We start from the raw sequence: 72,089 nt of genomic DNA on the forward strand, positions 1-72,089 counted from the left end.
AGATCACCGAGGTCAGCGCTTGACCACAAGTATGTGAGCTTGAAAAGCCTGTCTTGATCAGAAAGATCGAAAGTGAGGTCCACTCCGGCGGGTCTTTGGTGTGGTTTTTTGGGCTTCAATTTGTATCTGTGGAAACGGTTTTTTCCTCGATTTATTGAGAGGCAATTGACACGTGACGTTGCGTACGTGATGTTCCGTATACAATACGATGGTGGCTTGAGATACGAACACGTGGCAACATGTTTATCTCAATAAGGTTCGTTATCTTCACCCTCGCATAACTAGCATTTTGTTGTTGTTAATGGTAAGAACCTGAAAGCTCTACCCTCACAGTAACTTTCAAGCATACGATACAAAGTATTTTTAAAAGAGTAATTTATGGCTAAAACGGTGTAGGTGAGCCCCTGTGATACGGTCCTGGAGACGCCCTGTGAAAGTCTGTGCCAGAAGCAGGTAAAGTAGGAGCTTTGTAGGTAAACACGTTGTTTTTATTTCCGTGGCCCGTATTGCGTGTGATATTCAGTGCCTTCCGGAGCATCCTACGTGTTTGTCTCATAGAATCCTTACAGTAGATCTATACGGTGAGGATTTTTCTCTCCATTTACAGATAAGGAAACTAAGGCCCAGAGAGGTTATGACTTCTCCAATGTCCTAGAATGGACGTGTGGCAGCAGTGACCTTGAAAATGGGTCTGTTTCTCAAAGCCAAGGCCAGTGCTCTTTCGTCTCCATTCATGATCTCTCAAGGAATTTAGCCCTTGATTAGAAACTTTGTGTTACTCTTCTACTGTTCTTTGCTTTTTTTCTGTCTTACATTCCACCTCTTGGTCACCACAAAGCATACTGACTCATTTTCAAAAGATGAGGGGCGTCTGGGTGGCTCAGTCACTTAAGCGTCTGACTTCAGCTCAGGTCATGATCTCATGGTCCATGAGTTCGAGCCCCGCGTGGGGCTCTGTGCTGGCAGCTCAGAGCCTGGATTCCGCTTTGGATTCTGTGTCTCCCTCTCTCTCTGCCCCTCCCCCGCTTGCGATCTGTTTCTCTGTCTCTCAAAAATCAAACATTAAAAAAACACGAAACCAACTTTTACGGAGAAGGCACTATTTGGCAATCACCGGGCTAGGTCTTTTCTGTGTGGTAGTTTATGAGATTGCTGTTATTTCTATCCCTTGGTTTGCCTAGGTCACTGTCAGCCATCCCGAATGAAAAAGAAGTACATCAAGAACAAATAGAAGCCAATCGCTTCCACTTTCTTCCCCAAAGTAACCGATATTTTTTAAATGTCTATTTATTGGGAAAGAAAGAGAGAGCACGAGTGGAGAAGGGGCAGAGAGAAAATTCCAAGCAGGTTCACATGGTCAGCATAGAGCCTGACGTGGGGGCTCAAAATCACAAACTGTGAGATCATGACCTGTGCGGAAACCAAGCATCGGACGCTTAGCCGACTGAACGCCCGCGCCAGCCCCCCAAAGTAACCAATTTTAATGCATTCGCAGGTACTGTTTCAGATGTGTTTTCTTAGCATTAAAAATGTGTGTTGAAGACAGACACAAAAGCATCGTGTTACTCCCATTGACAGATGAAGGAAGAGACTAAAAGGGGAGGGGCAATTGTCCAGGCTGGAACTGTAGGCAAATGATAGAGCCGGGATCCCGAGTCAGGTCTTCGAATGCCCGGCCCCTGGCTCCGTAATCTCAACCCAGGAACCACATGGAACATAACTCCTGGGCCCGAAGCCTGCTTAACTCTAGCACATATTACATGGTATCAGATAAACTGCTTAGGATTCCTTGTGGACTTTGGTTCGTCTCTTTGAGAAAAGAAGGTAAATATGCCTTCACCTTCCTTCAACCACGAGAGAGAGAGAGAAGCAAATCATGTCTACAGCACATGCTGAGCTCCTAGGAAGAAAGGCACCACTTGGACACAGAGGGCAGGGGGTGGGAACACACTGTGCTTTCCCGCACACATGTCTACGCAGCCTCCCTTGGAGAGGTACAGCCCTCGTTCTAGGGTTTCTACCTGGCTGACTCATCCTGTGACCTTGAGAACGGCCCCGGGCTCTCTGCACCTTTGTTTCACACTCCACTGTACACCGGGGCTAACGCTACTTTCTACAGGAACTGAACACACAAGTCCTCACAGCATGTTCCTGCATAGCTGGGACCCAGCATCTGCGTGAGGCACGTGAGGTGACGGGGGAACCGTGCACTTCACCTTTAGACAAAGGCACCCGTGGAAAAAGAGAACCCACGTTAGCAGAAGAGCATTTATTTCCCTGAGGAAACTGTTTCTTAGATCCTCACCTTTGTGAATTTTTTACCTCACGTCTTTGTGAAAATGCTTTGCTTCTCCTGAAATGTCCTCCCCCAGCCCATCTTCTGAAATTGTACCTGTCATTCAAGGCCCCGCCGAAATGCCACGTTTCCATGATGTTTGCCTCTATCCTGTCAACTAGACACAAGGATCTCTCTCCTCCGGATTCTCTGAACAGCGTTTGTCATCTCTTGACCTCAGATTTTGCCTGGAAATTTAGGGATTTTTTAAAAATATGAATCGCATTCTTCTAGTAGATTATAAATATATCAAAGGTAAGAACAATACCTTATTCCTATCACTTCTTAAGCTACTAACACAGCTTCTTGTGCAGAGCAGTTGCCTGGTAATTAATAAGCAATAACCAATTGCCGAGTGAATAAATGAATAGATGGAATTTTTGTAGAGGAAAAGTTGGAAGTCCTAGTGAGGGTCTGGTGAAAATGACATCATAGAATACCAAAGAATTTTTGCTGAGCGGTGTTGACCTGTTGAACTCATGCCCATTGATGGACCCATCGATCCATCGATGTTTTGAACAAACGCTTCCAGAGCGTCTCCTGGGGCAGGATATTGGGCAAGATGCTTCAGTAAAGAACTCTGCAGATCCTGAGTACTTGTGGGCCCTTCCTGCTCGCATTTTAGCTCCAGTTTCTGGGTAGAGTTAAGGAATTGTGTCTGTGTGGAGACACCTGGATTCCAATCTTGGTTCTGATCTTGGTTCCAATCTTGATCCAATCTTGATCTTCCAATCTTGGTTCCAATCTTGGTTCTAGCTGTGTAACCTTGAGCAAGCCATCTTACAAATCTCAGTTTTTGTGTTTTGTTTTCATTTTTAAATGTTTATTTATTTTTGAGAGACAGAAGCAGAATGTGGGCAGGGGAGGGGCAGAGAGAGAGAGAGAGAGAGGGAGACATAGAATCGGAAGCAGGCTCCGGGCTCTGAGCTGTCAGCACGGAGCCCGATGTGGGGCTCGAACTCATGATGTGAGATCACGACCTGAGCCAAAGTCAGACGCTTTATCCGACTGAGCCACCCAGGTGCCCCACAAATCTCAGTTTTGGCTTGTGTCTAAAGTTAAATGGATGAAGAGGGGATGATACCATAGTGCTTGTTTTGTCTGACTCCCAAAGGTGCTACGGGCAAGGAGGAATCACAGAGTGAAAATATTTTGCCTTCTTTAAGAGCACTGGGGAAGACACGTATACATGTGTGTGCAGGTATACAATATATGTACGCAACATGTACATATATAGAGATTTTTATATTAAAGGCTGCAATGCATCATATATACATCCAAAACATTTTCTTTTTTTTTTTATTTAAAAAAAATTTTTTTTTCAACGTTTTTTGTTTATTTTTGGGACAGAGAGAGACAGAGCATGAACGGGGAAGGGGCAGAGAGAGAGGGAGACACAGAATCGGAAACAGGCTCCAGGCTCCGAGCCATCAGCCCAGAGCCCGACGCGGGGCTCGAACTCATGGACCGCGAGATCGTGACCTGGCTGAAGTCGGACGCTTAACCGACTGCGCCACCCAGGCGCCCCCATCCAAAACATTTTCAACAGTGCCCTTAGTTACCTTAGGGAACTTCAGTAGGTTTAATTTGTGACACACACTTTCAGAACAATACGTGGCAATCATTTGTTATAGATCTTTACGGCAAAAGCTAAGAAACATTGAAAGAGCAAAATTCTAAATCTCACCAGACAACACCCACCGTTAGTATGGTTCTACGACGTGATCTTTTCTGTTCGTTGTCATCTCACACACACACAATGTTGCCTACTTGCGACCAACGTGTGTATTCTAGCTGGTGTTCCGGTTTTATTGTTAGGATCATTTCAAACAGACATTTCCATATTTACAATTTTAATGGCAGTATTATTCATCTATCTGTCGACTACCAGAATCGATTTAGTTATTCCCCAATTGTTGGTCATTTGAGTAATTTTCAATTTTTCATTATTACACACGGCCTATTTTTATTTTTTTTTTTTTAATTTTTTTTTTTTTCAACGTTTATTTATTTTTGGGACAGAGAGAGACAGAGCATGAACGGGGGAGGGGCAGAGAGAGAGGGAGACACAGAATCGGAAACAGGCTCCAGGCTCCGAGCCATCAGCCCAGAGCCCGACGCGGGGCTCGAACTCACGGACCGCGAGATCGTGACCTGGCTGAAGTCGGACGCTTAACCGACTGCGCCACCCAGGCGCCCCATCACACGGCCTATTTTTAATCACATACAGATTCCTCCCAGCTACCTAACACATTCTTGGCTTGGCTCCTTCTACTGTCGGTTGATCTATACCCAAGAAATGCCAACTCATTTTATTCTTAGCCCAAGCAAAACAGAATTAGGAAGGAACCACAAGTGTTTTATTTTAAAAATTAGATTGTGCATTTCCAAGAGGATTGGTGAACGATTTCCTTTGGGTGAAGGGAGATGGGGACCATCACTCCACAGCTCAATTCGTCAGGGAAGAGGAGTGATAACCTACTACATGTCAGCGGCTTTGTATACTCACTAAATATTTATTGGGGACCTCCAAGACTCCAGGAACCATTCTTGGCCAAGGACAAAGAGTATAATCCTTACCCTCAGGGAGCTTACCATTTAGTAAAGGCTCAAGGTCACCAATGAGGTCACCGATGACAGTACGTGTGACAAGTGCTGCTGGAATAGTAAATTCAGGGCCGCGTGACAGAGCGAAAGGTTAATGCCAGGATTGTTGGGGGCTCTGGGGAGAAGTGTCACAGAAATTGGGGCCTGAGGACCAGTGGGCATTAGCCTGGAGAGGGGTGGTCCAAGCATGGGGAAACAATGTTTACGGAAGCCAAATGAGACAGAGGATTTGTTTTCAGGGATTGCTAAGTGGGTGTAATTGAAGCAGACGGGCTGCATTGGGGTATAGACGGAGATGAAGACGGAAAGGTAGGCTGTAACCAGGAAGGTAACCAGGAAGGGCTTTGCAAACCCCGTTAAACAACTTGGATTTAAAAATATCTGAGGGTAGTACAGCTACTTTAGAAAACAGCTTGGCAGTTTCTTAAAAAGTTAAATACAAAAAAGTTAACTGTGACCCAGCACTTTGACTCACGTCTAGCCAAGAGAAACGAAAATGTATATCCATACGAACACTTGTATGTGAATGTTCGAAGCAGCACTATTCATAGTAGTCAAAAGGTGGTGATCTGATGAATGAATAGATACACAGAGGTGGTGTATCCACACAGTGGAATATTATTCAGCCATAAAAAAGGAACAAAATACTGATATAGGTTACAACATGGATGAACCTGGAAGACATCATGCTAAGGGAAAGAAGTCAGTCCTAAAAGACCACATAGTGTATGGTCCCATTTATATAAAATGTCAGTATAGGTAAGTTTAGAGAGACAGAAAGCAGATCATTTATTGCCAGGGATGAGAGGGGTTGGAGAGAAATAGAGAGTGACTGTGAATGGGTATGGAGTTTCCTTTTACTTAATGAAGATGTTCTAAGACTGCTCGTGTTGATGGACGTACGGCTCTCATAATATCCTAAAACCATGGAACTAAACAGTTTAAGTGGGTAAATTGTATGATATGTGAATTATATCTCGATGAAGGTGTTAAAAAAAAATCTAGGGGCTCAGAGGGAGGCCACTTGATTTTAAGCAGAAAAGTGTCATTATTGGATTGGCTCTTTAGAACATTTTCTCTGGAATCAATATGGAAGGTGGTTGGGATAGGGCAAGGCTGGAAAGATTGGAGCCAGTCAGGAGGGGGCTGCAGTAGTGGAAGAGACATATGGTACCTTGAACTAAGGCTGCGGTCGCACGCACAGAGGGGAGCGGACACATCCGAGACGTTAAGGAACAAAAGTGACCTGACCTGGTGAGTATCTGATGTGGGGGGTGGGAAGTTAGGAGTTATCACCCCAGTTACTCCCTGGGGCCCTCGCGTGGCTGGAGCGAACTGTTTGCTCCCCCTCTGAAGGATCTTCCCCGGAAAACCGGGAAGAGTTAGTTTGGAGGGAAATGCTGTGTTCACTTCCAGAGGTGATGAATTAATTGGAGGTACCTATGGGGCATCTAAATGGCTTTGGTTATACTATTCTGGAGCCCAGAGGAGAGAGCGAATCCAGAGTTGACCCAATACGTTATTTTCTTCTCTTACCACCTCACGAGGTAGCTATTAACCCAGTGGACAAGAATACACCTATAGATACTGAAGCATATAATATATGCAAGATTGGCTTGCAGCCCCCTTCCAGCAGACTTAAACATGAAATATAGCAATATTTCTTGAGTCAAGGGCCCCAGGTCAGTTTCTCCTATTGGTTTATCATGGTCCGTATTCGAATAGCTTCAAGGACCATTTTTTAAAAAAGTTTATTTAGTTATTTGGGCGAGGGCAGAGAGAGAGGGAGAGAAAGAGAATCCCAAGCACTGTCAGTGCAGAGCCTGACACGGGGCTTGAACCCAGGAACCATGAGACCATGACCTGAGCCGAAATCAAGAGTTGAACACTTAACTGACTGAGCCACCCAGGCACCCCAAGGACCATACACTTAAGCTGAAGTTAGGACCCACCTTCTGTCAAGGGTTGAATCAGATGCAATGAAAACAAATATTTGGATGAAAGATTAGCTTAAAATGTAGACTGTTTAGCCATAATGTGTATCCCTTTTTTTTTTAATTTTTTAAATGTTTTTATTTTATTTTTGAGAGAGAGAGAGACACAGTGAGAGTAGGGGAGGGGCAGAGTGAGACAGAGACAGAATCGGAAGCAGGCTCCAGGCTCTGAGCTGTCAGCGTAGAGCCCGACATGGGGCTTGAACTCACAGACTGCGAGATCATGACCTGAGTCGAAGTCAGACGCCCAACTGGCTGAGCCACCCAGGCACCCCAGTGTGTATCCCTTTTGATAGCACGTACTGGGAAGCAGTCTGGTTCGGTGGACAGACAGCCAGGCAGACAGACAGCGTGGCAATCCACCATTGACTTGCCGTATGCTTTTCAGCAAGTTCTCTGATTCTCAGATCTCTCATCTGAAAAATGAGAATAACTACATTTTCCATGTGGTAGGTTACAGATAAAAACTTTGTAAAGCGCCTGGCCTGGCACAGGGTAGGATCTCAATAAATAGTAGTTGTTATTATTAATATGCTGACCTTCCGTTTTTGAAAAGAGTTGATACGGTGCCAGAAAGTCAGCGTTCCATTTTTTGGTACTCTCTTCTAGTTCCTAGATCTGTTCTAGCTACGTACATCAATCCTGCCTCTTGGTAAATGTTATTTTAGACTAAGTATATTTTAAGTTTGTTCCCTTAATGAATTGCATGATTTTAAACTGACAGCTCTTTGATCTAATTTGCTGGCAGATTATGCAAGAAATAAATATTTTATTGCAATGCAAAAGTCAGTCAGTTTTTGCACCCCTTTCCTCCTCCTCTGCTTGGGGGGAGTGAGGAGGGGTTCGTAGGCATGCCAGTGGGTGACGCTTTGTGTCTGACTCAGATCCAGATGGCGTGGATCTGAAAGACCTCGGCGTATGGCTTGACCTTGGCCCCCATGTCCCCTCCGCCTGTTTCTGCATTCAGCAACTTCTCTTCCCTGTACCAAATCTGGACTTTCTCTATCCTTTTCTCCTCCAGGGTGTCCACCACCCTCTGGGGATTCCAAATGGCTCAAGCAGGCAAGCTGGGATCCATGCGGGCAGAGGGCTTATTAGGGCTTCCTCCAGCCTGGGGCAGGCAGGTGGGGGGAGGGCCTGATGCTCCCATCAGGGCCCCAAGGGGCCTTGGCTGGCTTGGCGGCATTCCTTTTGTATTTTCTCCAAAAGATGCTCCTGGGAGCCAACCAGAAAGCTTTCTGTGTTCATTTTGTATCGGGGGCGGTGGGGGGGGGGCGGCGGCGGGGAGCAAACACACAGCTTTGGCGAGGGAACATCAGACCTATAATAATAATTCAGTTCTCTGACATTAAAGTGCAAAAACATTTTCCATGACAGCTTAACATTAATCACCACCACTTGCTGCTATAGATGCCTCTCCCTTATGCAGTGCCAGCTTTGGGACAACTGTTAAGGCAGCCACATGGCTTCCAGGGAAAGAGCGTGAAGCCTGCACAGACAATCGGCAAGCTGATTTTCTCTACTCTCCCTTTTGTCCTGGGGAGGATGTGTTTTCCGCTAAGAGAGTAAGAAGGGGCTGGTAATTGATCACAGAGAACAAGCCACAATTGACTCTTAGGGGTGGGATTATAAATGCATCTGGTGCTCTTAGTGACATTGATAAACCACCAGAGACGCCAGCTTTGCAACCGAATGTTCCGGAAATTGCGCCTACGGTCTTTGAACTCACGTCAAGGGAAAAGAAAGGAGTTTATGCGTATCACTTTCTGTATCCCGCTGATGAAAATTAATAATCAAATTCTACCCAGACAAGGTCAAAGTAGAATTGTTCAACAGACACTTATTTGTTTATTATCAAAACATTTAATTCGTTCCTGCTGCTGATGAGAAGTTGACATTGTTTCGGAGGGTAAACGGTGAGCCTGAAAAGTCTTCCTCTTTCTCCTAATTCCTTAGTCCTGTTCTGTAGAGACTACCACTATAATTTTTTTTTTAATGTTTATGCATTATTTTTGAGAGACAGAGACAGAGTGCGAGCAGAGGAAGGGCAGAGAGAGGAAGACACAGAATTTGAAGCAGGCTCCAGGCTCCGAGCTGTCAGCACAGAGCCCGACGCGGGGCTCGAACTCACGAACTGTGAGATCGTGACCTGAGCCCAGTCGGACACCCAGCCCACTGAGCCACCCAGGCAGCCCTAGAGACTACCGCTATATACACTTTCCTGTATGACCTTGAAGAAGCTGTTCTTCTGCATACAGGCCTACGTGTCTATATGCGCGTGTTGTGGGCGTGAGTGTATATATTTGCACTATGCAGAAGCTTTTTTCATTTAACAACATATATTGGACACCTTTTCACATCAGTGCCTAGAGATCTACTTCATGGTTTTTAATGTTACATAACGTTCCTTGATGTGCATGTGCATGTGCGTTATTTAACCGGACCTCTAACATTGGACGTTTGAGGGATTTTTTTTGTTCGCTTGGTTTGTTACTATGAACAAGACCACAACCCTCATGTTTGGAGATTCATCTGCTTGTACGCTTGTGTGAGTTTACGTGTTAAATAAACTCTAGGAGTGGAATATTTAGGTCAAGAGGTATGCGAGGCTGTGTCTGTGAAAGATTGTGAAGTTGCTCTCCAAGTAGACGATAAACGAATACCGAAAGCCTTCTCCACGCTCGGCATTGTGCTGGTTGCTGGGATAAAAGGTCACAGTCCCTTTCCTTGACGAGCTCACAGGGGACACACAGCCAATAAATTATTATAATGTATGTAATGTGGTAAGCACCACAATAAGGGTTTTATGACCCTCATCACTTTCCTGTGTTAGCCACGAGTTTTATTCCCTCCCTGTGAATTAAAAAAAAAAAAAAAAAGAGGAAAAGATTTTTGAAGTGTTTTCATTCCCAAACACATTTTTGGAATGTGATATGTTTCCCGGCTTAAAAAAGAAACAGGGGCTCCTAGGTGGCTCCTTCAGTTGAGGGTCCAACTTCGGCTCTGGTCACGACCTCACAGTTTGAGAGTTCAAGCCCCACAGTGGGTTGTCTGCTGTCAGCACAGGGCCAGCTTTGGACCCTCTGTCCCCCTCTCTCTCTGTCCCTCCCCTACTCACACACACGCTTTCTCTCTCTCTCAAAAATAAATAAACATTAACTTAAGAAAGAAAGAAAGAAAGAAAGAAAGAAAGAAAGAAAGAAAGAAAGAAAGAAAAGAAAGGAAGGAAGGAAGAAGAAAGAAAAAGAAAGAAAAAGAAAGAAAGAAAGAAAAGGAAGAAAGAAGAAAGAAAAAGAAAGGAAGAAAAAGAAAGAAAAAGAAGGAAAGAAAGAAAGAAAGAAAGAAAAGAAAGGAAGGAAGAAGAAAGAAAAAGAAAGAAAAAGAAGAAAAAGAAAGAAAGAAAGAAAAGGAAGAAAGAAGAAAGAAAAAGAAAGAAAGAAAAGAAGGAAAGAAAGAAAAGGAAGGAAGAAGAAAGAGAAAGAAAAAGAAAGAAAAAGAAGGAAAGAAAGAAAGAAAGAAAGAAAGAAAAGAAAGGAAGGAAGGAAGAAGAAAGAAAAAGAAAGAAAAAGAAGAAAAAGAAAGAAAGAAAAGGAAGGAAGAAGAAAAAGAAAGAAAGAAAAAGAAGGAAAGAAAGAAAGAAAGAAAGAAAGAAAGAAAAGAAAGGAAGGAAGGAAGAAGAAAGAAAAAGAAAGAAAAAGAAAAAGAAAGAAAGAAAAGGAAGAAAGAAGAAAGAAAAAGAAAGAAAAAGAAGAAAAAGAAAGAAAGAAAAGGAAGGAAGAAGAAAGAAAGAGAAATAAAAAGAAAGAAAAAGAAGGAAAGAAAGAAAGAAAGAAAAGAAAGGAAGGAAGGAAGAAGAAAGAAAAAGAAAGAAAAAGAGAAAGAAAAAGAAAGAAAGAAAGAAAAGGAAGGAAGAAGAAAGAAAAAGAAAAAGAAAAAGAAGGAAAGAAAGAAAGAAAAGGAAGGAAGGAAGAAGAAAGAAAGAAAGAAAAAGAAAGAAAGAAAAAGAAAAAAAAGAAGGAAATAAAGTACGAAAGAAAAGGAAAACAAAAACAAAAAGTCGAGGCGGGATTGGCAGGGACTTCAGGATGAGGTCCAATCCGTATTTGAGAGTCTTCTAGGCCCAAACACTCCTGCACCTGTGACATTTAAGCTTTGTAAAGTTATGATTATCCCATTTTTACTGGTGAGGGAACTGGCCAGAAGGAGGCAAGGGATTTGCTCCCAGTTGTGCTATTAATGAATGATGTAACTGGGTTTGGAATCTGGGTCTCTTTGATGGCAAACCCAGTGTCCTTCCTATGGAGCAGTGTGGCCATGCCATAGTGAGTCACGCTGTCCCTGAGGAATTTATACCACAGCCTCCACAACAACCTTCAGTTTACCGAGCAGAGGCGCGGTGCCAAGAATGGAGAAAAACAAGTAGGAAGAAGGCTCGCTGCTTGCTTTTGGAAAACTCGCGGCTCGACGGGGAAGACAGGTCTCCATCTCCATAGACGCAAACCATACAACAGCCCTCCTGACTGTCATCATTCCAGACCTATGCCATGGCCCTGAGGAGAGGAGGATTCCCTCGAGTCAAGAAGATGGCAGGTTTAAAGGGAAAGACGGTGATTTTGGAGGAGAGGGGAGCATCGCGCTGACAGAACAACATGCGAAAGGCTTGGGGAGGGCCCGTGTGATTAGGTGGCTGGAGCTTGAAGTGCACGGGACTTAGGTAGGAGATAGGCTGGGAGGTTAGATCGAGGGCATATTACGGAGATGTTCAAGGTCACACCCAGGAGCCTGAACTTTCTTTGTTAAGCGTGAAGGTGTTTTTGAAAGGAAACTGACACGGACTACTCTGTGTTGCAGAAGAATGAAAGTCAGCAGTGTGCAGGAAAAATCAGACTGGGGAACGCTTGGAGACAGGAACATCAGGTAGGGGACCACAGTGGCCGTCTGCAGAAAAGGCTCCTTGGCTGGGGGAGATGGCCACAGAGAATGGATGGACAGGGGTGGGTTTGAGCTGTGGTGGAGCAGGACCCCACAATGATTTGTTCTAACATGTTTGTTGAAGGAAGGAGGGAGAGAATGAGAGATTTCTAGCCCAGACTGAGTGATTAGGCTATTAATGGAGCTAGAGTTTTTGATGGGTGAAGATTAGGAAATCAGTGTTGGTATGTGAAGCTTGAAACCAGGCAGGACACGCATGTGAGATGTCTAAAACTCCGTTGGAAAATACCAGTCTGGAATTTGGAAGAAATACCGGAGCCAGCGATGCAGGTTTAAGTCATCTCTAAAGTTTGTAGTTAAAGCAAAGAGAAATTGGAAATTGGAAGAAGAGGACCAAGAAGCAAATCAATGGAGAAGGTCTAAATGTAAGCAACGGCGAGGGAAAGAAACTAGGGAAGACGACTGGGAAATCAGAGGGGTAGGTGAGGACGCAGGTGGTGTGGAAACCACGGGAAAGAGTTTCAAGAAGTCAAAAGTTTGTGTATTATAAAGAATTTGAGAAGACATGAGGTTTTTGTTTTGTTTGTTTGGCTGGTTTTGTTTTTAGAGTGGGGGGCAAGGGAGCGGGAGAAAGAGAGAGAGAGAGAGAGAGAGACTCTTTAGGAGGCTCCACACTCAGAGCAGAGCCTGACACAGGGCTCTATCCCGTGACCCTGGGATCATGACCTGAGCCAAAATTAAGAGTTGGACACTCAACCGACTGAGCCACCACCCACCCCCCCCCCCCGCCCCCCCCCAGGTATGAGTTGAATGTCATTAATATGTTCAGTGTCATAATTAGAGACCTTTTGAGATAATGGGTCTACTGGAAAGGAAAGGAAAGTACGTTGGAAGCAAAGTTGCAAGTGGGTAGAAGGAGGGAGAGGTGACTTAAGTGAACTCTTTCCTAAGGACAGTGGGAAGTGGAATAGGGCTGAGATTACCAAAACCAATTCTGCATCATCGTTATGACTGGCTCATAAGTTAAGCCAGGAACACAATATATGATTGAGGATATCTGAGGATTTAGCTCCAAGGACCTGAGTCCAAGGCACAGAGCCCAGAGTACAAAGGGTATGGGCATGCTTCTCTCTCTTTTTTTAAAATTTTTATTTATTTATTTTTGAGACAGAGAGACAGAGACAGAGAGACAGAGAGACAGAGAGAGGAGAATCCCAAGCAGGCTCTGTGCTGTCAGCACAGAGCCCAGTGCAGGGCTTGAACCCATGAACCATGAAATCATGACCTGAACCAAAATCGAGAGTCAGATTGAGCCACCCAGGTACTCCTGGGCGTGCTTCTCTTGGACTCAAACAGCATTTTAAAGCATTTCTGACAAGAGACAACCAAGTCATAATCAAGTATTCCAAGTGTAACCTGAGGGGAGAGTCTAGTTCTCTGGTTCTCTAGTCTTCTGGTTCTCAGAGTCCAGCAGGGAGGTCGTGATCATCCTGGACCAACAGGGCGGACCCACCATCATGCTGGGGTTATTGGTGCGCACTCTAAGACTGTCAAGAATAAGATAGAGAGCTGGCACAAAGCAGAAGTCTCCTTTGCAGAAACTGGCCAGGGATATGGGAGAAACAAGGGTGGTGGAGATCTTGAATGTGGGTCCAATTGGCAGCAAGAGAGCCTTAAGAACACAACAGAACTCCTAGATCTGGGGAAAGGGTACAGGCTGACAGAGGAAGATTTACAGTCAAGCCAATGAATCTTAAGCCTTGGGCCCTCTCACTTGCTCAGTCCCCTTCCAAGATCCTATTGGGGGACCTGGCAATGTGTTCCCATGGACGTACATGTTAGGAAACTTCCAAAATTAAGACATTTTAGCCACAGTTGACTAGGGCTGCTATCCGTGGCCTTGGTCTTGCTCTCTGCCACATTCACTTCATGTTGATGGTGTTGGGATGGCCATGGGCATTTTGGAGATCCAATTAAGGGAAAATTGATTGGATGAGTTTAATCTGAGTTTAATGGGATAGATTTATATTGGTCACAGTCACTTCCATGTCTACTCAGTTACTGCTGGCCATCCGGACATAAAAGTGTGGGGTTAGAAGACTTTTCACGGTACAGACGTGTCCCACTGCACCGAGCTCCAGAAGCAGGAGGAGAGTGGCGAGAAACAAGCCTTGAAATGCTGGGTCAAAATTAAGTCTATGGATAATTCTTCCAAATTCTACAGCTCATATGAAAGGAATTTGATAAAGGACTTTTTAAATTTGATGACAACTCTAGAAATTGGAATTGTCAATAATAAAAAACTAAATTTCCAAGAACCAAGCTAGAAAAAAAATGGGTTTATCTTTCTATTATCTCTATAAATTGTATTACAAAATAATCCCCAGGTTAATAAATGATCAAAGATAATGCAGTAAAAAAATATACGAAAACCGTATTACAGAGGGATATTAGGCAGCAAATTGACAAAAACATCCTCTTGCTTTCTCTGGGCTATTTTTTTGGCCAGCTTTTCTAGATGTACCAGCGTTTAAAAATGGCGATTTGTTATGATTCATTTTCTCATTTTGATTAAATATTCATTTTCATATCCAATTTTATCTTTTTTTTTTCTGAAAGTAGGCCCCCTAAATTGTACGGGCTTATGACTTCATAAAACGTGGACCTGCCCTACTTAGATCTTGCTTATTTATGGTTCCAGAAGTATTACTGCGTGTGAAGGGATCTTTGTGCGTCTAAATAAGGAAGAAAGTCTGGATATTCAAATATGTGGTGTCTATTCTACTGTAGCCTCTTTACTCGATACTGCAGAGGGAGGCGGATCTATGAGTCATCCTGCATAGTAATGAGGCCGACGGAGGATGAATTCCGAACGCTTTAATGGGCAAATTGTTTTGGAGGAAAGGTGCACTGTGCACGAGTGCACGAGAAATATTTGCTGGCTTGAGGGAAGATGGTGTGCAAATATAGTCTCTCCTGAAAAAGACAGAAACTTTTTATCTAAAAGAATCGAGTAGCTGGTAAGTGTAATTATCACAGTTCCTAGCGACCTTCTCCTTCCTTTCTCATTATCCAGCCCGTTCTCTGATTAACTGGTATCCTGAAGGGTAAAAGGAGGGCCCAGCCAGTGGGGCAGAAGAGATTACGACTCCCCTTCATTGATCACATTTAAAAAAAAAATTTTTTTTTAACGTGTATTTATTTTTGAGACAGAGAGAGGCAGAGCATGAACAGGGGAGGGGCAGAGAGAGAGGGAGACACAGAATCGGAAGCAGGCTCCAGGCTCTGAGCGGTCAGCACAGAGCCCGACGCGGGGCTCGGACTCACGGACCGTGAGATCATGACCTGAGCCGAAGTCGGACGCTCAACCGACCGAGCCACCCAGGTACCCCACTGATCACACTTTTATCGAGTATCTGCTGAAGCCAGCGTGGCCTGGTCAGCAGCTTGGGTGTGCACATGTGATCACATCTCTTCTGCTTTCCAGTTAATCACGCAAGATCCCATGGGCCCTGCTTATCAGGAAGAACATCTTCTCCCTCTTGAGGCATCTCTGGTTTGTCCCAACTTTGGACTCCAACTTGAGAACTCGTTAAATGAACGCTTACGTACTTAGGCATTATTCCAAAGCAGGGCCTTGATGCCAAGGAGGTCAACTTCATCGCATTAGCTACCCCTTCCAGGAAGTTCACCTCCGGGAATTCAGGTCCAGGCCACCAGTTCAGATTCTCCTCCCTGTGACACCTCTGAGGGTTTCCTTGCCATCATCACCCTCGTTAGACACACATAAAAATGCTAGATTCTGAATCCCCAGGCACCCTGTTACATCTACTAGAGCTCAGGCTCTAGAGTTCAAGATAAAAGACGTAATCGCCTTCAAGGAGCACACAGACTACAAATAGTTTCAATGAAGCGTAATACATGAATATGCAGAAGATACGCAGCTCACAAAGTGTACGTGGGGTCCTTAAATCAACCAGGACAAGCAACAATCTGAGCGACAGGCAGACAGACAGCCACCATCTGTGCTCAGTTCAGAACTGTCCCTCCTCTCCAAGGCCAGCCCATGATCTTCGAACAAATACGTGAACGTCTACCCAATTCCTGGATGCTTTTTAGCAGTAGAGGGGTCTCCCAGGGCTGGGACTAAGACGAGGCAAAATTTAAGGGGTTACTAAAAGCTTCAGTAATTGGGATTGATATACATTTTTAATAATGGTAACTTATGGCCCATAGGCCAGCTGCCTGGTTTTATAAATAAAGTTTTGTTGGGACCAACATCAGGATTAAGGTAAGGTGAGTGAGGCAGAGCCATGAAAGTCACAGGTCTGGATCTTGTCTTCACTTAAAATTACGATATTTTGGGGCGCCTGGGTGGCTAAGTCGATTAAGCATCCAACTTCGGCTCAGTCATGATCTCATGGCTCGTGAGTTCGAGCCCAGCATCAGGCTCTGGGCTGGCAGCTCAGAACCTGGAGCCTGCTTCAGATTCCGTGTCTCCCACTCTCTCTGCCCCTCCTCTGCTCACGCTCTGTCTCTCTCTCTCTCAAAAGTAAAATAAAAAATAAAAAAAAAATGATGATATTTTGTTCATCACAGATTTTTGCATGAAGTTTGACTTTTTACTGTATTGAAGCATCATTTATCTTGATTTTTGAGGTGTTGGTTGCTCCTGTAAATTATGTGCCCAAGGTGAGTGCCTCACTTGCCTCTCCCTAGTCTTGGCCCTGGGTCCACTCCCACCAACCTTTCAGATGGATGTCACCGTATCTGTGTCATCGGTTAAACAAACACAGCCAAGATGGCTGCTGTAGCTCTAGAATTACGAGATACGGTAGGTTCGACAGCTTGCTAGGAGAGAAAATATTAGGTAACTGCTTTAGATATGATCATTTGAGAAGCGTTTCTGAAGAAATGGCATTTGAAATAATCTGAAATTTCAAGAAAAGTTCTAAGAATGGCACAAAACTCTCAATACTCTTCACCCAGATTTGACAACATCTTTTGTGTATATTTTTTAAACGTTTCTTTTATTAGCTGGTTTGTCATCTTTGAGGAATGTTCTTTTTTTAAGTTTATTTTTTTTAGTAATCTCTACACCCGACATGGGGCTTGAACTTATGACCCCGAGATCAAGAATCACATGCTTTTCTGACTGAGCTACTCAGGCGCCCCAAGGAATGTGTTTTGGCTTCCCGTTGTTACAGACGTAGAAACCACTAAATTTATGCCACCTCTCACTTAACTTTCTCTTTTCCTTCACCAATGTCTGTTAATGGCATACTTTATGTATCAACAGAACACACAATTTTACATCCTTTTCAGTGATCCAATGTGCAGAAATTATTTGAGTTTTAGTCTACAATGATGCATTTAAGCTTGGTTGCCAATCTTTTTTTTTTCATAATTTTCCCAATTATCTCTTAGTTGAGCATCTCTTGGTAGTTTCCTCAAAAACAGATTCACAGAATTGATATTTCCTGAATTCTCTTATGTTCAGGACCATCTGCAATCTTTAGAGTTGAAAGATAATTTGGCTGGATATAAAATCCTTGGGTAACAGCTTTTTTTTTCCTTGAAGATCTTTTAAATATTGCACCCCAATCTTCCGACCTTGACTGTAGCTGTAGAGAACTCTGAGGCCAGCCTGATTTCTCTCCCCTGTAAGTGACTTGACCATTTTATTTGACAGACTTGCCAACTTTTAACATTTTGCCACATGTGCTTTCTCTCTCTCTCGTCTTCCCTTCCTCCCTCCACACACACACACCCGCGCGCACACACTCACACACATAAAACGTTACAAGATATTTACTACTAGCACATCTTAGAATCATCACAGAATTAAGCAAGTCAAGACAAGAGATGGAAGATTAAAGAAAGAGATGTGATAAACAATGGTTTGGAGTCTCTGAAAAAATGAGAGAAGAGGGGATTGACGACCAACTGGAGGTGTTGGTTTTTGGGAGGAGAAGGGAAAATGAGGAAAGTTTTGTCTGGTGACTTATATGTTGCATATTAGGAGTAGGGCAAGACTGGCACTATGGGCTGATGGTGTGTGTCCCCTCAGCCCAAATTCATAAGTGGGAGCTTAACCCCCAAGGTGACAGTCTTCGGAGGTGGAGCCTTTGGGAGATAATTAGGTCATGAAGGCGGAGCCCTCATAAAGGGATGAGTGCCCACAGAGAAAGAGATGGGAGAGCATGCTTCCTTTGACTTTCTCCACTGTGTGAGGACACAGCTAGAAGGTGTTGGTCTACAAACCAGAAAAAGGACTCCCACCAGACTCCCATCTACCAACGTCTTGGCCATAGACCTCCAGCCTCCAGAACTATAGAAACAAATGTTTGTTGTTTGAGTCAGCTGGATGATGGTATTTTTTCTGTTGCAGCCTGAGCTCAGACAGTCAAGGACCGAGGATGAAGGAAGCTGTGGAGAAGATATGAACTAGTTTCTGTGGGGAGGGGGGATCAAACTCACATTAGAAAAGCGTCATAACCTGGTTGAGTGGATCCTGAACATCCTTTTGATGTCAGTGACCGAGAATTTAAAGGTGTGGGTTGAAACAAAGCTAATTGCCAGGCCCGACCGGGGCTGGAATGTCACAGAAGGAGGACGGTGCCGGGGAGGTGAGAGGATTTGAGACGGTGAATGTCATGCCCAACAGGACAATGGCATCCCAATGGGACGTTTCCTCCACTGCCTGTATTTCTTTTGCTGGCCCCCCGGTATTCTGAACCAGTGACGGGAGGCCAGAGGAACCCCCGTCTGGTGCGGGAATCCCTTTTGCAAATTCATGGCCTGGAGGAGGAGTACTTGGAGAGAAAAAGGCTTCCCTGACAACAGAAATATTTAATAGGGATTTCTCTCCCTCTTGAGCTTTTTGAGTATGTTTATATTCGTATTTGGAATAAAAATAAGATGATTCCATTTCTCATAAGCATATAATTGTTTATGCCTTTCTTTAAAAAGCTTGGAATAGTTCCCAAAGATGATATTGTTCATCTTTATCTACCAATGAGTGAAGTAATTTTAAAGTGGGGAAATTGAGCATTGAGATAACGTGCCTGATGTTATCAAGCAAAGCAGTTACAGCGATGGAAAAAGAACACAGACGTTCGGCTTTCTAGTTTCTATTTACCAGCTTGTGTTTCCATGGAGAAAAATTCAGAGAACTCCAATAAAACAGATGCTGAGCCCACATTCTATTCCTAAAGATACATGTGGACCATGTTCATCAAGGCTTGCAAAGCTTTCAGAGAGCTGGGAATGATTTTGGTGAGGGCGTGAAAGACAAGATAATTTTAGTTCAATTTTGGAAAGCATCCCATCCCACCTTTGAGAGACTGAATTGGGTGTCAGTTTCGTGTTCACTCACTGGAGGTTTTCTGTAACATCATGTCAGCCCGATGGGCATGCCTTGCCCATGCAATCACCCCTCTCACTCTCTTTCTTCTCTCTTTCTTCTCCATTACGCAAATTTGGCCTGGTTCTTCTCTTAAGAGCCCTTCTTCCAAAGAACTGTTCCTTGAAACTTTGCCATAACGATCCCTCCCTGTAAGGGCTACACTGAATTTGCCCCCCCCCCCAAGCTTATGCTTATTATTAAGGAGCAAACAACTGCTCATCTCCTAGGAGGTAGGGTCCCCACAGTGGGATGCAAAGAAATGCTTAACAGCTCTTACTTCTTTACAAAAAAGGGTTTGCCGGTTTCCATGGTGTAAATACTCTCATCACAACTGATCTCAAGTTCCCCACATGACAACGCTGAACAAGTTGTTCAACGCTGAACGAGTTGGGAAGGAGTGTGGATGATTGGTTCTAGTGAGCGAGCACGAGTGGACTTCAGCATATCGATGGCATATCACAGATACATTATGTACTTCTTCAGATTTTCTTGGACTCCCTCATCTTTTGGACCCACAACTGCTCTCTCCGCCTCAGAGGCTACCACTGGCTGGCAAGCTGCCTACCCCGAGTACCCGATTTAAAACTGGTATTTGCATGGGGCGCCTGGGTGGCGCAGTCGGTTAAGCGTCCGACTTCAACCAGGTCACGATCTCACGGTCCGTGAGTTCGAGCCCCGCGTCGGGCTCTGGGCTGATGGCTCAGAGCCTGGAGCCTGTTTCCGATTCTGTGTCTCCCTCTCTCTCTGCCCCTCGCCTGCTCATGCTCTGTCTCTCTCTGTCCCAAAAATAAATAAACGTTGAAAAAAAAAAATTTAAAACTGGTATTTGCAGTTCACTCTACATTTTCTTTCCCCATGCTCCACCTGCTCCATGGCACGCTCTTATATATTATATAGAAGTTGAAGAGCGAGTCCTTGACAGCTAAAGTGGAAGCAGACAGTTTTTATCAGCCCCTGAAACTGCTCTCACCGAACAAGCACACAATTCTTCAGCAGGGGAAATCCAGTGCCTTCTCAGAGAGAAGAGAGCTTGGCAAACAGTTCTCATTCACAGTGTGATTAAAGCATTATCTGAACCCTCCCCCTCCCCCAGGAATGGAAGAAAGAATTCATTAAGGTCTCATCAATTTAAATTTGTTTTCAGGAAGCAACAATCGATCTGTCATCCTTAAAACTCGCTTGGGCTTGCGCACTGAATGGTTCAATCCTGCACCACTCACCTGCTGCTGAACCGACTAGATCCAGTAATCGGGAAGGCAGGAATTGGGTTCACACAGCCCCAGCCGACTATCTGAGGGCACGCCTGGCTTGACACAGGGGGGTCGTGCTTCCTGTAGAGGGAAGGCATGGAAGATGACGGATACCCGCACAAGGGACGAATGATTTTTGTTTTCAGGTTTTGATATTTATTCTGATGCAACACTTATTGGAGATCCCCTATTTGCTTAGTGGCTCAACATGCCTGTGGAATAAAAGATTATGATCGCAGTTTTACAGATGAGGACACTACGACTCACACTGATGCTCTAAAGTGCTTATATCTACATGATAACCACATTGAAAGTGAGAGGCTTAAAACAACAACCACTTATTTAGGTCCCCAGTTGCTTAGCCGCAATTTCAGCTTGGCCCAGACGAACAGCTCTTCCGGTCTCACCTGGACTGTCTTATGCACCTTTGGTCAGCTCCAGGGTGTTCTGGCCATTGGCCGGGTTAAAGCGGGCAACTGGACTCTGTGCTTCTCGTCATCTAGCCGGTTACCACAGGCTTATGCACATGGCAGCAAGAGGGTTCCAAGAGAGTGGGTCTCCTGAAGTCTGGGCTCAGAACTGGCACGAAGTCACTCCCATTTCATTCCTTTGGTGAAGCAAGTCACGGGCCAAGCTCAGGTTTCAGAGGCAGGGAAACAGATTCCATTTCTTACCGGGAGTTGCTGCAAAGATGTATATTACAAGGCGGTTCACTCCACACAGGAGTGAGAATTGGCATATCTGCCCTCATGCTTGGCCAGCTGAAGGCTTTTGTGCTTACGCTGTCTTAGATGAACTCCCCTTTTCTGAATCTCTAATGTATTTATGGTTTTGGACACCCCATTTGGCTAGCTGCATTGTGAGTTATACCGCAAAGCGTGCGTAAATTGCTGGCCACCATCTTGGCTTTGGGCCACATTGAAAGAAAGACCCTTCCTCTTCTTCCTTTTCCCTCTCTACTCCCATCCTCCCTGTATAGGCTACCCAGCTTGCTTCTTAGCCCCTACATCACAATTTCAAAGACTAATGGAGTTATGGGGAGTAGCTGTTGTTCCAGAAAACTAGGGATCTGTTCTTACGCTTTCAACTTCTAGGCGTGAGTTCCACGTAGCCCTTGGTCAACCAACAGTTTAAGTAGGCTACTTCTATCGAATATTCAGGTTTGTGTTGGGATTGGTTTAGGACATGCGATGGAAGGAGGGAAAAACAATTCTGAATTGCTAGTAAGGAGAAACTCAAGATCAAATGAACGAAACACTTTTTCTGTTGTAGAAAGGTCAGGATAGAAGTATGAACTGGATTTGAATTCACAGTTTGCTTACTGCATATTCCTGGGAAAGTTACTTAACTTCTCCGAAATGTGTTTTCCCCACCTGTAAGGCGAGGAAAATAATATGTACCTCCACAGTTGTTGTCAAAAGTAAATGAAATAAAAATATGTGATGCTCCTGGCCATATTAAATGTTTAAAAGGACGTTGTTTGGGGGAGCTGGGGTGGTCTGTCAGCTAAGCATCCGACTTCAGCTCAGGTCATGATCTCATAGTCTGTGAGTTCGAGCCCCGCGTCGGGCTCTGTGCTGACGGCTCAGAGCCTGGAGCCTGCTTCCGATTCTGTGTCTCCCTCTCTCTCTGCCCCTCCCCTGCTCATGCTCTGTCTCTCTCTGTCTCAAAAATAAATAAAAACATTAAAAAACATTAAAAAAAAAAGGACATTGTTTCTTTCGCTTCAAGCTGTTCTATTTGTCTTACTAGAAATCTCCAAATCTTTAACTTTTTCATCTTAAATACTCCATTACTTGTTGGAGAAGAACTTAACTCAGAGAAGGGAGTCCTGTAGAGATCTCTGAATGGTAATGATGTAGTGTGTGCAGAGATCTCTGAATGGTAATGATACAGTGTGTTTAGAGATCATTGGGAAGCCATATGCCACTCTGGGAATTCTATGTGCAATTTTTTGAGCACCTAAAGGGTGGGGGAAACTGAGGCTTCCAGTGAAGAAGTGATGAGGCAACACGCTTCAGCTCCAACTCTGTGTCTTCCATTCTTTCTCTGAAAGGTTGGTAACTCCCTGACCCTAGATATTCTGAGAACCATCGTCAGCCAAGTTATGGGAGCTTCTAGCAGGAATGAGAAGAAGGAGAGGGGAAAAAAAAAGAGAGAGTGAGCCTGAGGCAGGAAAGAGAGCAAACCAAAAACCCCAAAAAGGAAAGGGTTGGAACTGGTATCATGTACAATACTTTCATACGCGTTATTTGAGCTTCTCAGCAATCTGGAAGAAGGGTATTATTGTTCCCAGTTTTTGGATGCTTATGTGGCTTTACCAAGATCTCATAGCTAGTAAATGGCAGATGGGACTTAAACTCAGCTCTCCCAATTTCCCACATGGGCCCTCCAGTGCATCGTACTTATGTTGTTAGCGACAGGTTGGAAAGGGCCCCCCACAATGTGGTGAGAGTCATCAGCAATGTCACAGGCCATTAAAGATGAAAGATGGCTGCTCATTTGTTGTCTGTATATGCATTCATCCATCACGTGATGACCTTTATGACATAAGTTGGGGAGAAAATAAACAGCTAGTTATAACAGTATGATGATCGTGATTTCAGAGAGTCCACATGGTTCCAGGAGAGTAAATTGGGGGCCATACCTAACCTGGTTTGGGGACAGTCAGATAAACTTCCTGGAGGAGACGTCATCCAAGTTGAGAGCTACAGGACCAGCACGAGATCGTCGGCAAGGTGAGGAGGTTTTGGAAAAATCTGCAAAGACACAGGCTAGAGAAAGCAGAGACACCGAAAGCAGGGTGAGCTTGGGAGTTCAGTCTGGAAAGGAAAGCAAAATTCCTACAATAATTGGCTTTGTAATCCAATTAAGAGCATTGGACTTTAGCCTGGGGGGCAATGCAGAGGCCTCAGGGAAATTACGAGATTCGATGCGCATCTTGAACTGATTGCTCTGGCTGCAGTGTGAAGAATCCATTGGCCAGGGGCAGGACCAGAGGCAGAGAGACCCAGTGGGAGGCTCTGAGGGAATCTGGGGAGGACATCTTGTGGCATGGAAGCAGGGATGGAAGAGGTGGACTGATGAGAAAGGAAGTCATATGCTAGAAGAGCTAGAACTTGGTCATCGCTTGGACACGGGGAGCAGAGAGGTGGGAGATAAATGCCCCATTTGCTGAGTGAGGAAATGCTGGAGGAGGAGTGGATTTGTCTGAGGGAGACAGAGAGTACCAAGGAGCTCTGCTGAGGCTGGGATGTAATCATACCAGATCATGCCCACTCAACACTTACCATGGGCCCTGTGCTGTGCCTGTATTGTCTTCTTTAATCCTCGAACATTCACATTTCAGAGACCTACCACCATATACCAGGCACCATTCGAAAAACTTTACAGAAGTTGACTTATTCAGTTGCCTTATGAGTTGAGCTCTTATTATGCTCCATTTTACAGTTGAGGAGACTGAGGTTCAGAGAGACTGGGTAATCTGCTCCAAGCCTCACAGCCACCGAGTGCCATAGCTAACACTAGGACCAATTTATGGCCTCCGTATTGCTTCCATGGTGACTGTTCGGGGTCTACGGGACAGCCAAGGTAATAGGTCTAGTGGGTCACTGGGGTTCCAAAATTGAAGCTCAGGCAAGAAATATGAGTTGCGAATACAGACTTGGCAATTACTCAGCCTGTAGGTGGTGTTTAAAGCCACAGAAGTGAATCGCTGTGCAGGTTAAAAAGAGAAAAGGGCCACCAGCCAAACTCCGAGAAACCCCAATGTTGACAGGCCCGTGGAAATAGAGCCCGTCTGCTGTGGTTGGAAAATGTGAAGAGATGGAAGCCGAGGGAGGGCAGCCTTTCCAGGGGGCTGTGGCCAAAAGTAAGGAAAGGAGAAGGTGAGCGTAAAACACTGTCACTCTGAGCATTTTTAAGTATGAAGAGAAACGACGTGTTAACCTGAGGAGGGCTGGGCTAGAAGGGGAGGTTCTCCCCGTGCGAGGGGGAGATTTGAGGCTGTGTAAACGCTGGTGGGAAGGAGTCCATACAGGGAAGCTGAAGACACAAGGACAGAAGCAGAGGAGCAAGGAGGTTTCTGAGCGGTGGGTATTTGTGACCCAGAGGTCAGGTCCTTCTAGTTTTAAAGACACATCCCTTCAGTGTCTACTCCATAGAGGGTTGGGTCTCAGAGTCCCCTCTTCATCCCCCCCACTGTGACTGAGGGCCTGTGTGAAGGTTTCGGGGGAGGAGTGGGGGGAAGATGGGGAGTACGGTATAAGGTCTGGGGAGAAGGCATCAGATGACGAACCTGAGTCATGGCGATGAGGGAGGTTTGGGGGAATGGGTGAGGAAGCAAACAGCCGGTCTGGTGACTGGGAGGCAGAAGTGCCGTATTGTGTTGAGGGCCTACTCAACCCAGGAGGCCATGGAGTAGCACAGGTTGCACAGGTATGGTGATAACCTCCAGCACCCCCCAACTCTCCGGGGATGGCATCAGGTGGATGCTTGGTTTGGACCACACTTTTGTCCTCCTTCCTTTAGGTGGAAGCAATAGAAGGATGACGGAACAAAGGAAGGAGGATATTGGCAAGAAACTAGATGACCTGATGGACCAGATGGGACCTTGAGTATAAGTGAAAGGGAGTGAAAATGGGATAGGGCGGAGAAATTGGAATCTACACAATTGTTTGGCACTCCCTTCAAAAGGGGGGAGCCTAACTGCCCTCTCCTTGAGCCTGGGGTGGACATAATGCTTCCTAACTAGCATATAGGAAAAAAGCAGACGGTGCTAGGTTATTAAAGGCACTGTGGCTTCCTGCTTGCTCTCTCTTGGATGGCTTGCTCTGGGGAACTTAGTGGGCGTGTCTTGAGGACACTCAAGAGTCCCATGAACTTGCCAGGTGTGTGAGCAAGCTATCTAGGAAGGAAGCAGGTGCCTCCAGCTAGGCCGGACATCTTGGCCACAACGTGCCGAGAGACCTTGAGCCAGAACCGCCCAGCTGAGCTTTTCCTGGAATCCCGACTCTCAGGAACTGTGTGAATGAATAAAGTTTTATTGTTCTAAGCTGCGACGTTTGGGGGTAATTGGCTTTGCCCCAGTAGATGACAATACAGGCACTGAAAAATCGCAGAACGAGAAAGGATCGTAGCATATTGGAATTCCAGATTTCAGGGGCTGAACGGTTGCCCCTGAAACCGTTAGGGGCATAACGGTTGCTGAAGCCATAGCAAGGGCTGTCTGACGTGGGCTAAAAGCGATGGACCTGGTTGTGAGAATCTCAAGAACCTGAGATGTGGGCCAGGTTATGTCAATACACAGCAAAATGATCCAAATAAAAGCAGAACTCAGTTTGAAGAAAAAGCTTAGAAGCTGCAGGCTAGGTCTTGAACGAATAGGGATAATGAGGATGTGGGCACATGATGTCAGTGAGTGGGGGCAGATGGCATAAGCAGGAATTTTACGCAAGAGAGAAGGAATAATGATTTGAAGGTAACACAAGCCGGTGAGAAGGACCCTGGTCTCTCTCTGGATTCCAGGTCCTCAAGGTGTGGCAGGATGAGCGACTGCGGTTAGGAGAAATTTGGAAATGGCTGAGTCTTACTTAAAGCCCAAAGCTGGGAATCCACTCAGGTAAGAGGCTAAGGGCATAAAGGTAGGAAAATATGTTAATGGTGAAGTAGGGTTGCTGGTTGGCACAGTGAGTGGTTTGGAAAGAAAGGAAGTGAAGGGGTGTGTGTGTGTGTGTGTGTGTGTGTGTGTGTAGGGCTGGGGAAGTAAGAGTGGTGGTAAATTAAAGCTGAAGCACATCAAAGAGGATCTGGGCAAGGTTAATCCACTGGCTTGTGAGTTTTCCAGGATACCCCTCCCGTCCCTGTCAGAAGCACTGATTCAATTTACCAGCAGTTCATGCTGGAGTCTCACAAACAGAGGGCCCCGCATGTTAGGCGCAGCATTTGGGTCACACTCATTCAAGACACTGCGATTATTTTCTCAGTGAAGATCGAATTAGAAGTTTATTCTTCTCATAGAAAATATCGTTCTGGGAAAAGTGCAATGGATTCTTCACACTGTTGGAAAGAATATAGCTAGAAAAAGATGCCTAAAGGCAATTTAAAAAAATTCTGTACAGGCAGATAAGAAATATTGGTTGCTACGTGTTGTTGTTGTTGTTGGTCGAAGAGGTAGTTTAAAAAATTTTTTTAATGTTTTTATTTATTTTTGAGACAGAGAGAGAGAGACAGAGCATGAGCGCGGGAGGGGCAGAGAGAGGGGGAGACACAGAATCAGAAGCAGGCTCCAGGCTTTGAGCCATCAGCACAGAGCCCGACGCGGGGCTCGAACTCACGGGCTGTGAGATCATGACCTGAGCTGAAGTTGGATGCTTAACTGACTGAGCCACCCAGGCGCCCCAAAAAAGAGGTGGTTTTTTAAATTTCTTTTGGCAAAATACAAAACGAAACATAATTTCCATTCCTGAGGGTATCCTATAGAAAATAATTCAGGACTTACTCAGGTTTAGTAGAACAGGGAAATGTCGCTTAAATATACAAATATATGCTTCTGTAATAGGAATATTCTTCTGAGTTGGAGTTATGAAGGTGGTAACTTGAAGTCCTATAAAGGAAGGAGGTAGCTATACACACATACAATATATGAAAATGCAAATTAATTGAAGGTCAGGAAGAAATATAAACTCAGAAATTTCCCGAGGGATCAAGTGACAGTTCTGAAAACGGGTAAAAGAAGATAGGAGGTGAAAAGGGGAGATTACTTCGTGTTCACTTAACATGTAGAAACAGCTAGAACTGAAGAATCCATTGAGTGTTCTCTGCAACCGAACAATGTAGCATTCTAGACGCTGTGACATCATGTTTTAAAAATAGCCGCTTTCAGCAACAGATAGCAGTTGATAATGAAAACGTTTTTTCATGTCTTTTGGGATGAGGGGGGAAGAGAGCTGGGGGAAGGGGCGACTAGTGACTAAGGGAGATAAATGTCCTGATTGTCCCCGGTCTCCATGTAAATAGAAATGTAACTGGCACCGGGCTGCAGGGTCACGTGCACATTCTCTCATGAAAATATTAGGCCCATAGTACATTCGATTGTTTGCTTTTATGACCAGTAAGTCATTAACATAATGCGTTTTATAATTAGCCTACTTTGAACAGATGAGACGCAATCACCAGCGACCGGACGAGAACCCCCACGGATGCCTCCACGATGACTTGGATGGGGATGTTGAAGGTGTGGCCGGGGCTGGGAGGTGTTGGGTGCCCGGAGGGCTGGTACCCACCCAGGGCCAGCCTCAGCCCAGGCGGACGGTGGCTCTGCTTGAAAGCAGAGGGTCCCTCTGCGCCTCACACTCTTGTGTCACGCGGTATGTAAAATTTCGCTGCCTCGGAGAAACATTGTTGCCAGTGGCGCGCTGGGAAATTGACTGGAGAAAGTTTTGGTGGTAGGAACGCTGGCACCGCCCATTGCCAATTTCAAGCTGCCCGCCCCTGAATGAGATTAATCAGCTCTTGGGGGCCAGGGTGAGCAGGCAGGTGCCCTGCTAGCCCTTCCCCGCCACACAGTTACTAGGCCACCATCGGTGCCTTAATTATAAGGTTTCGACTCCTTTCAAGACCTACATCTCCCTGGGACGGCTGGGTTGTGGGAGATCCTCGTCTTCCCTTCTAGGTCCTTCCTTCCTCCTCCTCCTGCTTCTCCTCCTCCATCCCTCTTCCCCTCCTTCTTCTTTTCCAGCATTTACCGATGGCAACACACCTGGGACATCCTGCCGGAACGCTGGGCTGCGAAGATGGGTCAGGATTCATCTCTGACCACGTAGGGAGGCGACGACCGTTTCCGTGTTTGGTGCTGGAGGGCTGCAGGGGGCCCAGGTGGGGTCAGAGGAGTCCTGTGCAGTACAGGAGTGAGCGTGGAAGGCAGGCTTTCTGGGAGGTGCTGGAGCTTGAGTTGAATCACCAGAAGTGTCCCTGTTTGAACCTGTTTTTAAGACTGAATTCATGTCAAATGAAAGCCGAATGCTGACAATAAAAACGGCAGCAACAAGCGTTTACTGAGCACGTCCTATGTGCTACGCAGGCACTCTGCAAAGCCGGGTATTATTAGCTCGTGTAACCTGACAGCAACTTTATGAAGACGATACTCTGGGGGGCCCCTCTTTTAGGTGAGAAGATCGAGGCACAGGGAGGTTAATAACTTGCCACAGACCACGGAGCTTGTGAAATGTGGAGCTGAGGTTGAACTCAGGCGCCTCGACCCTGGAGCTACAATCTCAACCACTGAGGACACACTGCTTCAAATAACTTCACAGTATACAATGTAACGGAAAGTTTCCCAGGAGTTCGAATTGAGCAAACAGGACCGGTTTAAACCACCACACATGCCCTCAAGAGCCCGGGGCAGCCACGTCAGTGTCATATTGGCAGAACGATCAGATGTTCCGATCACAGAGCCCGCCAGCTTGGCGACAGTTCATTAGCTGTAAGTGTAGTCGTAAATGTGCCATGAAGAAATTTTCTGTAACCAATTCCAGTAATAATTGGATTAGATACTTTGTTAGTGCAGGTTTCAATAAAGCTGCAATGTGAACTTCACGTTCAAATGAGCAAAACTGTTTGGCAGAGATCAAATGACAGCGCATTAAATTGGCACCGAAGTTTTGGTTAAGCACAGGGTCGGATTATCTTGAACCGGCAAACAAACCTTTGAAATTATTAATGCCGTTTTGTACAACATACCATGCAAATAGAGGTTCTCTGCCTCCCTGTTAACGGAAGTCAAAGCACAGAGCAGTTTAAAAGAAAGGGATGGACCTGAGGCCATAGGGTCTTATTTTTAAACACAACATGTGTGAGTTAACTTAACAAAACATGATCTCGTATAGTAAATTGATGGTGCTCATTTAGGAGCGCCTGGGTGGCTCAGTGGGTTAAGGGTACGACTTTGCCTCAGGTCATGATCTCGCGGTTCATGAGCTCGAGCCCCGCATCGGGCTCTGTGCTGACAGCTCAGGGCCTGGGGCCTGTTTTGGATTCTGTGTCTCCCTCTCTCTCTGCTCCTCCCCCACTCGCACTCTGTCTCTCTCTCTCTCTCCCTCAAAAATGAACAAACGTTAAAAAATAATAAAAAAAATAAATCGATAGCATTCCTTTAAATATTATCGGTTTTGTATTTTTGCTGGGCTTCCTAAGTACAGCGTTTGCCTTGGTTTTATAGGTGCATTAAGAGGTATAAGGAATTGGTCTCTTTTAAGTTAATATTGCAAATTCCAACTTCTGTCTCACCCTTCATTTAAATTTTTTGGGGGTTTATAGTTTTTCCAGGTCTTTTTTTTTAAGTTTAAATTTATTTTAAATTAATTTAAAATAATTGGTCACTATTTAATTTTAAAATAACTTAAAATAGTGGTCACTTCAAAGCAGAGATGTGCCGATAAATGCTTCACACATGGCTCCCTGCGGGGAAAAGCCCTGATTCATGATATTTGCCAGTTTCTGCGCTAGAAATATTCCCACCATGGTGGGTTTCAAGCTACGAACGTGGTGTCACCCACCGCGTGCAGTGCTGGGGAGAGACACCCAGGGGCACACCATCATGTGGCTTTTTTTTTTTTTAATGTTTATTGATTGATTTTTGAGAGGAAGATAGGGAGCAAGCGGGCTGTCAGCACAGAGCCTGATGCGGGGCTCGAACTCGCAAACTCGTGGGATCACGATCCGAGCCAAGATCAAGAGTCCGACGCTTGGCCGACTGAGCCACCCGGGTGCCCTGTCCAGCACATGGCATTTCCACCAGACCGATACGGTAGGTGAAGATTGCGGGAAACCGCGAAGTGTTGTGCTTGTCAGCTTCGGCTGCTGTAACAGGGTATCGCAGACCGGGTGGCTTACACATCAGACATGCAATTTCTCGCAGCTCTGAGGGCTGGAAGTCTGAGCCCCGGGTGTAAGCAGGGTTGGGTCCCTCTGAGGTCTCTCTCCTCAGCTTGCAGTCGGCCTTCCTCCTGCTGCCTGCCTCTTCACATGGCTGTTGTGCCTGTGCATGTGTGAATCCCTGGTGTCTCTTTGCGTGTCCAAATTTCCCCCTCTTACTAGGACACCAGTCAGATTGGATGAAGGACCCACGCTGATGGCCTCCGTTTAACCTGACTGCATCTTTAAAGACCCTCTCTCCAAACACAGTCACCTTCTGAGGTGGCGGCGCTTAGATCGTCAACATATGAGTGTTGGGAGGGGACACGATTCAGTCCATACGAAATGTACTAAAGGAACTAGGAAGTGCTGACTTGTGAGTATTTCCTTTGTTTCTAGTATCAGTTAGTGAATCATAAGTTCATAGAATTGAAGTTTAAGTAACGGCTGTACTTAGCAGCTAAATTGAAAAAAATCCCTGAAGATTTAAAAGTCAGCTCTCGTGAGCTGGTACAAACTGTTTTAAAAGAGCACTGCGCCTGGGGTGCTCTTTGGGGCGCCTGGGTGGCTCAGTTGGTTGAGCATCCGACTTCGGCTCAGGTCATGATCTTGAGGTTCGTGGGTTCAGGCCCCACGTTGGGCTCTGTGCTGACAGCTCAGAGCCTGGAGCCTGCTTCCGATTCTGTGTCTCCCTCTCTTTCTGCCCCTCCCCTGCTCATGCTCTCTCTCTCTCTCTCTCAAAAGTAAACAAACATAAAAAATTTTTAATATAGCACTGCTTTAAAATAAAACAAAAGCGTAAGCAACCCCCCCTACCCAACCAGAAAAACACAAGGCATGATGGGCCAGGGTGTGGATTTTCATAAGGATCTTTTTCTAGCAATTATCTCATTTCTGTGAGGAAACAGTTCCCAGGATCATTCTAGCTCTAATATTCTTTCATTTTGTAAAAGATCCTAATAGTAACTAGAACTCTCATGATGCTTTACAAATAAAAGAAATATTTTACCTTCTTCCACACTATTTCAAAAGTCTTTGTTGGGAATGCAAGCTGGTGCAGCCACTCTGGAAAACAGTATGGAGGTTCCTCAAAAAACTAAACATAGAACTACCCTATGACCCAGCAATTGCACGACTAGGTATTTATCCAAGGGATACAGGTGTGCTGTTTCGAAAGGACACGTGCACCCCAACGTTTATAGCAACACTATCGACAACAGTCAAAGTATGGAAAGAGCCCAAATGTCTATTGATGGATGAATGGATAAAGAAAATGTGATATATATATATGTATGTATATACACACACACACACTCAATGGAGTATTACTTGGCAATCAAAAAGAATGAAATCTTGCCATTTGCAACTACGTGGATGGAACTGGAGGGTATTGTGCTAAGTGAAATTAGTCAGAGAAAGACAAATATCATATGACTTCACTCATATGAGGACTTTAAGAGACAAAACAGATGAACATAAGGGAAGGGAAACAAAACTAATATAAAAACAGGGAGGGGGACAAAACAGAAGAGACTCATAAATATGGAGAACAAACAGAGGGTTATTAGAGGGGTTGTGGGAGGGGGGATGGGCTAAATGGGTGAGGGGCACTAAGGAACCTACTCCTGAAATCATTGTTGCACTATATGCTAACTAATTTGGATGTGAATTTTAAAAAAGAAAAAAGAAAAAAAAGAAAATAGAGATCTCCACTAGAAAAAAAAAAGAGTTTGGGTAGGATAGAGCAGAAATGGATTTTTGCCACATTGTTAAGAGGTAAGAATTTGTCACAGGGATAGGAATAACCTCCATGTTTGACAAAGCAGCTGGTCAGAGATTAATAGGAAAGCCTATGAACAGGCTCAAAATGGTATGGGGGCCTGGGAAAACAGCAAAATAAAAGTACATTTTTGAATAATTAAAAAAAAAAGTCTTTGTTGAGTGCCCTCCGTGGACTGATTGGGTCCCTCCCAAATTCATAGGTTGAATCCCTAATCCCCAGTGTGATGGGATCTGGAAGCAATTAGGCTTAATGAGAGCCGCCAGGGGTGGAGCCTGGTGAATAGGCTTAGTGTCTTTATAAGAAGAGACGGGGGACAGCTTGCTTCCTCTTGCTCTCTGTCCCTCTCCTCTCTGTCTCTGTCTCCCTCTCCTAACTCTGCCACGGGAGGATACAGTCGGGAGGTGGCCATCTGCCAAGCAGGAAGAAGGCCCTCAAAAGAACTCTGATTTTGCATTTCCCAGCCTCTGGGACAGTGAGGGTTGTCTGTTGTTCAAGCCGCTCAGTCCATGGCGTTCTGTCACATCAGCCTGAACGGACTGAGACAGTACCCGTCAGGTATCAGGCACCGTGCTGGGAAAAAAGGGCACAGAGCAGACAAGCCAGACATGATCCCTCCCCCAGTGGCGTCTACATAAGGGGAGGATAGATGTAGAGTGAACAGTCAGTTAAGTAGCTAGTTGTACCCGTCGTCGCTGCTGGCAGGAACGCGTATAACACACGGTGGGAGCATTTATAATGGGAGCAACTGACCACACGATGGGAGCATTGATAACGGGAGCAACTAACCTCACCTAGGAGATCACAGAAGACTTATCTTGGGAAACGACACTGAACCTGTGTTATAGGCTGAATTCTCTACCTGTCACCCTCTGTTACAGGTCCCGAAGCCTTCACCCCCAGAACCTCAGAATGTGACTGGGTTTAGAGATAGGGTCGTTAAAGAGGTGAGTAAGTGAAAGGGAGTCTTTGGTGTGAGTCCGAATCCAATCTGACCAGTGTCCTTATAACAAGAGGCAATTTGAGCACGCAGAGAGATAACCAGTGAGGCAGGGGTGTTCGAGTGAGAACGCGACGCAGGCGACCGTGTGAGGACACGGTGAGAAGGCAAACCAAGGAACTAGACCCACCAACACCTTGACTTGGGGCTTCCAGCCTCCAGGACTGTGAGAACATACACTTCTGTTGCCTAATCCACCCAGTGTGTGGTATTTTCTTAGACCCGGCAGACTCACGGAATTTGGGGCCCGGGATTAAGTAGGGGCTGGTGAGACAAGGGGAGGCAGGAAGACATTCTAGCTGGAGGAGAGAATATTTGGTTGGATCCTCAAAGAAATGGATAAAATCCCCATAATCGAATGTAAAGGAGTGGTGAGGGGTGTGGGCCCCGGACCCAAAGGGCTGGACTCGACCTGGGGAAAGTCACATGACTCGGTGCCTCTGTTTTTCTCATCCGTACGATTGCCATTACTATCAGATGCTGCTGCAGGGTTGCTGGAGGGAGGCCTAAGGTACCTCGCTGTGAAGCCTTTAGCTCGGTGCCTGGCACACAGTCCTGGAAATGCTCCAAAATGTGAGATGTCACTTATTATCTGAGATTAGCTCACCATTCTCAAAGTGTAGTTGGAATGTTCCTTATAGTGGTAAGTCTTTACTGGTACCACTCCAACCTGAGTCAAATCATTTTCTCTCCCTTATTGGGAAGGAAGACCATCTGTTTCTAAAATCTGGATTCTCCATTTTGTGTGGCTGAGGGTTTGGATTTTGTCCTAACGTCTTTTGCTAGAGGCCATGGGGAAAAAAAAAAAAAAGAAGAAGTAAAATTAAGGCTTTGGGGAGTGAGGACTGGCCGGGTTGTGGGTAGACCCCATGATGGTCTGGGGGGGAACAATACCAGGAGAGGGGGCTCTAGCTCTGACCGGTGTTTGGACCTCTGTCCTTGAGCTCTCATGGCCTGGGACGTGCCAGGAGGCCAGGAAAAGAGACACTCTGAGGGCACCACTGAGCGCCATGAGCCTTCGGGCACTTTGAGAGGACACCGCCTTACAACGCCAGGAGATTTGTAAGCCCCCTGATGACTGGAAATTCAGCAGGACGGCGGCGATGGAGAGAAGCGCTCGCCCCCCTACTTCTGAACCAGGCTGGAGTACATTCATGCACCCCACACCAGGAACTTCAGGGGCAGGACGGCCTGTTTGGCATTGACCATACCATTATGGTTATCTGCAAATTCCCTCACTCGACTCACATCCTTAAGGACAGGTGTCATATCTTTCTCTCCGCATCCTCCACCCTTGTCGTAATGCTGAGCACCTGCACTTGTTGAATTAAATTTTTATTTATACATTAGGCACTTGGGGCGCCTGGGTGGCTCCGTCGGTTAAGCGTCCGACTCTTGGTCTCAGCTCAGGTCTCGATCTAGGGGTTGTCGGTTCGAGCCCCGTGTTGGGCTCGGCGCTGGGCATGGTGCCTACTTAAAAATAAATAAGCAGACAAACACATAAATACATAAAGTGCTTGAGGCCGAGTGGTTGAGTGGTTTGCTTATGGTCATACGTCTTGCGGTGAAACTGTATTGAAAAGCCAGTGTCCGTTGGCTGAAGCTGCACTCTTGTTAGCCACAGTGAGGGCAAGGGATGTGCCTTATGCTTTTTCATGGTGCCTGGTACCATGATTGGCTCACGGGCAAGCACAGGAAGAGCCTGAGAAGCAGCAACGCCACCTAGAAGGTGGGCCGGGGGAATGATTGATAAAGATGTTTGTGCGGAGGCCAGGAGTAGATAAATGTTCTCATCCAATTTTGGCTCTAGGGAAGCACCATGACCATTTGTACTCATTTGTATCAAAGACATTTAAGAATGGGGATGTCACACAATAGCTCCCCCCCCCCTCCTAAATCTATGCTCTGCAAGCTAGTGAACAAAACTTGGACTTTCAGTCATTCATTCAACAGATATTTATTGAGCAGTGTCCCAGATAATTCCTGGCTGGTTGGCCAAGGGCCAGTTGGCCTATCTTTGCATTTTAGTTGATACAGGTATAAACTGAGGACAGTAACACCTATTACATAAAGGTTGGCCTAAAGTTCAAAGGAGGGCCAACACATAAAAGCTTGGCATATATTCATGTCATTAGCCCTCCCCACCAGGGCCAGTGATGACCGATTATTTTGCTTCTCTTTTGCAGTGCTGGGGAGACAATGGGGGCTTCTGAAATGTTGTGGGGGCCCTGATTTGGTTCATTGGTTATGGCAAAACAAGGGGAGCAGGACCCCCCTGGGCAAAGGCTCCCCTGTGCCGGGCACGTTATTAATGCACAGTAAATATACATTCAGCCAATCAATTATTCTGGCCTCTGCAATGCGTGTGACATTTTAACAATGTAGGAAGTTGATATTCATTATACAACTTTCCTTGTTCTGGCCGTGGTCTCTTCCTATACGTGGAGGAAAGAAAGTTCCCAGCAAACTAGGATTATGCTGTTTCAACAAAAATTCTCTATCAAAAAAAAAAAAAATTCTCTATCAATTAGAATTAGGTTAACCTGGGGGCGCCTGGGTGGCTCAGTCGGTTGAGCATCCGACTTCGGCTCAGGTCATGATCTCACCGTTTGTGGGCTCGGGCCCCGCGTCGGGCTCTGTGCTGACAGCTGGGAGCCTGGAGCCTGCTTTGGATTCTGTGTCTCCCTCTCTCTGCCCGTGCCCCACTTGTGCTCCGTCTCTCTCTCTCTCTCAAAAATAAAAATAAACATAAAAAAATATTTAAAAAACCAAAAAGAATTAGGTTGATCTGCATAACGTAGAAACAGTCCTCCCCACACATCCTCCCTTTCCCAGTTCAGTCTTAGATAAGATAAACTTACATTTCTTTTTCATGTAAAAGACTAGAGTTAGGCATTCCAGGACTTCCATCAAAGACCCATGTCCCCTCCAGTTCCACCCCTAGGGTGGTCTCCTGGTCCACAGTGGCTGCTAATGCCCCTGCCATCACATCTCTGTTCCACTCAGCAAGATGGAAACGTGGGAAGAAGAAAAGAGCATTCTCGCCCTTTAAAAAAGCCTTTCCTAAGTCCCACACAGTATTTCTTTCATCTCTTCGGTGAGAAATGAGGCACAGGGCCAGACTTCTGCAAGAAAGGCTGGAGAGTGAAGTCTTTTAGCTGGGCAGTAATGTGCTCAGCCCAAACCTGGAATTCTAAAGGAAGAACATTCCAGGAAGAAATTCAAAGGACGAAAAGGAGGCTGGAGGTAAGGTAGGCAAATTGCAATCTCTCTTACTTCTTCCATTCTGGAGAGGACACAGAGCTGTTCTTCCCTTCTGTGTTTCTGCCACCCTCCGCACAGACTGTCGTTAATGTCCTAACATCTGCAATTGGGGGAACTGGATGTGATGCTGAGGTTTTTCACTCTAGGCCAGAAGGAAAGAAGAAACGATATACCATTCTTCCACGTGCACACGCGTATTCTTTCTCTCCCATGTGGTTTCCTCTTCTCTCTGTGTCGGTCTCTCCCCACCTATGCGCACAGAGCTCAGGTTAAAACTGCCCTCTGCCCTGCAAATGGCTGCTGTCCTGAAAGTGGGCACTGGGCTTTGCGCACTTGGCCCTGGGACGTTCCGTGCCAAAGGCAGAACCACAGCACTTCCTCTCCGTCTGGAGAGGCAGCTCTAAGAACGGGGAACCACTCCGCATGCTGGCGTCTCCTGGGTGAAGAACGAAATTCGGTTGAGATTTGGACCCGCCCTTTTGCACGTATTATTTACACAAAGTCCTCTTCTCCCAAGATACTTCTGTTCTCTCATCCTGAGCACAGGGCAGTCATGTCTACCCCTTACCTTTCACGTAATGAGCTGAAGATTAATAAAATAACAAACAGCCGGATGTGGCAAAGTCTGGGTAAAAGCATTTTGGAAGACACCCATCGTTTACTAATCTAATTGTTGGCTACGGCAGAAGTGAAGTCAGAAGTGAAGATGGTGGGGGCGCCTGGGTGGCTCAGTTGCTTAAGCGTCCGACTTTGGCTCAGGTCATGATCTCACAGCTCGTGAGTTCGAGCCCCGCGTCGGGCTCTGTGCTGACAGCTCGGAGCCTGGAGCCTGCTTCGGATTCTGCGTCTCCCTCTCTCTCACCTTTCCCGGCTCACGCTCTGTCTCTCTCTCAAAGACAAATAAACATTAAAAAAAGAAACAAAGAAAGAAGTCAAGACGGTGGTTGGGGTTAGGTTGGGAAGTGTTGGAGTCAGAAGGCCAGGCCAAGCCGGGTTGTAGCCATTGGATTCTGGGTGAACCTGGGTGGCGCCTACATCCTTAAAATTTCAATAAGAGTGTCTACTTCCCAGCGCCATTTTGACATTCAATTAGATAATGCATGGGAAACCCCTAACAACCCGCCTAGCAAAGGGCAAGGACTCGATAATTTGTTTCCTTTTCCCTGAGACAAGGAATAGAGAATAAAGGGTCAAGCATGGAAGGAGGAGGCAAGAGGGGTTGACGTGGAAATTGCTTTAAATAGGTTCTTACCCACCCAGGGGTTGAAGCCAGTGGAAGCTCTGGAAGCAAGCACGCCATCCATTCCACTTTGTTTCATTCTGCTTTAAGACCAACTCTTCGGCAGACGCATCTTCTTCATAAGATGTATTGAGGGGTTATATTTCTTAAACCCCTGAACGCTAAGTATTTTTTTTTTCAAGGTGGGACACAGTACCAGAGTTTTGATTTTTTAATTTTTATTTTCTTAATATTTATTTATGTTGGGGAGAGCGCAAACGGCGGAGAGGCAGAGAGAGGGAGACAGAGGATCCGAAGCAGGCTCTGCGCTAACAATCTAATAGCAGTGAGTCCGACGCGGGGCTCGAACTCCCAAACCGTGAGATCATGACCTGCGCCGAAGTCAACCGGTCAACTGACTGAGCCACCGGGGTGCCCCAACACCAGAGTTTTTAAAGAAAACTCCTGGAGCCTTAAAATAGTATTTTATTTTCCAGAAAGGAAACAAAGACAAGGAACTTGAGTGCATACGTTACACGGAGAATCCGTGTCTCCCTGGTCTCTTCTTCCCACCCTTCCCAGCGACCCCCAAGGCCAGTAGGTGCCCACAGTTTGAAAGTCTGTGCATCCCAGAGATGCTCGCATGAGGCCCAGTGAGCTCTGGGAATCGTCTCTCCACCTCCCACCCCCTCCTGGGGTTCTCTGGCTGCCCCAGGGCCCTGCCCAGAGGAACATGCTGTGCAGTCTGCCCGGTCTGCCCACCTGCCTGCCTGCCTGCCGGGGGCCTGCCTGCTATATCACACACAAGTGGGTGTGCAGGAAAGGGGCAGCAGGAGAAAGAATTCGGATGACTCAGAGCAGAAGCATCATCGTTACTGGGCCAGGGAGAACGGGGAGCGTCACTTTCCTACAAATGCTCTCTTTTGTAGTCTTGGGTTTTTGTCTGAGGATGCAGACATTAACGCTCAGCTAAGTTGTGGGTTTTAAACGAGACACGGTGTGAAATTTTCAAGGTAGGGTTCGCCATAGACAACTTGTTCCCATGGCCTCCAGCCCCCAAACTCAGCTCAGAATTCTCTATGCGGTCGGTCAGCAAACATCATGAAAAGTCTAGAGGGTGCCTGTTATGTTCATATATGTTACTTGACCTAACCATCAGGGTTTTGACTAGGGTGAGGTGGTGAGATGCCTTTTGTGCAAAATTTGAGAGGCTGCCAAAACACCCCACTCAGCTCAGTAATCAAGATAAGTAAGGTTAGATTCCCCCCCAAATGTTTATTTATTTGGGGGAGAGAGAAATCGGGGGGTGGGGGAGGCGCAGAGAGAGAAAGGGAGAAAGAGAATCCCCAGCAGGCTCCGCACTGTCAGCTCAGAGCCCAGCGTGGGGCTTGAACTCATGAACCACAAGATCATGACCTGAAGTCAGACGCTCAACCAACTGAGCCACCCAGGCGCCCCAAGATAAGTAAGATTTCAGTACTGTGTTTTTGTTTTTGTTTTTTTTTTTTTAATTTTTTTTTCAACGTTTATTTATTTTTGGGACAGAGAGAGACAGAGCATGAATGGGGGAGGGGCAGAGAGAGAGGGAGACACAGAATCGGAAACAGGCTCCAGGCTCTGAGCCATCAGCCCAGAGCCTGACGCGGGGCTCGAACTCACAGACCGCGAGATCGTGACCTGGCTGAAGTCGGACGCTCAACCGACTGCGCCACCCAGGCGCCCCAGTACTGTGTTTAAAAAATAAAAATTAATGCAAAATAATCAATGATGTGAAAAACATCAAGGTTTTACAGTATATCCACATTCATGATTTCTTTCTTTGGCTCAACTCCAAATGGCTGAGCACAGCACTGCCAATTATGTTGTGCTATTCTCGAGGTAGATTTCATAGATTGGGGCTCAAAAGAGCTCCATAAACTCACTCTGGTGGACAAGAGAGGGAACTTGAACCCAGGACTTCGTTGTCTTTTCCCAAGACCGTAGCCACCTGCCTTGGTTTTGTAAGACTGATGTCTTCCTCCTTCACAGGATTTGTTAATATGTGTTCCAGGCAGCTGGTACCCTTAGCCTCTGAAACAACTGCTTTTCGGGGGGTGCCAGAAGGAAATAATCTGTGGAGCGCCCAGAGGGATAAATCATCCTGTAAGCCTAAAATCATCTTGTTGGGGGAAGGGGTGGGGTGAGCAAAACATTTACTTCAGTGTGAATGACAAGCTGAGCAAGAATGAGCCTGACTTTGAGTTCTTAGAGCCATGTAATCCTTCCTTTCAGCCTCTCCCTGGTAGAATGGTTTTCTCAGCCCCAAAGGCTGACCAGGGAATCAGTTAAAGGAAAAACGAGTTTAAAAATCCATCTTGAAAGCAAAGGGTAGGTAGTGGGGTTTGCAGACTCAGCGGAGGCTTTTCTCAGGCTGTATTTTTCATTGCAAAGGTGCCTCTGGGCGGTCCTGGTTTGTTTCCAGCCCAGCAGGTGGACTGGGAAGCGAGGGGGACGCCGGCGGGTGGGTGGCCGGAGGGCTCTCTGGATCCTGGCGGGGTGGGGGTGGGGGGCGCAGGGGATGCGATTTCCCGGGTGCCTGGTGTGGACCCGGGCTGGGGGTCTGGGCGAGGCTCCGGGATGGCCACGCCTGCCTCCCGCCTTCAACGCTGCACGCACACTGCCACCTACGGAGCTCGGGAAGCAAGTCAACCTCGCCGCCGGGCCCTTTCCTCCCGCGGAGACTGGCCTCAGCTGGGGGTGGAAAGGGATTCCCGCCGAGGCCTCCCCATCATTACCATGACAAAAGCTTAATCTTTCCCCGGGCCACCCCAGACCCGGTAAAAAGCAGGTCTCGCTTTACCAACCCTAGCGAGCTAACCTTGTGTCCTTCCCGGGACAGAGTCCCCGCCCTTCCGTATGCTAGTAAGACCCCTTCCCCAAATGCATGTTTGGGACCCAGGAACGCCCTACCTCACCAAGCTATAGTCCTCTTTGCTCCCCCACTGATCAGCATAATAAAAAAAAATGGTTCGTATTTATTGAACACCCCTAGGGTACCCGGCTCAATGCTGTGTGTTTCACGTGCATCATTTTATTTAACTTTCTCCATATTCTCTTTATTGCTAGATACTAGAATTGTTTATGCTATAGATGAGGACACAGGCTTAGGAATATTTTGCAAATGGATCCAAGTTCATTTAGCTAGTAAGCAGTGGTGCCAGTTTTTAAACGTGTGTAGATTTAAAATCCAGGGCCCGCACCCTCACTCCCTTAAATTATATTCCTTAGGAGACTCGGATCAGACCTCACTGAGTCTTAAGGTATATAAGCACCAACATAGGCCATGTGCTCTGCCTAGGGCTTGGACATGTTTTATCTTGCTTAATTCTTACCAGTGGATAAAGTATGTAGAGAGGATAGGACTATTTTACAAAATAAAGAGGCTGCGTTCAAAGAAATTAATGGTCTTTTTCTGTTGGCCATTGTGTCCGGTATAATGCCTGGAGTGAGGCAGGGCAGAAAGATGGAAAGCACCTTGAGCCACTGAATCAATCAGCCACCCACATGCACCCTACGCCAGCTCCTTCTGGATAGGGTTTCTGTTATTTGTGGATAAAAGCGTATCAGCGGGAATGACTGAGATTCAAACACATGTCTATCAAACCCAGGAGCTACTGGACATGTTCTCCAGGCCACCTTCCTGCCTCGCCTTATAAAATTTTCAAAAACTTGTAAGCTCCTCAGGGATAAGGAGACTTTCACAGGTGGAATCAAGCAGTAGAAAGCATCAGGAGGCCTAGAGTTTCCTCCCGACTCTTCCTTAGGTCACTTACCGACTCAACAGGGAAAGAAGATGCAAGCCAATGAGTGCTTTCTTAGAAAGTCTTGCGAGAGAGCAGAAGTTAAATAAGTCTGGCCAACAGGTATTCTGCAAAGGTCAAAGAGATCTAGATATAACAAAGAAACGGACTCTGCTTATTCACGGAAACTTTTTTCCCCAAACTCTGCAGGGGTGTCCTTTCCGCCTTGTATCCAACCCCATCTGGAGCCCGTGACATGAATAATGTCAGTCAGTAACAAAGAGGGACAAGTGGACCACAACCCGCCATGCTGGGGGAATGGCGTATGCAGGTTTATAAAATGAATGCGCTCTTGATTAATACCTCGTCGCTATATACGTGTTACCACTTTTCAAGGAAATAAGATTCAGTAAAGTTTAGCTCATGGCATAACTGTATAGAACAGGGGAGTCGCCCCGTAGTGACTGAGCAGGATTTCTCCCTTATGAGCCGTACAGGGCGACAGGGATCCCCACTGCACGGTAGTATTGGAAGATCATGGTTTCAGGTTGATGGAGTGCTAAATACCCCAGCTCTGACCCAATAATCATTGCTGGGGACACATTTTAATGGCTTGCTAATGAGCTGGTCGACATTAGCTGCGCATGCCTCTAAGTAAGCGGTTTCGACAGACTTGCTTCTAGGGATTAGGCCCCACACAACAGGCCGGCTGGACCTGACCTGCTACGTAGAAAGGTGGCTGAGAGCTGCCTGTCGTGATGAGCTCTCCTCTTTTTCTATCACTGCCCGTGCCTGCCTCCATTCATCTATTTATAGAACCGGCCTTGAACTATGTTTCCTTGCTTCCCAGAAAGTTGTAGAGTCGGTACAAGAGCTTGAAATATGGGCCCTACGTGAGTATGCGGATTTATTTGCACTGTTTATTTTCTTTGGGTGGTGAGGCCGTTCGGAAATAAATTGTTTTCAGTTCCTAACCATTGACTGGCAAATTACTAGTAATGATGGTCTCATCCGGGAGTTGGAGGCTTACAAAACGAACACAGATCCAGTGTCTCACAAAAGTGTGGTCTCCAGGGGGTCTCTAGAGTGACTTGAGGCGGGTGGGCTACGTGTATTTTAAATCACGTAAAGTACGCATGACTGGGCCCTATGCCAACCGCCCCCCCCAAATGTGGCGGGAGTTGGGGTGTAGGAGTCTGCCTTTAACAAGCCCCTCTGATAAATCTCGTATATATTGACGCCTGAGAGTCACTGGTTTAGTCCTTGGAAAACAAAGTACACGAAGCCCGAAGGGTAACCCATGTGTCGCTGGACACAACCATAGGATATTGTAGTCGAAGGCTCCTCTACCTACTTCTGTATGTCGTTCTTAAATCTGCGTGAAGAGGGTTGCCGAGCGAGCCTGAAGTTCTATGCAGTCTGAGAGCCTCAGTGGTGGGCAAGGGCGGAGGCACCACTGGCCCCGATACCCCCCCTCACCCTTCAGAACTTGGCCATCACGTCCGCTGGGCAGCCTTGCCTTGCTCTTTGAGCTCTTGTCTTGGGTGTAACATTTTTTTTTTTTTTAACGTTTTATTTATTTTTGAGACAGAGAGAGACAGAGCATGAACGGGGGAGGGGCAGAGAGAGAGGGAGACACAGAATCGGAAGCAGGCTCCAGGCTCTAAGCCATCAGCCCAGAGCCCGACTCGGGGTTCGAACTCACGGACCGTGAGATTGTGACCTGAGCCGAAGTCGGACGCTTAACCGACTGAGCCACCCAGGCGCCCCAATGGGTGTAACATTTTTGTTTGTTATTGCGTTTTCTTTGTTTATTTTCATTATTTATTTATTTATTTTATTTGAGAGAGAGAGAGAGAGAGAGAGAGAGAGAGACACAGAGGGCGTGCCCACACGGGGGCGGGCCAGAGGGAAGGAAAGAATCCTAAGCAGGCTCCACGCTCAGCACGGAGCCCGACGCAGGGCTCCATCCCATGACCCTGGGGCCGGACCTGAGCCGACTGAGGTCAGTCAACCAACTGAGCCACCCAGGCACCTTTGTTATTTTAAAAATTATTTTTATTTTATTTTATTATTTCATTTCATTTCATTTCATTTATTAAAACTTTTTTTAATGTTTTATTTATTTTTGAGACAGAGAGAGACAGAGCACGAGCAGGGGAGGGGCAGAGAGAGAGGGAGACACAGAATCCGAAGCAGGCTCCAGGCTCTAAGCCATCAGCACAGAGCCTGACGCGGGGCTTGAACCCATGAACTGTGAGATCATGAGCTGAGCCAAAGTCGGACGCTTCACCGACTGAGCCACCCAGGCGCCCCTAAAAATTATTTTAAACTATGCTAAAATACACATAAAGTTTATCATCTTAACCATTTTTAAGTGTACTTCTCTGTGGCACTAAATATGTTCACATTGTTTTCTGATCATCACCCCCATCCATCTCCAGAACCATTTTCATTGTCCCAAACTGAAACTGTCCCCATTAAACACTAACTCTCCATTTCCCCCGCCCCACCACCCACCCGAACCCCTGGGACCCTGGTAACCTCCATTCTACTTTCTGTCTCTATGAGTTTATTACCCTTAAGTACCTCATATAAATGGAATCATGCAGTATTTGTCCTTTTGCGATGGGCTGATTTCACTTAACATAATATCCTCCACATTCATTCATGTTGAGCACAGGTCAGAATTTCCTTCCTTTTTTTTTTTTTTTTTTTTTTTTTTAATTTTTTTTTCAACGTTTATTTATTTTTGGGACAGAGAGAGACAGAGCATGAACGGGGGAGGGGCAGAGAGAGAGGGAGACACAGAATCGGAAACAGGCTCCAGGCTCTGAGCCATCAGCCCAGAGCCCGACGCGGGGCTCGAACTCACGGACCGCGAGATCGTGACCTGGCTGAAGTCGGACGCTTAACCGACTGCGCCACCCAGGCGCCCCAGAATTTCCTTCCTTTTTAAGCCTGAATAATATTCCGTTGTATGGATAGACTTCATGTTGTTTATCCATTCATCCTTTGACGGGCACTGGGGTTGCTTCCGTCTTTTGGCTCTTGTGAATAATGCTATAAACGTGGGTGTCCAGATATCTTTTTGAGACTCTGTTTTCAGTTCTTCTGACTATATACCCACAAGTGCAATTGCTAGATCGTATGGCAATTCTGTTGTCAACTTTTTTAGGAACTGCCACCGTAGTGATTTCAGCGGTAGCTCTCTGGTGTCATTTTACGTCGATGTGGGTGATTATTTGATTGTCTGTTTTCCCACCATGAGGGCGGGGATCCTGTTTACTTTTGCAGCCTTGCATCCCGTGCCTCGGTGTCTTGAACACCAGTGTCTGGGACAGAGCAGTCACTGAAATATCTGATGAATTAATGAATGAGTCAGCCTGATGGGAACACGGCGTTGTAGAGAGACTCAGTCTCTGCGCTTAATGAGTTTACAAATTAGCTGGTGAGACGTGACCCACACAAGGCAGGGAGCAAATAAAGGAAGGATATAATTATGTGCTTTCCACCAGCAGCGCACAAGAGGAGGAAACACTCTTCACTTGTGATTCTTTCTTGGAAGCCTCCGTTGGAGGGCTGGGTGCTGGGTGGCTAAGGGGCCTGGAGACATGGGCCCGGGGACAGCAGTCTGCAATGTGGATTAGGAGTGGGCCCAGGAGGTCCAAAGCAAGCTGTTGCATAGGTCACTACCGTGGGGGATCCAGGGAGGAGCCCGCACCCAACAATTAAGCAGGCGGGCAGTGCAGGTGAATCTAACTTGTCTCCCTCCAGGAGGCACAGCGAGAGTCCACACCCAGACTGAGGGTCTGGAAGAGGCAAGGCATGCATGCCCCGGTCTGATAGGGCCGGGGGCTTACACAGGAACTGGAGATGAAGGTGGGGAGCACCGCTTGACCCTAAGAACTCAGGCGTAGCGAGAAAACCAGGCTGGAAGGGGTGAGCTGGGCCTTCCTAAGCCGTGCGTACCACAAACCCCTCATTGGAAGGATGCTTCATGCTCAGGGGCTGCAGCCTTAAAGTCCTTTTTTTTTGTTTTCCGTTTTTCTTCCCTTTGTGGCCTGGAAGGAATGGGCTCTGGAGTGGGCAGGGCTCCGTCTGCAGGGAGGGAGAGTGGCCAGCCAGCTGCGGGGATGTGGGGGGAAGGAGGCAGCGGGAGAGGAACGGGTGACAGGGTGGGAATGGGGGTGGGCTGGCAAACAGGGGCGTGGGGAGCGAGATGGAAAAGTGGCCTGCCCGGCCAAGATGGCAGGGGCAGTTGGTAATGGGAGTAATGGGAGCCAAGGTTAGAGCCAGGCTGGTTTTGAGGCAGGGCGGGGAGGCCTGGGAGTTAAGTGGAGACATGCCTCTATTTCCCTTTCCTTTTCCTTGAGTGAAGGAAAAAAAAAAAAAAATCACTGCTTTAATATCTGAGCTTGGAATTTCTAAGGGAGAGAACAGTTCATTTAATGAAGAACTTGAGGGGCGCCTGGGTGGCGCAGTTGGTTAAGTGTCCGACTTCAGCCAGGTCACGATCTCGCGGTCCGTGAGTTCGAGCCCCGCGTCCAGGCTCTGGGCTGATGGCTCGGAGCCTGGAGCCTGTTTCCGATTCTGTGCCTCCCTCTCTCTCTGCCCCTCCCCCGTTCATGCTCTGTCTCTCTCTGTCCCAAAAAAAATAAAAAAACGTCGAAAAAAAAATTAAAAAAAAAAAAAAAAATGAGGAACTTGATGGACCAGACCGGTTGTGACAAAATAGAACCTGTGTGGCCAGGGCCAGGAATGAATCAGAGTCAGTTAATCGGCTCCACCGAAGACATGAACAGAACTCTGTTTGGTTTGAGAAGGGAGAATGCTCTGGAAGAGCTCTGAGGGGAAAGGATATTTCCAGTGTGGGTTTTCCAGGAGGCCTCTGCTCAGGTGTGGAATCCAGGATGTGTGTTACGGAGGCCGGTGGGGTCAGGACGAGGGGAGGCAGAAGCTGACCTGGACTTTAGGGGATCCGGTGGCAGTCTGGGCCTGCGGTGGCCTGTCAGGGTTGTTCCCAGTTGGGCTGAGTGGCTGGACCTTCCTATGCCCTCTTCCATCGGTCACCGGACGTGGGCTGCCCCAGAAGGTGTGGCCTTGGGCGAGGTGCAGCCGAGGCACAGCCCGGAGGAGGTGAGGGCTGGAGGTGGCCGCACAGCAGCTGTGACAACAGGTCCTTGCTCAAAGGGCATCTGGGCTGAACATCTCAGTGTCCAGCATAGCGCCCCGGGGCTTTGGGACTAGATGCAGAGGTTGGGGTAGTCATTAGGTTTCCCACTGCAATTGGGATGCATGTTTGAGAGGATTTAAAAAATACAGTTTGTCTATTGTTGGAAGGAGAGAGAGAGAGAATGACAGCGCTTGAGCCTCCGGAGGACAGAGCCCAGTGTGGGGCTCCATCCCCTGAACCGTGAGATCGTGACCCCAGCTGAAATCAAGAGTCGGATGCTTAATGGACTGAGCCACCCAGGTGCCCCCAAGAGGATTTTTAATTTTGTTTTGAAGGGCAAGGAAGCTCGACCAATGTAGAAGACTTGGAAATATTGAGGGGCCAGCATCTGTCTGGGTTACTATGGTGGCCAGACTTCTCCTGGTGGAGAAGGCCCCCAGTGATTCGTGGCACCTAGTATTCCAGCCTGTCCCATACTGAATAGTCAGCCTGTGAATCAATAAGGATATCACAGAAATGATGGTATGTGACTCCTGAGGCCAGGTAAGAATAAGACAGTGTGACTTCCATGTGGCTCTTTCTCGGATCATTCCCTCTGGGGGAACCGGTTGTCACGTTGAGAGGACACCGGCAGCCCTCCGGAGAGGTCCCTGTGGCAAGGAGTTGACATCTGCCAACAGCCGGCACCAACTTGCCAACCGTGAAGGGTGATCCTTCAGTGCTGGTCGAGCCTTCCGTGACTGCAGGCCTGCCTGTCACCTTGACTATAACCTCAGGAGAGACCCGTGAGCCGTGAGCCGGAGACGGCCACCTAAGGTGCTTCTGAGTGACCCACGGAAATAGAGAGACGATACACAGGACAGCAACGCTTATTGTTGATTGAAGTCATCAAACGTTGGGGTAATTTGTTATTGATGAAGAGAAAACTAATACATGATGTTCTGAGTCAGAACTCTTTTATTTTGGAGGATTGTCTCAACTCTCTGCCCCCACCCCCACGTGCACGGAGTCGTGTGTCCCTTTTTGCCCAGGCGTTACTCGAAGGATGCTTTCGAAGGTTGCTGTGCACTAAGGCAACCTAAAAACTGAATTTCAAATCCTTGAGCCACATGTGTTTCTAGCATAGACCAAACCCAGGAAAAAAACAAAAACATCTGCTTATAAGCATAAGGTTTTTGTTCAATTCCCATCCCATTTTTTTGGACTTAATCTTATTAAACGTTTACGAAACACAAATACAATACTCCAATATATTAACAGCAGAATTTTTTTATTTTTTACTTTTAGAGAGAGAGAGAGAGAGAGGGAGAGAGGGAGAGAGGGAGAGGCAGATGGAGAGGGAGAGGGAGAATTCCAAGCAGGCTCCACACGCAGCACTGAGCCTTGATCCCACGACCGTCAGATCATGACCTGAGCCGAAATCAAGGCAGACCCTTAACCGACTGAGCCACCCCGGCGCCCCTAACAACAGAATTAACAAACAAAAAGAAAAACTATTAGCTGTAATGTAAGATGTACACTTTGGGCACCATGACCTTCACTTCTAAGTGATGATCGTGCTCCATTGTGCATCACTGATTGGAGTTTAGACTAATTGGACCACAAATCGATTTAGTCGGTGCAAATGTCCAAGCTGGTCACACACAAGCAGTGTTTACGCCAACAGTTGGTCACTGAGCTACGGTCGTGATAAGATGGCAGGCTGCTGTTGGAACAATAGAAAGAACGAATTATCCGTGGCTGGGAATTACTAGTAAAGTAACAAGGTCACACACACGCTCGACATGCCATTGAAGGAGGGTAAAAAGGGCAGAAAACGGGAATCAGGTTATGTCAAAAGACCTCAGTCAATGATTCTGGAAAAGCCCAACTTGCCATGTGTATGGCTTTACTAGGACTGTGTTAGCTCTAAAGCAGCTTCAAATGCTGCGGTTGGACAGTGGGAACGAATCCAGAGTCAGAACAGTCTGCTGGAGAAAGAGTGAGTTAAGACCACCTCACTCGTGGAGGACTAAAACGTGTTAATAATCCAATGCGGGGGCGCCTGGGTGGCGCGGTCGGTTAAGCGTCCGACTTCAGCCAGGTCACGATCTCGCGGTCCGTGAGTTCGAGCCCCGCGTCGGGCTCTGGGCTGATGGCTCGGAGCCTGGAGCCTGTTTCCGATTCTGTGTCTCCCTCTCTCTCTGACCCTTCCCCGTTCATGCTCTGTCTCTCTCTGTCCCAAAAATAAATAAACGTTGAAAAAAAAAATTAAAAAAAAAAAAAAATCCAATGCGCTCTGAGTCGGCATTCATGTGATCCACGGTCCAGGCAGGGACCGGCGCCAGGGCCATCCAGGAGGCTGTGGTTCAGAGGCAGGAAATCCAGTCCCCAGGTTGGAGAACTGCCAGCTACTTCTGCTGAGTCTTCACCAGCTCTCTGTCCGCCACCTGGCCCCTAGAAACTGCTTCTTATCCAGAGGCCTGCTGCAAAGCCGTATCCCTCTGAGTCCCTGCTGTCCTCCGGTCCCTGAGCTCTCTGAGAGTTTATGGCTCTTTCCAAATTCCCAGAGGTGGTCTCGATCTTTCAGACATCCAGCCCCCTTGCTCACTGACTTAGACCAAGTTCCCATGAACTGGGAAGGAAGCTCCCTGGGGAAATACTGCTCTGTGCTAATCCAGTTATCCGTCCCCGCTGGCCCAACCCCCATAACGACCCAGCCTCTTCCTCCTTCAAGGCAGACTCCATTTGCCTTCCTTTCAGGGGACACGGAGCCTGCATTTTTCTCCTCTCCCTTGCACCGGAATCATAATACTTCGGCCCGGGGTGTGGCCTCGGACCTGTAAGTCCCTTTTCAGTTTCTCCCAAGGGACACTCACGAGGAGGGATAGCCCAGAGTTCTGAAGTGAGAATGAAGGTCACGTGAACTCACTGCCAGGCTACACTTATTTTGAGGGATAGAGTCCTCTTTTATTTTTTTCTCCCTCAAGCTCCTTTCCAAAGCATTGTGTATAGCCATTGTGTCGTTAAAAAAAAAAAAGGAAAGGAAATTACTGCCTTTAAGTTTGACCCTTGCAAAAGGTCTACGTCTGTCCTGGGAACTAAGGGTTACAAGATTGAACAAGCCTGGGCCAGTAACTTATAGTCTCACGTGGTCCAGAGAGCAGCAAGGAGATGTACAGTCCTAATGCAGATCTGAATGAGGCATCGTTTCCTCAGAAAGCATCTTGGGGCCCCCAGATAAAGTTCGAGGTCCCCAGCGCAGTGCACGGGGCTCTTCAAGACCTGGCTCCATCCACCTTTCCAAACGCGTCCCCTCCATCCACAAGTAAGTTATCCCTAGGCTCGCCCGTGATTTTGATTGCATGATGCTCTTTGCCTTGTGTGATGGTTAATTTTATGTGTCGACTTGACTGGGCTAAGGGATGCCAAGGTAGCTGGTTTCTGGGTGTGTCTGTGAGGGTGTTTCAGGAAGAGAATAGCGTTGGAATTGGTAGACTGAGTCAACCAGATAGCTTTCCCCAGTGGGGGTGGGCCTCATCCAATCTGTTGAGGGCCCATCAAACAGAACAAAAAGGTGAACAAGGGCAAATTCACTCTTTCGGCTTGACCTGGGACCTCCCTCTTCTCCTGGCTTGGTTCTTGGACTTTGGACTCAGACTTGGCGATGCCACCAGCTTCCATAGTCCTCCAGATTGCATATGGCAGATCATGGGACTTCTTGGCCTCCATAACTGCGTGAGCCAATTTCTACAGGAAATCTCCTCTTCCCTAGGTCTCTAGATATCCTACTGGCTCTTTCTCTGGAGAACCCTGACTAATACACCTTGAATGCCTTTCTCCCTGACCCTGCTTCTGAGCTCTTATTTAACAAGGCAGGTTAAATGTCACTGCCTTGGTGACACTTCACCAGACCCTCCTGCAAAGAGTAATTCCTTCTGTTCTGCTCCCTCTTTATCCATATCTCAAGTAGGTGCACTGTAATGATTTATTTAGATGTCATGCTGCCCCAATATCAGCAGATGGACATTATGAAGTCCTCCAGGATGAGCTTTATTTATATCCGTATTCCTAGCACAGAGTAGATACTCGATAGGTGTTTTTTGGTCAAATGAATGAATGAGCAAGTCTTGATTGGCAGGGCAATTTTGGGTGTTCAGGTCTAGCATGAATTAATTAGGAGCCGGAGGAGGGAATAGGAAAGGCAGAGACGATGTTCTTGAAGAGGAAGTTTGGGGGGAAATGGAGGCAAACTTAATTTTCTTAGTAATTTTGCCTTACTCTGCCATTGCTCTGTCTTAAGGGGGTGTCTTGTATGGAAAGAATTCCATTTGAATCAGTCTTTGACCATTGACCCTTTTTGGGCATTTCTCAGGAAGCTTATGGTCCACATGACCCAAATCTCGAATTAGGAGGTGATCATATTTGGATCTTCAAATCTACTGTGTAATTTATTCCATCCTAATATAGTAATAACACCTTACAATTACATGGTATCTTTCATCTTCAAACCTCAAAGCATTTTCTAAGTATTAATTGACAGGAATACCTCCAAGTGTTTGATGTTACTGGATCCATTTTTCTGCTGGGTAACTCTCTGATGGAGAGTTAGCTAACTTGCCAAGAAGATGCCTAGATTATTATTTTCAGAAACACTTTTCATTATGGAATATTTTAATGTTTATTTATTTTTTGAGAGAGAGAGAGAACGCAGGGGAGGGGCAGAGAGAGAGAAAGGGAGACACAGAACCTGAAGCAGGCTCCAGGCTTTGAGCCATCAGCACAGGGCCCGATGTGGGGCTCAAACTCACCAACCGGGAGATCATGATCTGAGCCAAAGTTGGTCGCTTAACTGACTGAGCCACCCAGGCGCCCCTCATTATGGAATATTTTAAACACACAGAAGAGTATAATCAGCATCTGTGTACCTACCATTCAGCTATGAGGTCACGGCCAATCTTGTTTTACCCATTTCCACCCTCTTGGGTTACTTAGATGCAAAAGTCAGGTATCATACATTTTCGTCCATAAATATTTCAGTATCTCCAAAAGATAAGAGCTGTCACACACACACACACAACCGTGTAACAGTATCACATCACAGACAATAGACAATAAATTCCCAATATCAAGTATTCAGTACGTTTTTAGTTTCCAGTTGTTCTATATGCATTTTAAAATTTTGTGGTCGCGAATCAAGATCTAAATATGGCTCACATATTGAGTTGGTTAATATCTTTCATGTTTCTTGTAAACCTGCAAGCTCTTCCCTCTCTTTTGTAATTTATTTGCTGAAGAAATCAGGTTTTGTCCTTCAGAGTTCTGACCGTCTGGATTTTTCTGACCATACATTCGTGTTAACATTTACATATGTTCTTTCCTCTTGTTTCCTGCAACCTGGCTGTTGGACCTAGAGGCTTGATCAGAATTTTAAGGTTTTTTTGGTAAGACAGCTTCATGGGTGGTAGTGTTTTCTCCCATCAGGAAGCAGGTAATGTCTGATTGCCTTTCTTTCTGTGATGTTTACAGATGTTGATCTATGCCTACAGTCATTAATTTATTAGGGGTTCCTTCATTATGTATTAATGGGAATATATCAATAAAGAGAATCCTCATCTACTGTTTGGTTAATTTAAGTACAGTTTGGGTTGGAAAGAAAAAAATGCTCGATTCTTTTTACCAATTATTCAAAATAAGGAGTTCGTTTTTAGCATTATCAAACAATAGCAAACAATTTGATTATTTAATCTATTTATATATTAATATGAATAGTGAGGTATAATGGACATGAACTATACATATTTAAGGTGTATAATTTGATGACTGTTGATCAACGTGTACATCTATGAAACTGTCACCGCAATTATGAAAATGAACATTTTGCTTATTAATTAGATTTTTAAAAGGATTTTATAAGCCAATAAATTTAAACATGTTGACATTTTCTTAAAAAAAATTTTTTTTTAATGTTTATTTTTATTTTTGACAGAGACGGAGACAGAGCATGAGCGGAGGAGGAGCAGAGAGAGAGGGAGCCACCAACGGAGCCACCCAGGCGCCCCGAAATTTTTTAATTTAAACAAAAGGATAGGAAGGAAGGGGAACAAAAGGGAAGAAGCAAGGAAACAGAAAATAAAGGAAAAAAATTCCTATTTCCTTTCTATTGCTTAATGCTTCCTATCCCCTATTTATTAAAAAAAAAAAAAATCTGAGGTTGTTAGAGCCATGGTGGCTCTAGCAGCAAGATGGGAATCTCTGTTTTCCTGGGTAGGAGGGTAGATTCGATTCAAACTTGTCCCCAGTTTTCTACAAACTAATGGCTATGTCACCATAATTGCATCTGTTTCCCCAACCATAAAATGGGATAATAATCTCTCTAGCCTTTTTTTCCATCTTTACATTTCCCCAAAGATAAATTTGGTGCTGTAAAATCGCTTTGGACACTTCAGTGAAAGGAACTACAGAAACAAAAGACACAATTATAGAGCTGCTTGGTAAAACCCTATTACATTCTGACTACGGTGAACGCAGACCAAAAATTTTATTGGATTTTGTTGCTCTGTTTAACCACCATATGATATATGACACATCCTGTTTCCCACTGAAAGAACCAGGGCTGCGTGGAGAAAGGGCTGATGTCAGACCTGGGGCATCCTGTCGTGACAAGATGGCAAGGAAATTAACAAAGACCATGAGAGTTTTCCCAAAGGACCATGGGATAACCTAAATAAGCACCTATTGTCCAAAAATGGGACCAGTGGAGCTTCAAAAAGAGTCATACCAAAGATGGTTGAGAATGTCAACATGAGGGGTGCCTGGGTGGCTCAGTCGGTTGAGCGTCTGACTTCGGCTCAGTCGGTTGAGCGTCTGACTTCGGCTCAGGTCATGATCTCACAGTCTGTGAGTTCGAGCCCCGCGTCGGGCTCTGTGCTGACAGCTCAGAGCCTGGAGCCTGCTTCGGATTCTGCGTCTCCCTCTTTCTCTGTCCCTCTCTCCCTCTCTCTCTCTCTCAAAAATAAACGTTAAAAAATTAAAAAAAAAAAAACAAAACTAAAAATGTTCAATGGCTCTCCTAAGGAGTTGAAAAGATATGAGAATATGGATGAGAAATTAGGGAATCACAGAATCCTGGGCTTTGAAGGGCCTCCGGCAACCTTGCAAGCCCAGCCTCTTCTGTCCAGACAGCACTGCACTGAGGCTAAATGCAGATAAACGGGAAGCTCTCCTTTTAGAAGGATGCAAAGAAGCGAGGTCCGCTGCGAACTAAATCAATTTAGGCTTACAAAAGCAAATCCCAAAATAGCAGCCTTGGGTTGATGGAAACGAATCCGCGTCTAAGTGCTCTGGGAGAAATAGATGACCAGGAATAGACGGAGCTGCGAAAGCATGAGAGCGCTTTGCAGCCGCGGTTTCCGATTCGCTCCTGTCCTCACCGAGGAAGTGGGAAGGTAGCCTGCTTTGGGCTAACTAAAAGATTAACGATTTCATTAATTGGCTCGACAGAATTTCTCTGCGGCTTCAATGTCGGCCACGGAGAAACCTTATGGATTCATCCTCCCTGGAGGTCTTCAAGGCTGGGTAGCATCAGAGGGAGGATCAGAGGCTTTGGAGACCCGGGCAGTGGTTGTAGAAACTAGAAGCACCTTGTGTATCACCCAGGACAGTGTTTCCCACACTGGTTCCGAGGGGCGCTAGTGTTCCAGAGAAGACGGAGTGCCGTGGTTAAATAAGGGAAAGAAGACTGTACCCCTGTCTCAAAGATTCCCAAAGCATAGCATTATCTTAAAGGCTGTCAGAAGTCCTGCAATAAATACCTTGGTCTCTGTTTAAATCTGTGCTCTCAGATGTAGTTGACTGAGGAATCCTCTGCCACATTTTTGCCCCATGCTTGTGGACATGAGCGTCCCCAGAGACGATAATTTTAGAAACGTGGATATGGCCCTTTCCTTTTTTTTTTTTTTTAATTTTTTTTTTTAATGTTTATTTATTTTGGGGACAGAGAGAGACAGAGCATGGATGGGGGAGGGGCAGAGAGAGAGGGAGACACAGAATCGGAAGCAGGCTCCAGGCTCTGAGCCATCAGCCCAGAGCCCGACGCGGGGCTCGAACTCACAGACCGAGAGATCGTGACCCGAGCTGAAGTCGGACACTTAACAGACTGAGCCACCCAGGTGCCCTGGCCCTTTCCTTTTACAGATGAGAAAAATAGGGACCAGGCACGTGGGACCAGTGATTCAGGAGTCACCGAGTAAGTCACTGGGTGGCAAGATGAAACAGGACATTTGAAGTTAGACAGACCTGGGTTCAAATCCCAAAGCTTCAAATCAGAGCTGTCTAACCACGGGGCCTTGGGCAATATCTCAATTTCTGCTGAGCCTTGATATTTTTATTTGTACGGTTGGCGGTATAATACTGGTATCTTGGAGCTGTGATCTGTTAAATGTGTGGTGCGTTGGTGGTTTGATCAGAGAATAAGTCTGAGGTTCAGGTACCAGGGTGAGAACAAGCTGGGTGCCAGACTAACCGTGACACTCACGTGGAATCTCACGGACGGGGGCCGGGGCCAGCCGTGGGATTGACTCTAGACCAGGATCCGCACAGTGGGCGCTGCTTTGGAAGGAGGAAGAGAGGGCAGAGGCTGGGAACCAGACGGGGCTAGTTGGTAGCTCCCCACTAGGAAGTATGATTAGAAGGTAGAGACAATGCCTCACTTTCAGACGGCACAACACCCCCTTCCTCTTCTCCCCCACATTACAAACTGGAGCAGCTGGACCGGGGAAAGGGAGGTTGGGTAGGGAGCAGTCTAACCCAACAGGGCGCGGCGATCATTCTTTATCTGTGTTCTTTGTTTCCAAGCTGGTGAAAACCTGAGATGCTTTACAATGTCACACACGGAATGGAATGGCGACTTAGGGTTTATTCATTGTAAATTAACAGCTACTTGCAGGGGTTCCCATGTTTCGCGCTCTTTGAGGCGTTGCATAAATTATACGTAGCCTTTCTGGGGGTGCTGGGATATCTTAAACTGGGATGAGGATGTCACAGCATGGTTTCCCTTGTAGCAAACTGGTGCTCATATTTATATGGTGGACTTTCCCACCCTGCTTCTTTCGGGCCTGTTCCCCCCATACGACAGGCTCTATGCAGCTCAGCTCCCCTCTTATATGCCTACAGTTCCTCTGAGCACACTTCCTTGAAAGCACTCAGATCGCATGGAAATGATCTCTGTGTCTCTCTCCCCATCCAGTACGTGACCACTTTGAGAGAACAAGAACCGAATCCTCTCCATTCGTATCCTCAGCCCCCAGGGCAACACCGGCTTAGAGTCCGTGCCTAATACATGTGCACTGAGTGAATGAATGAGTGAACAGATGATGCTCTGCTCTTTTTCACGTTCTCCCTCTTATTTAACCTCTGCGGATCGGTATCTGTCGTCTCAAAATGACTCTCCACTTCTTTAGTCGTTTCCAGCCTTACTGAGATGATTGGCACATAACATCGTGTGGGTTTAAGGTGTACAACCTGATGATCTGATACGTGTGTATATTGCAAAATGACTTCCACGGTAAGGTTAGCAGTTATCACTTCCGTCACCTTACAAGAGTGCCCTTCGTTTTCTTCCTGTAGATCATTGTTCTTTTGGAGATGGAATCCTCATTCCTATTTTACAGATGAAGGCAAGGAGCCTGCTCTTTAAACAAACATGACAGTATGGGGTGAATTCTATCCGAATGAATATCCTCTCTCCCACAGCATCGTCTTGGCACGATGCTTGTGGGAGAAGTGACTCTTGCTGTAACATGTCAGTGTCAGGGCACATTCTCTTACATACCCTCAGGGGTCACAACTCGGTGTCATTTTACAGCAGATTTCATTTTTTTCAATTACAAATAGTTTTTAAAGTTTATTTATTTTGAGAGACAGAATCCCAAGCAGGCTCTGCACCATCATCACAGAGCCGGATGCGGGGCTTGAACTCATGAACCGTGAGACCATGACCTGAGCTGAGATCAAGAGTCGGACGCTTAACCGACTGCGCCACCCAGGCGCCCCAGATTTCATTTTTTTGAAATCAGTTCCAAGTCATCCGGAGTGAAATCGGGTAAAAGACGGTGAGTGGCCCGACCTGGGAATGTCATTTCAGATTCAAAAGAAAGTCTTAGATGACACAAATCAGAGGCAATCGCAAGAAGAAATTCCAAATACCTTGCGAACGATGATAACGTCGATGGAATACGTGTATAGACTTTAGAGAGGAGAGTAGTCATTTAGATTCAGAAATTGTAGTGTTTCGGTGTGAAAAATTGCTTCAGTACAGAATCAAACCTTTCAGAGCTGGGTTCAAATAACAAATGAGAATGGTAACTCAGTCCTTTGAAATGTACCTTCTTTTCTGGCCAGGTCCCAGTTCAGGCTCCCAAGTTGGTTTCCCTGCAGCCACTGATAACATCATGGGCCCCTCCAGAGCCCTTCCTGGCATTGTTTCGGGTGTCATTGATGTTAGGCAAATGGGGAAGGAAACGCAATTCAGAGCTCACAAAGGACTGATTTTCAAGTTCATGACTTTCAGATCCACGGCACAAAAGCATATGCGTGTTCCCCAGCGAGGTATGGGACGATGAAGTTACTGCTCTTGGATCTGTTCTTCCCTTTTGGTGGGAAATGCTTGTTAATGAATGTTTTTGAGACTTATTTTCCTGCACGAAGAGGCTTGTTCTCATGCATTTTTGGTTTCATGCCTTCCTACATGTTTGTGTGAAAAGAATGTGTAAATGAGGCTCCGGGAAAGCCAAGGTCTCATTAACTCTGCGCCTATTTAATTCAGCAAACGTCTATTAAACACTTGTGTGTTCCAGGCAGTGTAGTAGGAGCTGGGCGGGGAAGAGGAGCAGGATATGGGGCATAGACTAAAGTAGTTCACAACCTGATAATAGAATTGGCAAGTACACAAGTGGCAGAAAAAAGTGTTAGAAGAGCAGGGTGAACAAGGGATAGGGAAGTAGGCGGGAAGGTGGGGGAAGACTTCAGGGCATAAACGGTATTTCAGCTGAATCTTTTCTTAAAAAAAAATTTTTTTTTAACGTTTATTTATTTTTGAGAGAGGGAGAGAGACAGAGCGTGAGTGGGGGAGGGACAGAGAAAGAGGGAGACACAGAATCGGAAGCAGGCTCCAGGCTCCGAGCGCTCAGCTCAGAGCTCGACGCGGGGCTCGAACTCACAGACTGTGAGATCATGACCTGAGCCGAAGTCGGACGCTTAACCGACGGAGCCACCCAGGCGCCCCTCAGCTGAATCTTAAAGGGCAGATTAAATCTTAACGTGAATTGGAGATTGTGGGCAGGATGGGAAATCCAGATGGAAGAAAGAGAGTAAGTCAGGACCTGGAAAACGCAGACCCTGGTGACATGGCACCCTATCCAGTCTCCATGACCACTGGGCTGTGGTGGGGAGTAGAGGCATAGACACTGAGAGAGAGAGAGAGAGAGAATGCCAAAGAGGGGATGCCTAAACTGGTCGCGGCTCTCGTGACGGGGGGTCCCCCTTCCTTCCGCTCTCCCTCAGACCTGAGTGACTTCAGGCAGCTGTCCCCCAGAGCTTGTATCTCGCGCGGATTCATAGTAACATGACCTGACGCTTCCTGCGTACGTCTACATCCTAAAAGGGACAACTTTAATAACACAATGATGGCACGAACGGATAGAATCCGGTTTTTACAGGGGGATTTTATACCTTGAGCGAGGAGCCTCGTAAGGAACGTACTTGTCCCCAGGGAACATTGCTGGAGCACAGAATCACCTAATCACGGTGGGTAAGTGAGCACTGTAGAAACAGGATCTCCGTCCAGGGTGTGCATCTGGGAGAGCAGAGGAGGGAGGCGGTAGACGGAAGGCCTGAATTGGAATTGATGATTTTATGTCTTATGTTGGCACCTCCCAGTGAGCTCACCAATGAGCTTTCTTTCTTTCCGGGTGCTCATTTATGTGCCAGTCTCTCATTTTTATCTGTTCCTTTCTTCTTCCTTTAACTCTACCCGCTTTTTCCAGATCCAACGCCGTCATACATACACCATATGGCATGATGTTGTAATTTGGCAAAAACCAGAAAAAATGAAATCAAACTCTCCTTTACGTTGCCCTTGTCTTCCCTTTCCTTCTGTTGCGAGTCGTGGTTCTGTGGGAGGCGCACACAGCTGGTAGCCTGTTGAAGGAGCCATAAAATGATGTAAGATGCCGCTCCGGAAATAAACACACCGATCCTGCAAAATGCCTGAGCTTAACTGTGTAAGGGAAATCCAGCAGGGACCTGAGACAGATGAGTTCATTGTGATTGTGTTATTTGGCGTTAAAGCATATTGGTTATACCATATGTCACATACCCACTATCTCTAAGGCATGAAGTATTCCGCTGAAATGCATTTTCAAAATAACTGAGGTTTATTATGTCGGGGATAAAAGTAACACTTTTCCATTTGAACCTTTATAAAACGCAGTCGCTCTCTTGCCTTAATTATTTTTAGAATATTCTAGAAAGACTGTAAGAACAACCTTCAAGTACATTTTTCTCTTTGTTTTCAACAAAAGCAAATTTACGGAAAAGAAAATTACAGGAAACAAATACACAAAAACTTGTGTTTCTTAAACCATTTGAGAGTACATTGGTGACATAATGCCACATCATTACCCTTAATATTTGTTCTGGGCTGAAGGGTATCCCCTTGAAATTGTTGAGTCCCTAACTCTAGGGACTTCAGAATGTGACTGAATTCGGAGATGGGGTCTTTTCAGAGGCAATTAGGTTAAAGTGAGGGGGTTGGGGTGGCTCTAATCCAATGTGACTGGTGTCCTAATGGGAAGAGAAAATCGGAACACAGGCATGATACAGAGGAGAGACGATGGGGAGACACAGGGAGAGGATGGCCATCTACATGTCAACGGCTAACACAGACCCTTCCCTCAGAGCCCGCTAAAGGAACCTACCTTCCCGACACCTCCATATTGGTCTTCCAGTCTCTGGAACTGTGAGACAATACATTTCTGTTGTTTAAGCCGCCTGGTCTGTGACACATTGGTATGGCAAGCATAGCAACCAAATATGATACTTTAGTGGACACTTCCCACAAACAGGGGCATTTTTCTACACAGCCAACGATGCAACTAGCAAAACCAGAAAATTAATACTGATCCATTACACCATCGAATCCTTAGCTCTCATTCAAGTTTTCCGAGTTGTCCCAATAATGTCCTTTACAGATAAGGTCACTCACTTACTTTAAATCATTATTTTCATTTTATTAAACATTTCTTAAGTGTTTATTTATTTATGACAGAGGGAGAAACAGACAGACAGGCAGAGCATGAGTGAGGGGAGAGGCAGAGATGGGGACACAGAATCCTAAGCGGTTCAGGCTCTGAGCTGTCAGCACAGAGCCCGAGGCAGGGCTCGAACTCGCAAACCGTGAGATCATGACCTGAGCTGAAGTCAGACGCTTAACTGACTGAGCCACCCAGGTGCCCCTCCTTTTAATTTACTTTCAATCTTGACCTTGTATATATATATTTATTTTCCCCCACAGTTATCATAGAGTAATGCAGTTGTTTTATATTTAAGGTTAACATTGAATTAGATTATGATCTTTCTACATAGCTTTTATAAAAAAGTTATTATTGGCCATAGAAAATGCCTTAAGAAGGGGTGCCTGGGTGGCTCAGTTGGTTGAGTGTCTGCACTTTTGGTTTTGGCTCAGGTCATGGTCTCACAGTTTGTGGGATCGAGCCCTGTGTCGGGCTCTGCGCTGACAGCATGGATGTTGCTTGGGATTCTCACTCTCTTTCTCTCTCTGCCCCTCCCCCAATCTCCCCCCCTCGAAATAAATAAACATAAAAAAAATGACTTAAGAAGATGAGCCTTAATTGACTCAGTCATTCTTCTCTTATTGGTTATTCTGTTGTTCCCATGTAAATAGTGCTGTGAGGAACCTCCTCATGAATAGGACTTTCCTAGCCTGTTAAATTAATTTTCTTGGATGGCGCCCAGTATGTGGTTGGAGAACAGGAATGCTCTTGAATACATGCAAAGCACTTAGCGGAAGGGTTTAGTGCCTAGTAAGTCCTCAACACACGCTTGTTGAATCTGAACAGGAATATCGATTTCCAAAAGGGCGTTCCAAATTACCATGCTGACAACGGCATTTGAGGGGTGTTTGTTTTCTTCTTAAGCAATTTGATTGATTTGGACCGGTTGCTTAACTTTCCTAAACCTCAGTTCCCTCATCTCTAAATAGAGTACTCCACCATGTAATTTTACTATTAACTTCCAACCCCCTCTCCTGGGAGAGTCAGTGAAGTGTCTTATCTGTAGGCGGCTGAGGGAAACCAATGTCTGCCCAGTCTGGCTCAGACCCTGTCTGGTGCCCCTGGTTCTATATCGCCCACAGAGCATGTCCTTTGTCCCTCACAGGCACTTCCTGGTGTCGTAGCCTCTAATCCTAATTGTAAAGTCCTCAGAACACTGACTGTTCTATGCTTCCTCATTCTGTCTCCACAGCGGCCACAGCTGAGGTGGGCCCATCTCTGCATTCTGCTCTGTGGTGAATGAGGGGTGATAGACATGGCTCTGAACGACTGGAGTGGAAAGGAAGGATCATTCCAGAGCAAGTGGAATCTAAAAAGAATTTCTTCACTGTGAAGAAAGCAGGAAATGTAGCATATTTGCCGTGTTGCATCATAAAACGTCTTTCTCTGCATTTACTAGCCTGAGGATTTTTCGTGATTATTGTTGATGATGATGTTTTAATGGTTCCCTTAAGCCTTTTCGACTTTATTTTTTAAAAAGTTAAAAAAAAAATCAATGTATAAATGAAATAAAAAGTGATCTAGCACTACCAGTGATCTGGTAGGACTAGTACACTTTCTATGTTTAATAGAAAATGGCGGCTCTTCTCCGTCTCTTCTTATCTTGATGGCCTCTCTGAGGCAACTACTTTTAACGCTTTTAGCCATTGTGTTCCTAATATCTGCCTCCATATGTCTAAACTACATTTAAATTTTTTTTATCGTTTATTCATTTTTTTGCTAGACAGAGAGACAGCGTGAGTGGGGGAGGGACAGAGAGAGAGGGAGACTCAGAATCCGAAGCAGGCTCCAGGCTCTGAGCTGTCAGCACAGGGCCCGACATGGGGCTCGAACCCATGGACTGTGAGATCATGACCTGAGCTGAAGTTGGACGCTTGGAACCCAGGCGTCCCAAGTCTAAAGAACATTTTAAAATTTAAGTTGTGTTGACCCTGATTCTTAGCAAACTAACTAGAGTGACTTTTGTTATTGCTAATAAATAAAACACATATAGGGGTGCCTGGGTGGCTCAGTCGGTAAGTGTCCGACTCTTGGTTTCAGCTCAGGTCATGATCTCACAGTTTGTGTGATTGAGCCCTGTATGAGGCTCTGTGTTGTCAGTGCAGAACTTGCTTGGGATTCTTTCTCTCCCTCTCTCTCTGCCTCTCCCCTGCTTGCATTGTCTCTCTCTCTCTGTCAAGATAAATAAATAAATAACCATTTAAAAAAGGGAAAAAGAACCCATATGTATTAAAGGATCTAGGTGGCTTAACTGAATTTTGGGGCATTCTGGAGAAAATAGATGGAAGCCGAACTTCTAGAAATGACACCCCAGACCACACCACAGATTAGCCTGCTAAGGAAACTGTGGCTCCTGACCCCAGAACCACACTGGAACTGCTTGGGAGAAGCACTTTGCCCTGTGACCTCACATCTCTGATGGATCTAAGAAGGCTTGTTGATTTTTAGTTTGTTCACTTTTTTACCTGTGAGGGCAGAGCGATGATTTCTGGATAGTTTTGGATGTTCTAAAAGATTTCTCTGCCAGAAGATGACCAACAAAGTTCGAAACCCCTCATTTACCTTGGTGGATTAATTTCACGTGCGTGTAGTAGGTTTTGTTGGAGACAGCTTGAAAGACTAGCAATGACATGGGCTTTGGAGTTGGACCTGATCTGGAAGCCTGATGTGACTGATGTCTGCCTGTATGATTTTAGACACGTTACTTAATCTCTCTGGGCATCCGTTTTCTAACACGGAGAATGGACGTTCGAGTATATTCCTTAGAGAATTATATTGCTGCTATTATTTTGATTTCTAATTTAGAAAATAGGAGGGAGTTGGGGCGCCTGGGTGGCTCAGTCGGTTAAGCGTCCGACTTCAGCCAGGTCACGATCTCGCGGTCCGTGAGTTCGAGCCCCGCGTCGGGCTCTGGGCTGATGGCTCGGAGCCTGGAGCCTGCTTCCGATTCTGTGTCTCCCTCTCTTTCTGCCCCTCCCCCGTTCATGCTCTATCTCTCTCTGTCTCAAAAAAAAAAAAGTTAAAAAAAAAAGAAAAAAAAAAAAGAAAATAAGAGGGAGCTGGGTAGGACGGTGAGGAGGTATCTTCTCTCCTTTACTACGTCCTTAATTTCTTTTGTACCCTGCTCTACTGGTTTACTTCTAACAGCAACCGTCTCTATTATTTCTTCTATTCATGTTAAGGCTTCAATGTCATCCTTGTCTCTCTATAACGATAGAATCTCCAGAGCTCTGCTATAATATTGCATTCTTCCACGAGCATCAAGGAAACCCCGACATGGGCATCTGGCTGAAGTTCATGAATTGGTGATTTCTGTTTGCAGCCAATTTTCTTTTCTGAGTCACCAGAATAATTTGAAACTCCCCATACGTTCCGTTGGTACTGTGTTAAGTAGCATGTGGATTTCAAGGACCACGTTAGTAGTCAGGACATTACTGAGGATAGAGTTAGGTTTGGCTCTAGGAATTCCCCCACGTCTTGCTAAGTGAGGCACTTAGACTCTCAGTTCCTCATTAGGAAGATTCTAGGACACACCCCCGTGACTACATTCAGTTTGTTTCTAGCAACCCTTCCTTGGCAGATGAGCTAAAAGGTCAGCTATTAATTAAGGTGGAGCAAAAATGAGGTGAACACTGGCTGACTCATGGGTGGGGGGTTGGAGCGCTTCAAAGCCGGAGATGGTCAGGTTGTAAGTTGGATCCCCTTCTTCCTGTTACTGTTTCCAAAGGCACAAAGAGAAGGGAAGGAAATGAGAGCCTGGAATAGAAAAGGCAAGGGATGAGGCGGGGCGAGGACAAGAGGTAAGGAGGAAAGGCATAAGAAGGAGATTAAACTTTATTGAGCGCTCTTCACATGTCAGTAACCACCTTATTTATTCCCCACTGTTGTTTCTTAGAACCATCCTACACAGTAACTATCGCTCCTGCCTGTCCAGTATCTGCCTTGTGTCACGTTCTGTGTGATGGGCCTGGTGATGTAAGGGTGAATGCTTCATTCACATCGGCCTGACCCGGAGGTGTTGACCGTCTCGTGGGGGACTCTGACATTGAGAGGGCACTAAGTGCCTTGGGCATGTATAAGGACAATAAAGATTTTTCGGGCAGGAGTAATTAGTGTTGCCTGGGGAAGTAGGTCTGGAAAGAGTAAGGTGATGTGGCGAGGAGGGTGGAGGAAGCTTAGATACAAATTCATGAGGGCAGAACATCGTCCTTCAAATTGTGGGACGGGAGGAGGGGAGTGGCCTGGTCGTGGTGGCTCCTCTGGGCTAGCCAAGCAAGTTTGGGCTTCACGATGAGGGGGGAAATATCTCTTCACAGCATCTGTCTTTTACACAGTCAGGTAGGGTAATTAGGATCCTAGTAGCCCAGTACCTAGTGTTAGAAATTGGTCTCGGCAATCACCCTCTCCTGACTCTCTACCGCAGTTGCCAAGAAAGCCGCAGTGACAAAATTGTTCCTATTGGAACCAGTGCTGGGGTTGGAGCATGTAGATGAGGGCCTATCTCCTCTTCCTCTGAGTCTCAGTATTGGAACCATCCACATCTAGATGTGGGATCGAAGGGGAAAGCCGGCCAACTCAACTTGCCTGTCCAACCTCCTTCACAAATGAGATACGAGGGCCAGAGAGTGGAGGAGACACAGAATTTGGTTTACGGTAATCTCATGCCACCAATGTGCTTCCGTCTATGTCTTAGATAAGAACCAATCTGGTTTGCGACTGTTTCGCTCTGAGTGGGGTGGATGGAAAAATAGGAGGCAAATGAAAAGAAAAAAAAGGCGCAAGAATTTCCTCTTCTATCCTGGAGAAGAAATGCAAACAAGAGGCGCCTGGGTGGCTCAGTCAGTTGAGCGACCGACTTCAGCTCAGGTCATGATCTCACAGTTTGTGAGTTTGAGCCTCGCGTCGGGTTCTGTGCTGACAGCTTGGAGCCTAGAGCCTGCTTCGGATTCTGTGTCTCCCTCTCTCTCTGCCCCTCCCCTGCTCATGCTCTGTCGCTCTCTGTCTCAGAAATAAATAAACATTAAAAAAAATAATAATAAAAAGAAATACAGACTTTGGTGTCCCTGTAGGGAAACGAGCAACCTCCACAAAAAAGGGAATTAATATTACCCTCAGGAAAGCGACAAGATTCAAACAGTCAAGGAAAAAGAACATCATAGAAAGAGAATATCATCCTGGATGCTGCTTATGTCACATATGGTGTTTTCTGTTTCATTGACTTTTTCTATTAAGTGTGATTAACATAGTGTTTAGATTATTATGGCTCCAGAATAAAATTTAGTTTCTGGCATTTTAAGTCCAACTTTGTTGTTCTTTTCTTCCCTCCAGAGTTTCTTAGTTTTTTTTACTTAATCAAATTATTTCACTGTTACTCCAACAGAAACTGCAATAAATGTGTACAGTGGGCCTTTGAACAACATAGGTTTGAATGGCACAGAGTGGATTACGTGTGGATTTTTTTTTTTCCTTGTGCAAAGCTTTATTGTTTCCATTGGATCCATGGCTTGCGAGAGGCCTCCAGGGTGGTTAAAAAGCTGCCTAGTGGCTTCAGGGAGAGGCTCAAGCAGTGGCCCTGGCACCAGGGGGATGCTGGAGAGGTCCCTCAAAGACTGCTGGGCTTCTGAGGCTCCTAAGTGTGCTGGAGGGTGAGCCTTTCGAAGAGATGCTCGTCCAGCCCAACCTGGGGGCCAGCCTGGGGCATTAGCCAGGTGGCCGCCATCTTCTCGATGAGTTTCACCTCCTCGCCCAGGAAGCGGTTCTCCAGGAAGCTGCAGAGATGAGGGTCTGAGTGGGCAGAATCCGAGCACACGGATCCAAAAGGCCTGCTTCAGATTCTTCTCCGGGACCACTCACCTTCCATGGCGTCCAGGCATTACCCCACTCACCTTGGAACGGCTTCTGAATGTCCTAGAAATGGGCACAGCCCTGGGCTGGTTTTGCGTCTTCCAGAGATACTGGGTGTCCTCATATTACTCCTCAGCCAATTCTGGGAAGAAGTGGTCCATGCCCTCCAGGGCCAGATCTTCATGGTCAAAATAGAAACCCAGAGAGAGGTAGGTGTCAAAGGCCTGCAGATGCATATTGCCCCGGTGGTTGATGGCAACCTCCACGTCGATGGAGCAATTCTGATGAACCTGGGAGCTCGTGGTGGATCGGCAATAAGGAGCTAAGCTCGAAAGGTGGTGTGGGCTGGTCCCGGAGGCAGAGGATGGGGGAAAAGATGGCTCTAAAGGTTGTGACTGGAAAAGAAGTTGGAGAGTGGTTGGAGGCCAAAAGAAGGGGTGTCCCTGGGTCTGTTCTGTCCAAGCACTTTTGACGCAAAAGACAGATCTGGGGGACCATCAAGCACACTGCCTATACAAGGATTTTTTACAATGCAGTCCTGTAAATGTAATGTCTCTTCCTTATGATTTCCTTAATAACATTTTCTTTTTCTCTGCCTCCCTTTGTTGTAAGAATACGGTATATAAAACATGTAACATACAAATACGTGTTAATTGACTGTTTATGTTATCAGTAAGGCATCAGTCAACAGGAGGCTACTAGTAGTTAAATTTTGGAGAAGTCAAAAGTTATGTAGGGCTTTTTGATTGTGTGGGGGAGTCAGTTCCCCTAACCCCTGAGTTGTTCAAGGGTCAGCTGTACTTTATTTTATTATTTTTTTAAGTTTCCAAAAAAAATTAAAAATAATTTTTTTTAATGTTTATTTATTTTTGAGAGAGACAGAGACAGAATCCAAGTGGGTTGGGGCAGAGAGAGAGGGAGGCACAGAATCCGAAGCAGGCTCTAGGCTCCGAGCTGTCAGCACAGAGCCCGACACGGGGCTCGAACTCACGAGCCGTGAGATCATGACCTGAGCCAAAGACGGACGTTCAACGGACAGAGCCACCCAGGTGCCCCTACAATTTTTTTTTTTTTTTTTGATTTTGAGAGAGAGATAGAGAGTGAGTGGGGGAGGGGCAGAGAGAAGGAGACAGAATCCCAAGCAGGTTCCCGGATGTTAGCACAGAGCCTGATGCCGGGCTCGAACTCAAAAATTGTGAGGTCATGACCTGAGCTGAAATCAAGAGTCGGACACTCAACCAACTGAACCACCCAGGTGCCCTAGGTCAATCATACTTTAATTTGGCTCTAACTGATACCGTCACCTTTTGTTGTAGGTCAAGTTCCCTGGGGAACAGACTCTAAGAGGAAGTTTCCCATGTAGTAGGTTTATTAAGAAGTACCCTTGGGATCAAAACCTCCATGGGCATGAAGGAGGTGGGAGCAGGCAGGACAAGTGGTTGAACCGTAATGGTGTCATGGAAAGGGCCTCAGCTGACCCCAGGGGAGTTCTGGGACTAGGATGGAACATCCTAGTTGTCCCCAGTTGAGGCAAGGGGACCAGGCCTTTGTAAAACTCCCTCCCCCGCCCACGGACTCGTCACCTGAGAACAACCCGGGAGAGAAGGTGGCTGTCTTCAGAGAAGAGAGTTTCCCCGGGAACAAGCAGGTAGGAGTCATCAGCAGCCAACACTCTCTGCAGCTAAAAGAATGAGTGTCTGGGTTCCGAGGTGGGAGATCCGGATGGCACATGAGCACAGCGTCCACCTCAACAAAATGGGAAGAGACTGTGGCTTCTCATGTGTTCAAATCTTTTTTTCCAAAGATTTTCAAAGATTCAAATCATCACAAAGACTTACACATCTTTTTTTTTTTTTTTCCTACGTGCCCACCGCACTGCGTGTTAAATTTATTACAGGTTATTTTGTATTTTGTGTTGGAATGTTGACGAAGAACTTTTCCCGTAGTATTTTCTAGCTGGTTATTCCTGGTATGTAAAAACAATGCGCATGGATTCCACTGTTTACTTATTATGTTTTTTCAGCTTTCTTAAGGCATAATTGACATACAATAAACACATATTTGAAGTGTATACTTAGATGAGTTTTGACATATGTATTCATTTATAAAAACATCATCACACCCAGAAGCTTCCTTATGTCCCTTCGTCAGCCATGCCTCCCCGGTGCCAGCTCCTGGCCCAAGACAACCACTCGCTCATCTGCTTTCTGGCATTATAGATTAATTTACATTTTTGAGTATTTCTTATTAATGGAATCATAGACTACGCATACCTTTTTGCTTGTCTTCTCACATAATTATGTGGAAATTCATCCACACTGTTTTGTGTATCAATAATTCGTTTCTTCTCATTGCTGTGTAGCGTTCTATCATCTGGATAGACCGCAATCTATTTATCCACTTACCAGCCGATGGACCTTTGCTTGTTTCCAGTTTGGACCAATTATAAATAAAGCTGCTGTGAACATCTGTGTACAAGAAGTCTTTGTGTGGACATACGATTTCTTTTCTCTTGGGTAAATGTTTAGAAGTGGAGTGGCTGGGTCATACGGGAGGTATGTGTTTACCTTTTTTTTTTTTTTTTTTTTTTTTAGCAAACTGTTTTCCAAACTCTTTTAAAAATGATCATTCGTTTTATATTCCGAACAGCAGCGAAGTTCCAGTTCGTCCATATCCTTTGCCAGTACTCAGCATGGTCAGACTTTGTAATGACCAACGATGCTGAGTATCTTTTCATGTGCTCATTGGTTTTGCTTCTACAGATCTCACTCGACTCCAATTATTTCTAAAAGACATTGATTTGCCTGGGTTTTCTAGGTGCATAAATAAATCATGTGTAAGCTCTGATATTTTTCTTCTTTCAGCGATTCTTAGTTCTGTTTATCGTTGAGAACTTACATAACAGTGGTGTCTTTGGGGCACCTGGGTGGCTGAGTCAGTTAGGCGTCTGACTCTTGGTTTCAGCTCATGGTTCCTGAGTTTGAGCCCCACATTGGACTACGAGCAGATAGCACAGAGCCTGCTTGGGATTCTCTCTCCCCCTCTCTCTGCCCTTCCCCTACCTGTGTGCATGCATTTGTGTGGGTCTGTGCTGTCTCTCTCTCAAAAGAAAGAAAATTAAAAAATTGTGGTATCTTTGTCTTTTTCCTTATAACATAGTCAATTTCATGTCAAGTGATAATATTGGCTTTAGAATATTTAATTCTTTAAATATACTTATTTCCATCCAAATTTGCTAAGATTTTTGTTAAGAAATTTACCTTTAAATTACATATTTTCACAATTTTAAAATAATTATGTTTCGGGGCGCCTGGGTGGCGCAGTCGGTTAAGCGTCTGACTTCAGCCAGGTCATGATCTCGCGGTCCGTGAGTTCGAGCCCCGCATCAAGCTCTGGGCTGATGGCTCAGAGCCTGGAGCCTGTTTCCGATTCTGTGTCTCCCTCTCTCTCTGCCCCTCCCCTGTTCATGCTCTGTCTCTCTCTGTCCCAAAAATAAATAAACGTTGGAAAAAAAAAATTATGTTTCTCCTTTTTCCTTTTTATATGCAAAAATGGAAACAAACACTATATACTAGTTTCTAATGTTTTTGTGGGCATAGCCTTTTATGATGAGCATATTAAATGCATCTTCCCATGCATTTAATATCATTCTGTAACATTACAATTAAAGGCTGCATAGTATTTTGTTTTATAGGGGTGCTATAATTTAGTTAACCAGTCTTCTGTCGTAAGACATGTAGGTTATTTATACTTTCTCTTTTGCTATTATAAATTTTGTTGAGATAAATATTGTCGTAAATGAAATCTTGGTGTCAATGTACACCTATGAAGCTAAATTTTGTAGATTTGTAAGGCTAGGTCAGAGTCTGAATATTTTTAAGGCCATAATATTTACTGTCAAATTTCCCTCAAGAAAGTTGGTAGCCATTTATAGTTTCCCAGAATTCGAATCTGTTCTTACAATTTCACGGCCGACCAGCACTACCTCGTGTGCTATGAATGTTTGCCTAGTGATTTTCATTTGTCTTTGATAACATTGATCATTTTATTTATTTATTTATTTATTTATTTATTTATTATTATTATTAATGTTTATTTTTGAGAGAGACAAACAGACAGAGAGTGAGCGGGCGGAAGGGCAGAGAGAGGGAGACACAGAATCTGAACCAGGCTCCAGGCTCCGAGCTGTCAGCACAGAGCCCGACGTGGGGCTCGAACCCACAAACTGTGAGATCATGACCTGAGCCGAAGTCAGATGCTCAACCAGCTGAGCCACCCAGGCGCCCCAACATTGATCATTTTAAATGTGTATTTTACTTTTTGTTTTCCATTTTAGTGCTTTGCTTTCTTTCTGCTCTGTTATATGTACAGTTGACCCTCATTACCTGTGCATTTCGTATTTGCAAACTCATCTACTAACTACATTGATTTGTAACCTCCAAGTCCACATGCATGGGATTTTTGCAGTCATATGCAGACACGCACAGCACAGTGAAAAACTTGAGTGATCTGACGTACATACAAGGGTCTTTGTGTGGTCTATATAGTGTCATGGTTTGACATTGTTGGGCCTTTTGGTGGAGATTTCACTGTCGGAATGACTCCCAAGCATAGTGAGTGCTCTCTGGTGTTCCTGAGTACAGGAAGGTACGATGTGCCTCACTGAGAAAATACTGTGTCAGATAAGCTTTGTTCAGGTTACAGTGCTAGTGACTGTGAGTTCGATGTTCATGAATCAACAATATATATTTATTTATTTTATTTTATTTTTTATTTTTTTAAATTTTTTTTTTCAACGTTTTTATTTTATTTTTGGGACAGAGAGAGACAGAGCATGAATGGGGGAGGGGTAGAGAGAGAGGGAGACACAGAATCGGAAACAGGCTCCAGGCTCCGAGCCATCAGCCCAGAGCCTGACGCGGGGCTCGAACTCACAGACCGCGAGATCGTGACCTGGCTGAAGCCGGACGCTTAACCGACTGCGCCACCCAGGCGCCCCAACAATATATATTTAAAAGGTCTCTTTAAACAGAAATGAATAAAGTAAGGTTTTGTGTTGATTCATTGATGAGATGTGAGCAGAAGCTCTCAGGAACCTAACCCTATATTTTCCCTAGGAGCAATGGCTCGGTATTTTCTATTTCAGTGTTTTTTGATGACTTGAAATACATAAAGACCGCAGATAATGAGAATCGACTGTTTTCTGTGGGTTTTCCCTCAGTGATTTAAAAGGTCTGCCATCAGCTCTGAGTGCTTATTTCCCAGAATCACTTGCCATCAGGGCTCCAGTTTAGATTCTACTGGCGAAAAGTAGTCACGTGGGATTAGGAAGATAGAAGACATCTCTTCCTCCACCACCAGCAGCCGACAGTCACGTGGGCATCCTGGATTCTGGGTGACACGGAGCCTGGAGCAGCTTCATGGTGAGATCTTCCATGGTGCCTGCTTTGATGCTTCAGTGGGCCGAGATCATGAAGAAATCATCATTCCCCGACAGCCCACCGCAATGTTCCTGACCTCTGCTTCCTCAAATCTCCCAACAATTCTGTGAGCACCAGTTCTGCGTCGTCTTCTTTGTTTGAAATACTAGCCTAGTGTTTGTTTTCTTGGCCGAAGCCTGACTCATACAGTTTTGACACGGGAAGAGGTGTGCCCTCTCTCTAAGGGAAGAAGGAAGCACAGATATTGGATGATTGGACTGCTGGTATTCATCAGAATCCAAGTCCTCCTCTTCATCATAAGCATATAGCTAAGCAACATGTCTTGCTTTCCTTACACCTAGATGGGCCTTGTGAACTCTTCCCCACCTTCTCCCTAACACATGGATTATGCCGTGAGCAAGAAATAAGGTTTACTGTGATACATCACTGATGTTGTGGGACTCTGTGCTTTAGCAGTTTGCCTACCTTAATACAAATGGCGTTTTGTTTTACTTTTTTTGAGTTTATTTATTTATTTTGAGGGACAGAAAGAGCATGCACATGCAACCAGGGGAGGGACAGAGAGAAAGGGAGCGAGAGAGAATCCCAAGCAGGTTCGATGATGTCAGCGTAGAGCCTGACGCAGGACGCAAACTCATAAAACGTGAGATCATGACCTGAGCCAAAATCGAGAGTTGGCCACTTAACCGACAGAGCCACCTAGGCCCCCCACAAACGGTCTTTTAAAAGTGTACTATTTCTGGGTGGCTTAGTCAGTTAAGCAGCCAACTTCAGCTCAGGTCATGATCTCATGGTTCGTGAGTTCGAGCCCCGTGTC

The 72,089-nt window shown here is 45.9% G+C and overlaps 1 long non-coding RNA gene across 4 annotated transcripts; it reads left to right on the forward strand.

Annotated features, from left to right (window-relative positions):
• Positions 1 to 26,050: 26,050 nt before the first annotated feature.
• On the forward strand, positions 26,051 to 29,121 carry LOC147581551 (uncharacterized). Of its 4 annotated transcripts, XR_015250028.1 has the most exons (3): positions 26,051 to 26,146; positions 27,671 to 27,971; positions 28,265 to 29,121. It is a non-coding gene; the product is annotated as an uncharacterized LOC147581551 (long non-coding RNA). The 4 variants fall into 4 exon arrangements; XR_015250026.1 differs by lacking the exon at positions 26,051 to 26,146 and having other exon boundaries at positions 27,322 to 27,971; XR_015250027.1 differs by lacking the exon at positions 26,051 to 26,146 and having other exon boundaries at positions 27,322 to 27,893.
• Positions 29,122 to 72,089: the final 42,968 nt, after the last annotated feature.

The sequence above is a fragment of the Puma concolor genome, chromosome B1 (genome assembly GCF_028749965.1).
Source record: "Puma concolor isolate L17-30 chromosome B1, mPumCon1.1.hap2, whole genome shotgun sequence".
NCBI lineage: Eukaryota > Metazoa > Chordata > Mammalia > Carnivora > Felidae > Puma > Puma concolor.